Here is a 72,089-nt window from a genome sequence, read left to right as displayed (position 1 = left end):
ACAGCAGAGATATCCAGAGGAATCAACATAGGTCAAATAATCAAAGAGATGAAAACGGCAAAGCGTTAGGATGCACAACAGTGCCCTGCCCTGTGCTTCAATTCTGTATGCTTTGTTCGAATAAGTGATAGTTTTGTTGTTTCACAGTACAACGACTCTAAAAAGCATGAAGGATATATTGTACCACAACTGGACAACGTACAAATAAATCCCAGATGTCTTCGCTCGAAGAAACCTGCTCGTGACCTCAGTCGCTTCGTTCACTGCGGTACACACGACGGCCGGAAAGCTAGCGAGGACAAATAAACAAAGATGCTTCAGCCAGTCATGCCGACGTGCTTGTCATTGCTTGAGCCATCAACTGCACTCACGCACCGAAAGCATTGGACCTTGCTACCTTAGCTGCGGCGGAGACAAAAGAGCAGGGATGCGTAAGTTGAGCCTCTTCTGCAGGAATGCGCGAAGAGAGAGAGAAGAGAGCTGACAAACAAATGTGTACCATCACCACCGCGCGCCTCGTCGGGGTACCTCTCTCTCGTAAGTCAAAATTGTAGCCCTTTACCCAGGAGGTGGACGGTCTGCCACGCCAGAACCGCTAAGGTTAGGCCAGGTACAAATCCAGAAAAAGAAGACCGTACCGGAATGCTTAGGAAGTGAGGAAGAAAGGGGCCGTCGTCTAAACCGCAACGAAGGAGGGGGCAAGCGATAGAAGTGAGAGACTGGGAACAGAGGGTGAAAAGGGAAATACTCTCGGCGAAGACGGAATGGCCGCAACGAGGCATGGACCCAACTGTGTCGACGTGTTCCTCGAATACTGATCCACGAGAGACAACCAAGTCAACGTACACTGCTTCACCGTAGCTCAACATAAAAAGACCACCTTCTGATTTATACCGAACTGAATCCGTCACATTTAAGTGTGGAACACCTGAAGTTCTACCACAACGTTGGCAAAATGGTAGGGCGTTCGCCTCCAAGGCAGGAGGCGCCGAATTTGATTCCATGTGCCTGCCGACCATAAGCCCACAGTTTCTTTTAATAGGTAGATGAGTACTCCGACTTGGCCCTCGGTGGTTTATGAATACTCATCTCGAAAAGTGGCCAAGTAAAGATCTGCGAATGTCTCTGGGTGCACCTTGTTTTACCACCACAGGCATTATTAAATGATCGAGCAATCGCCGCTCATGCGGGAAGTAGAGTCCTGCAGTTTTCGGATGTCTGCTCCTAAATTAGGCATAAGAGCGTTCTTGGTCATGTGGTCGGATGTATAATGTTGCTTGGGAGGACACCTACCCTGTGGAAAATTGGCTGCATGAGACCGCTACGTCTAAATATTAGATGAACCACGCTTTTTTTCAAAGTTTCTTGCGGATACATCTTCGCGCTTGTTATGTTTTGCTTGAATGAACTTTTCCAGTGACCGAGCTTGCTTTGGGTAAGCAAGGGTTACGTTGAATTTACGTGCATTTCTTCGCATTGATATTTGTATTATGTTTTCACGCTCATTACTGTGCTGTGTGTTATGCTCTTATTGTCATTAAATGCTCATGCGACTTACAAAAATATAAAGCGCCTCCGTCTGTCCCATTTCATCCGCCACACCGACGGTGACTAGCATTGAATATCGGGTTATAGAGCTGAAAAGGAGTCTCATCTATCAGGGGTGGCGAATCGTGCGGTCAGAGCTAGTGTTCTTGAAATGTTTTTTTTTTTTATTTTTTTATTGCGCTTCACAGATAATAATAATAATATTAGGGGTTTAATGTCCCAAAACCACGATAGAATTATGGAGACGCCGTTGTGGAGGACTCACTTTCGACCACCTAGGGTTCTTTAACGTGCGTCTAAATCTATGTACACGGGCCTCAAACATATTCGCCTCCATCGAAAATGCAGCCGTCGCGGCCGGGATTGGATCCCGCGACCTTCGGGGTCAGCAGTCGAGGGCCATAACCACTAGACCACCGTGGCGGGGGCGCTTCAAAGTTGTTACGTGACTATGTGTGATGTAGTCATTTTCCCCTTCCTATATGCACCAATGAATCACTCGGCCGAAATCGTGTTACCCATTGCCATGCCAATAAGCGTTACCCTCTTTTGCCGCCTCGCACAACCCTCAGCTCACACTCTCGAACACAAAGCCTGCTACGAAAACAGCATGCAGTCTCGGTATTCGCAGGATGAAAGGGGGCAATGAAGGTATACATCTCAGTAAACAACCAAGGCTGGAATCTACTATATGAAAAAAAATTGGCCGCGTATCTGCGTGCTTCGCTGCAAATGTCGTGTAAAGACGATAGAAGAGGCGCTGTGTGAGATATGGACGCCATCTGGCAATACGTCGGGAAACATGAGTGCTGTGTTGCGTGCTGGTAGTCCCGGCGCAGCAGCAGGCGAAGACCGGCGGTGACCAACGCGACCGGCGGGGACGCCAGCCAGCCCGAAAACGCGGTTTGGCGCGAAGCGCTGAAGCAGAGAAACGTCCGCACTCAACGAGTACTCTCCACACACTCTTTTATTTACACGTCGCCTGGGTCAAACAGGAACGCCAGAGCGGCGCCCACAACCGGCATCCTGAAGGCCGCCCACAACGCTGCTTTTTCATTTTTTAAATATTTTTTTCACCTTCTTGGCCTTCTCAAAACTAAAGTTTTTCAACACCAACCCATGGCATTCGTACAGTGCAATACAGAACCGAAACCGAAACACAATGAGCTCGTGCGAAGGGCACGGAGGAAGGCAAATTTCAGCGCAGTCGCATTTTCAGCTTTGTTGAAACAGCGCTCACTAGACGACGACAAAGAAGGCACAGGACAGGCAGATCAAAAAGTAAATATCATGCATATCTGAGGTGCAACATCACTAGGTAAGTATTAGGTGGCGTGTTCCTTTAATAGAAAATGCATACATACGTAATTTTAAGGACCCTAGTTTCTTAAGCTGCGCTGAAAATGCATAAGAATGGAAGGTTGAGCGAGTTGGTATGCGTTCATCTTTGTTGAAACCGCGCTCACTAGACGACGACGAAGTAAAAGAAGGCACAGGACAGGCGCTGCCTGTCCTGTGCCTTCTTTTACTTCGTCGTCGTCTAGTGAGCGCGGTTTCAACAAAGATGAACGCATACCAACTCGCTCAAGCTTCCATTCTTATGCATTTTCAGCGCAGCTTAAGAAACTAGGGTCCTTAAAATTACGTATGTATGCATTTTCTATTAAAGGAACACGCCACCTAATACTTACCTAGTGATGTTGCACCTCAGATATGCATGATATTTACTTTTTGATCGACAACGTTCACAAGTATGAACAGCCATACCAGTTCAAGACGGCTGGCCCTTGGGCAAGTGGTTCAACTTTGGCCGAGTGGCTGAATCGAGGGACGTGCCGACAAACAGAAAGACAGACAGACAGACCAAAATTTCTGCGTTTAAGTTCCCCAAGAAAGACTATCGTCTTTAAAAAACACGCGGGCAGGATCTCGCTACTAGAGTTTTGTCAGTTCAGTGGTACGAGGCATTGTGTGTAGTACACACGTGTGCCACACGAAGCATCGGGAAAGAATGGTAGTGTGTGAGACAGGCCATAATTTACAAGATTCATGGATCACGTGGTAAATGCTACGTTGGGTCGACTGTGCGCTGCTTGAATAATAGTTTATGAATCATAGCATTGCAAAGAAGGCGCCGGCATGCGATGATTTATGATACCCTGCAGAGTGCTTTTCGACGCAAACGGGTAAGTGAATTCGAAGAAACGTTTTCAAACAAATCAGTGAAGAAATTGAATGAAAATGTTCTTTGCTTTACCGGGTGTCTGTTACACGCGTCTGCGAAACAATACGACGAATGTGCACAATCATACGCCTCGTCATTTTCTCCCGCATTCTTTTTGCTTTGTATTTCCGATACGTCTCGCTGCGAGCTCGCATCTTCGTGAGAATTCAGGAAAGGCTCCAGTTCGTTGCGTCAAATGGAATCTGCCGAAGGCCGCCACGGGCAGTAATTTACAATATAAAAACACATGGAAACAAGATTATTATCAAGATTATTATCTTATTCGCAGCATTCATGCGTACCAATGTTCAACTTAAGTAAACTTAAATAGCAGGTTAGCAGGAAAAGAAGGGGAATGAAGATGTGCACTCAACACGAGCTTATATGATTGAGCGTCTTATTCCACAGTTTTTGTAGTTACCTGACGAAGTGTTCCAAGCTTATGCAGGTGGTTTACCGATGACAGAGATTGTTCATGTAAGGTGGAGTTGGGACATATAAATGTATTGCAATGAGTAACTGTGGCTAGTAATTGTGTTGTGACGTCTTGGTGTTATCTAGGTGGATAGCAAGACATAGACCTTGGCCAAGTATTGACGGCTATGGTTTCACGAGGTATCCATGATGAATAGAGCGATGACATTTGCGCGACGCCTGATGTACAAGTGCAAAGAGAATGACCAAAGAACGGGAAGGGTGGCAGTGGCATGGCGTCAAAGAAAATGACAAGGCTACTTCATGGCGGTATTCAACACTCCCTCGTCAACAGAGATTGAATAGACAAAACATGGACTACTAATCGCGAAATGCCAAATTTTTTGATAAGTGCACGTTGGTTTTTTAGCTGTGAAAATTAAGACCTGGTTAAGAGCCACGTCACGTGGATAATTTCAACGAACTCGGGTTCCTTGAAGTAAAACGAGGTATAATTGTGCGAACGTTTTTTTTTTGTTCATTCTGTTTTCCATTTCATCCCCACCCTGAGGGAAGTGCGACTACGTAGCCTGGCATGGAACGCCGGACATCGATCTCAGCAGGGAATGCCACAACCACTACGATGCTGCAAAATGTCTCAAATGTGCGATGGTCGCAAAGAAAACTACGCTTTTGTGGCTGCTCCTGTCTGCAGGGCATGAACCTAGCGACGCTTGCAACCTGTTGAAATCACGAAAGTTGATTAAAACATTGATAGTAAAAAATTGGGGGACGCTTAAGCTTCGCCTTTAAGAGTTGAACGCGATAGCGATATCCTGCCCCTAGTGCGCACTTCGAACACTACGAGTGTTGAACAGAATGCGCGCATGTGTGCCTTATGTAACGGGTAGCATGCTTTAAACCAGGAGCAATTATGAGCGAGAAACGTTTTAGAAGTTGCGATGCACCCACTACGTGGTCTTAAGGGAATACGCGCAGTAATGTGTGTGCCTTTTGTAATGGGTGGCTGTCTTTAAACCACCAAGTCGTTATGATATTGGCATGGTGTGACGCCCGATGCCAATGTACGCTTGTACCATGCAATATTACTGCGATATTACATCTCGTACTGTGACACCCGTACACAGGACGCGTATTTTTGGGAAGCATGAAAGTTTCTTTCAGTGCAGCTCCAAGCAAAGGCGTGGCTGTGTGGTAGAACACCTGCTTGCCACGCAGACCGCTTGGGTTAGATTCTCACTCGGACCAAACATTTTTATTATTTATTTTATTTTCAGCTTTCCCGATTTTTCGGTCACGGACAAGATGAAGATTTTTCGCAGACAACCAAAGGCGCCGACGCCGACACCGACGCCGACGCTGGCGGCTGAATTTCTGCGATACGAGCTCTTTAACGCTATCGCGTTAAAAGTCCATGATTGAGTCCGTAGATGAGTCAGATGAACAGAAACACACTGCGACGGTCGGAGCAAAATCCACGACTGTGGTACTGTGGTGAGTGCTACTCAGCCATCCGCAAATTTTACTAAATATTAGGGCGCATGTATTAGTACAATTCCCTGGATGTTCTATAAAATAAATTTAATTAAAGCCCATCATAGCGAGCAGCATTGGCAAGGCACATAGGAGAGCATACAGCGAAAGGCTCACCTGTCTTACTTTCGGTGAGCTTTGATAGCTCATTGAAAGAAAGACTGCTAGCCCCCCCCCCCCCTCACCTCGGGCGGAATGAATGGTTTCATGGAGACATAATCAATCGCCACGCTTTTAAGCCGTGCCCTCTAACTTTCTATAATCATCGCTAATTTTCCATATTCGTGGTGCGCACTTTTCAGCATTACCCCATTATCTTCGTACTTCACAGATTTTTCGAACACAGGGGGTTTAACACCGAAGCTACAAGTAAAATATTTCCACCACCACAGTTTTCTTACTTTTACTTAACTTTTCCAGGCTTCTAATTATTCTTTTATGCAATACTTAACTCGTTATTAGAGTATTATCTTACTTTCTCAATGCGCCCATTACCACGATTAGTAAGAGCACTTTGCAGATTATGCTTCGGTCGCCAGCAGGCCAAGCTTATACATGATGCGAGTTCAGGTGTAAGGTTACCGGGGACCCAACATCCACGCAAGAACGCGCCCAATGATATGGCCATATTTAAAGCGCAAAAAAAAACCGAAAATCATCCAAGCCCTGAAATAGAGAGGACATAGAATGGTAGGCGCCTGCCGAACGTCTGCTCTTCCCGATATTGGCGCATTCCCAATTCTACCTTCCCGCTTTTTGCAATCTTCTTTTTATCAACTATGGGAAGTTCGGGTTTCGAAGCGACCATTCATCCCAGCTATCTCCCTATATTTTTTCTGCACTATACTGCAGCAGGATTTTCCTTCATTGCTTTTTTACGTCTTTTATCGCGCGGGCGCCGGTGAGATTTTAAACTTTATCCCTGCAACTCTAGCCGTTCGCTTATATGTATGAAAAACGTAAGAACGCACTTTCGCGGATAAGTTTTCGGTCGCGCTTTTTAAAACATTACAGCCGCTTTCGCCTCCACGCGGACGTCAGAATAAGGGCCGGTTTATATCCCGAAAAATAACAATAACTGCAGCCGGTGGCAAAAGAACAAGAAGCAATGAAACGTGCACACAATCTAGAACCACGAAACGGTGGAGCATATCTTCAGCCGGAGGCAAAACCGCCCGGCGAACGCCATTGGGTTACGCGGCCGGGTGATGCGAGAAATTGCTCCCTGGCGGAACTCATCTACCATATCCCGGCCAAAGAGATACGGCAGGGGCCGTCGGCTTTAGTTTAACGTTATGACAGTTCTGCCGTTTTCGTTATTGAACTTTTTCCCAGAAAAACGAGTCCTTGCGTTTCATTTTTCCTCTTCGTTTCTATCAGCAAGCGCTCGTTTTTTTTTTTTTTTTTTGGTGTGTTTTAAACGGGAGCACGTACAGATACGGAGCATTGATACAGAGGCGTAGACGGGTCCTCTTCACGTCCGTTATAGTGGTAGATTTTTATGTGTTTCAGGTTTGCGTAGAAAGAAAGCCACGTGCGAGTAATAAATCATTTGTTTCGTATATACGTGAGGTTGCATCAGTTCTCCGAGCTTGTACACCTTCGGGCTACAGGCTTTCCTCGCCGGGCGCCGATTTATTGCGCCGTTTCCGAAGGGCTCTTATTTCGTGCTTCCCGGTGAAGGGAAACAGTGTGAACGTGAGCGCATGAATCTGCTGGGAGGTCGTGGGTGGACTTGAACAGATCGAGAAGGAGCAAGAAAGAAAAAAACAGATAGGTACTGGTATTCGGAATCGCGCGTATTTCCTGGTTCCTTTTCGTGCGTTTGGTGGAGGCAACGGTTGCGCTTTCCCGCTTCGTTGCCGATGCGGCGTGTGTGTTTCATGTTTTACGAGCACGATCTCTGTACCCGCCGGAAAGTGAGGGGATTGTACGTCTGGATATTCGGCTGGGTACCATACTCAACCGGGCACTGTATTTACGAGACGTGCTCTTCAAGGAATGTAAACACTGGGAACTAACTAGACGGCCCAGGTATTTAACAGAGGTGCAGCTCGACAATGGCTGCTTTAACCAGACAGAGCTGAATTGGCTCGTTTAAGCTAGATTACCTAAATGTAATTGGAAATCAGAAGCTTGCGGCTACTGCAATTCATTTTGCAGAAAAGATGGGTGATGCGTGTTATAGAATAAACGGGCTGTTGACGTTTGCGCGCTCAAACAAATCAAGAAGCTCCGGGATTATTTATAAACAACATAATACTTAAAAGCTGGACGCGTTGCATGTTGCAGAAAACCATGTTGGTGCACGTTAAAGATATACTTGAAATTTGTGAGTACATGAAACGAGCCCCAAGTATAGACAAATTTAACGTTAGCCGGTATTTTTAGGCATTCGTACCGACGTCGCATTGCGCAGGCCCCACCGAGCGCTCGCGATCGCCGTCTGCGATTACGCGAGAACTAGCGCAGCAGGTGTGAAAATTTCCTCCGAGCACAACGCGTCAGGGCGCTGCGGCATTTTGGCGGTTATGCTCACTAATGTTTCCCTTTTTTTTTCATTTTCTTCCGCCCCATAAATCAGACCCTTGCTCATATTGTACGACGCAACCTTAGAATTTGTTTGCAGTGTTGCGTAAAGCACGATGTTCCTACTTATGCAGCACATTTCGTCGATGGAAATAAGCAGCCAGTACCATGGAAACGCTGTAGAGGAAGCGCAATGCAGCCGCAGAGAGACAACACGGCTCAAACGGAGCGCCACGTGCCGAACAGATTGGTGTACATGGCATTTCGCTCGTCGTGGGCCAGCAAACACAGCGAACCCATATATCATACACCCCCAGGATTACACTCAGCCATGGTGCGCATTGGGAAACCCGAAAGCACCAGCGCTCAGGTGCGCACACCCGTGGTCACATCTATATGGGCATAAAAATATTCAACGACTGGGCCTACCAGCTGCGATAAAGCCTCTGAGATCCATCAGTTGCATCGTTTTTACTTACATAAGCGCCCTTGCGGCGCACCCGATGCAAACAGTGACCGTATGTATTCAGCCGTCTACTGTAGGCAAAGCAACAAGAAACAGTGTAGAAGGGAGTAATCAATGTACAACTTGATGGCTCTGGGACAGGAACGGTGGTAAATGACCCGTGAATGAACCACGTGACAGTCGCGATCATCTCTCGAGCGCGGTCTCGTTACGTGCTCGCCGGTACTGGCGCAATCGGCGTGTGTCTAAATCGAATCGTCTGTCACGCGGCCAATCCCGTTGGCAGTCACTCGTTTGCATCGATTCGGAACGCACGACGATTTCGAAACAAGGCGGACAGGGCTTTTTGCTTCCGCTATGACGACACAAAGGGCGCACAGAACGCGTCTCACATATTCACCCCTGCTGATTTTGTTTTTGCTCGTTTTTTTTTATTTACGAGAACGAGCGCGAGCTGATTGCCGCAATTTCCTGTCAGATAGAAGACACGATGGTTTTTCATCGCCATATGAACGCGTAGCGGATCAAACATTAATGCGCACTCTCGGAATAAAGTGGGCACCAACGTGTACTGATTCACTATTTATGAGCCAAAGGGAACGATCTGTCACTGTCTATGTTGATGAGTTGCTGCGTGCTTGTAATTATTTCTCAGCTAATGAATTGAGTAGCTTGGCGTGATTATTCGACTGCTGCCCATGTTTTTTTGCAAATGGCCATGATGGCAATTCACAAAACGATTTCTGTGACACCTGGAAATACAGCAGGTAATTAACTTTATGAAAAACTCCAAAGAAATACTTATTGCCTTGTTCCTCTTGAAAAAAAAAAACAGGATAGGAATCACTCCGTGACATATGGCTGCCTGAAAATAAGCTGCGAAAGAGAGGAATAAAATACACCCCGTATTGAACTTCCTCGCAATGACTATCAGGGACTAAATGGCAGTTTGTAGCAAAAGTTCCGTCACAAACAGAAAAAGAAACAGTTTGTGAAAAAACTAGATACCAAAAAAAATGAACATGCCTTTTAAGCTATCTCAAAGCCATTCAATCATTGAGGTGTTAACTTACCGCGAAAGCTGTTATGAGATCACAACAACAGCCGTTTTTGGCGCCATAAATGTCTGCCGCCACCGCCGCCGCTGGTGTGCGTAACCGCTATCGCGTTAAATAAGAGAAAATCAAAGGAGAAAAGAAATATCGAGGATCAGAGGGGATTTCAGCCCGGCCCTATGCGTTGCAGTTGAGTATTCTGCCATAGAGCCACGCCAGTGCTTGAAACTCCTTCGCAAAAAGACCCTATACACTCGTTATTTTTGGCAAGAAATCACGCTAACATATGTAATAGAGGGTGACAGAAGAGTGATATTTCAACCAGGCGTCACACAATGCGAACTGCGTAATGAGTGGGTCGTTATTACAAAGGGCTCAGCCATAATTTTTATCCTCATCAGCCACAACATTAACGAAGTCCACATAATGCCTTACAGATGTGTAGCGTGTACTACGATTCTCCGCAGTATGGGGAATAATGACATAGCGGTTCTTTCCCTATATACTTCACAAAAATTGAGATGATATATGCCGTATTATTGCACATGAGTTCTGCGGAATGCCCCAAGGTGGCGGAAAGGGTTAAGAAAGAGAGAATTGACAACCCCCCGTTTGTATAGCACGAAGCCACAAGGAAATCCGTACGGATTTCTCAGAAATAAAGCTTCTATGTTGCCGAAAAATTCGTCCTGGTCCGCGGATCGAACCCGGGACCAACGCCTTTCCAGGCCGGTCGCTCTACCAACTGAGCTAACCAGGAAGCTAGCCATGGGCAGCGCGAGAGCCAATTCATCGACAACTCGAAGCACATGAACACATATTATTGTACATGAGTTCTGCGGAATCTGGTACACGAATCTGCTCACGAATCTGGTATGGCGTAGTGGGTACCTTGCAACCGTACTTGTATTAATTGCCCCACCAGAGTTTACAACGGGATTTAGAAGGGCTGCTCTTCCAGCTTTCGCTGTAACTGTGCTGCGTGTACCGCGCAGGGTTGGCGTTTTTTTTTAAATAGGCAATGCCACATGAAAGCCTGCCAGCCAGGGGCGTAGCGAAGGGGGGGGGGGGGGTTGGGGGGGTTCAAACCCCCTCCGAAATTAGTCAATTTTGCTTGCGTATATATACACGCACACATACAAACGTAGGCACGAACATACATTAAGCATGGTTGAACCCCCCCCCCCCCCCCCCCGAAAAAAATTTCTGGCTTCGCCCCTGCTGCCAGCGGTAGTGGTATGCAGGCGTTCTGTGCTTTTTTTAAACTTCGTGCAGCCTAAGCTATTCAGTGACTAGTTTAACTACAATGACTCGCTATGGCTCGCTGCGAGCCACTATGATGCAGCGGAATGCTGTGGCTTGTGAGCAATTAAAACCTAACCTTTGTACTGACCTTATCAGAAGTATCTCTTGGAAGGACTCTGCGCCTAGGCAAATGTATTGAATTACGCTTCCTAAAGGAGCCACACGCGGCTACGAAGCCACAAGCAGAATACTGGTTTGAGCTAGTTGTATTGGTTCATGACTGAGGATACTTTTGGCGCAAAGCGACGCCCGTTTTGTCTCTTTGTTTTCTGTGTCTTCGTTCGATTTGCGCCAAAAGTATCCACAGTTAACTAGCCACAAGCCTCCTCGTTAGCTGCTTGCAGAATTTCTTTTTTGGAAATAAAATCGATGTTATTTGGCTGGGCTTCGCGATTTTGTCATAGTTAGTGCCTGACTAACTTGTCAGTGTTAACCAAAAGTTTCAGTGCTTTCTTTCTGTATTCCTGATGTCTAGAGCATTTCTTTATCAAAAGGAGCGTCTGCTTGCTGCCAAAGAAATGCTGGAAAATGCCCTACACGCCATCTATTAAAACAACGATCGATGAGCACTGAAGAAAATACTGAAAAGCACATCGTATTGATTACACATAACCTGTTAAGCGAATCAGAGGGCCCTCTGAAATAGCACGGTCAGTTCCTTATATTTCCTGTATTTGTGAAATGCTAATAGTCGGGCCGGTAATGTAACGTATGAGTAATCAAACACATTTCTGGAATGGATAATTTGCTTTCATGAAGTTTTCAGTGGTAAATGTTATTACACTACCGAGGAAGACAATGTAGGCCGTTACATGATTTCTCTAGGGTTTACAAGTCTTGTGGTCACTAACCCGGAAACATTTCGAGCTGAGCATCCCAAGCCCGGTAAATGTTATTAATTGCACTATTGAGGAAGAAATTGTAGTTCGTTTCATGCTTTCTCAGTAATGTAAAATCGGTTGGCCAGTAACCCGGAAAAGATGGTTGACCTCCCCCGTCATAGGAATCGGAATAACACGAAAGTAAAGCGTGCCCTTACAGGAGTAACTGAATGTTTACTGTGCATTGATATAAGAGAGTTTGCACAATGTATATTGATGTCTGGCAGCTATAGGACCGTTTAACGTGGATGCACCCACTTTGATGACTGGTGGTACATCTCCATCCTGACGACTAACGTCCATGTTAAATAATTAAACAAACACTTGTGGTAGCTGTAGTAGTTAACGGTGAAAGAGTAATCAGAGAGCGAGGTGTGATAACCAGCAGCGTGTCGCATAGTGGACGCAGAACTTGGTCGCCATCCCGCGGCATGCTAAAATGTGATTGAACAACACGGCCGGACTAGAGGGAAACGCAAAGCGCGTCGTGCCGCCCCGATAGCCCGGGCGCGATTTTTCTCGGGGCGAGCGCGTGAGCGGGGAACGCGGTGTTACAGCCAGCTGAGGCAGGAGCGTCGCAGAGTTATTTTTGGTTTGGATTAGCGTGAGGCTATGAGCAAGACCGACGCTTTTACGACGCTTGGGCTAAGATCGCCACCTTGCGGTGTGTTAATTAAGGCATTGACAAAATTGAACTTCTATTGAAAACGCGCCGAATGGGACGGACGTGTAACGCGTTGCAGGTGCTAATCGCGGAGGTTGCAGTAATGACGAATTACTTTACTTTACTGCTCCCAGAGGGCAACTCCACCCCGCCGACCGGGAGAGCGATAAAAGACGCGTTTGTAAAGCCTCTAGAGCCTGTGACCGTGGCGCAGTGGATAGCGTGCCCGGCATCTGTTGTTGGGGACCGAGATGTCGTGGGTTCGATGCCTGTTGTCGGAACTCTTTTTCTTTGCCATCTGATCGTGTAAATTTTTTCGACGTCATTTTCGTGACGGAAATACGTCACTGAAGTCTTGGTGGTCCCCGGCATAAAACACTTTCGTGTTAAAGATGTGAAGCTGGGCATCCCAAGCCTTCAAAAACACCTTGTGCTGTTGATTTTTCTGCATGGAACCACTTCTCGAAAGAATTCGCCTGAACGATCTACCACAAGGAAAGAGCTCACAGCTTCAGGCGATTAAGATAGCTGAGGTCCTTCCGAAGTAACAACCTGGAATGTGTCCTACGGGACAGCACCGGATACGCTGAAAAACCTCTTTGGCGGCAGAATCAGTATTGGAAGTGCAATGAAAAATCGCTGAGCAGAGAATGTCGCTGCAGGCAATCTTTTGACAAGAGGACTTTCCTTCGTCCTCTCAGTGAGTCCTCGTCTGCAAAGGTTGCTCCAGTTCTTTTTTCAACGATTTCGCGTCACTTCAGGCCTCCATGCTACCTTTGAGCAACAGAAGCTCTGGAGATTACATGCTATGGATGTTGCTTTAACGTGTCCCTGAAACGCTCTTTTTCAATTAGAAAATTGCTTGGGCTTAAGCTGGAAACAGTCACTTGCACCACGTTTCAATCGAAGTACCTCGTACCAAGTCAGCTACGAGCAATGCATGATTATGCTTCGCTGAAGTCGTGCTCTTCCTACTCAATTCCTTCACCGAGCTGTGGGGGTCACGTTCCGTCAATCGCGATCGTCCCAGCAGCGCGTAGAAAACTAGGAAAAATCACGCAGTCCACGCTGTGTCTTCGTTTGTCTTATGTCCGCCCCACTAGGTTCAGAAACAACTTTGGCAGCCCAAGTTTTCTCCACCGCTACAAATGCCAAGAAGCTAATCGCGTCAGTTGCTTGCAATGACATTGCAAAGCATGCCACGTCTTAAATAAAAAAAATGGCTGAAATCTCGGCGTACTGGTGCCGCTTCGATCTGTAGCAACGTATGTGTTTGAAATCATATATTTTACGCGCGTCATATAGAGCGCTCAAATCGATCGGTTAATGATTCTAAGAACGTGTACTAGTGCCAAAGTCGGTACGTGCACAATCTTAAAAACCGTTTCAAATCTGTACAACCAGCGCGGCAACTACAGCAAGCAGCGGCGAAGATACTAGGGCATGTTGTACTGCATTTTCTCCATGCTGTCCGACCACCTGTCACTGGCTTTCCATGGTTGTTAGCCACTCCAGGTCTTATGGAGTCCAGGCCAGAAGTGCTGGCGGTAATGCAGCGTCTATCATGCATGTCCGACGGCCGTTGAAGGTTTGTGTAGACTGAGTTGTAGGTTGTCCAAAAAGCGTATGCGTGAAACATCTAAGAGACGGCAATGATGGAAATCTGCTAAATCGATAGAACCATTTTCTCGACTCGGACGTCACGTTTTCAGTTTACATTGGCAAAACAATGAAGCTATTGATAAACTGCATTTTATGAATCCAGGCAACGTCCTACGAAAGTATGCCTACTTCGTCTTTCGCAGCCATAGTAGAATCAAGCTTTTGTACAGATATAAGGTGTCCTAATTAGAGGCACGAGTAAAGAGAACATACGTGAATACAGGCGCAAGGTTGCGGGTTCGACTTTTGAAGCACGTCTTAATAATATCTGGGTTTTAACATCCCAAAGGCACGATATGATTATGAGAGAGGCCGTAATGGAGGGCTCCGGAAATTTCGACCACCTGGGGTTCCTTAACGTGCACCTAAAGCTAAGTACACGGGCCTCCAACACATTCGCCTCCATCGAAAATGCATCCGCCGCGGCCGGGATTCGATCCCGCGACCTTCGGGTCAGCAATCGAGCGTCATAACCACTAGATCACCGTGGCCGGGCTTTGAAGGACGTCTTGCACGGCCATGTGTGCGATCCGCATAAAACAATTGAGCTATTACGCTTGCAAGTCTTTTTGAAGAAACAAATATATATTTTTTTTATACCTTTACAGAGATGGTAGGAAGAACAAAGGGCATCGAGGCCTGACAAATGCTCCTGCCCTGTGAATTTTTTGGTTCAACATTGCGCAAATACCAACATACCACCAAATATTCTATGCACGAACACCTTAACAAACTTCAACAAAGTAGTTCGCGTTCTTGCTGCCTTAATAAACAAGACAACAAGACGAAAAATATAGAACTACTTTTGACTGGTCTAGTGAATTCACCGCACTCATTAACCCGCAATGTGTGTAGCACATATTTAGGTAGCACTACCTTACAAGGGTTACAGCGATGGCGTAGTGGGTAGAGCATCAGCTTCGCATGCAAGAGGTCCATGGTTCGAATCCCGGTGCCGGACAATTCCCAACCGGATTAAAAAAAAATCCGCGTGATGATGGAATTGTGTAAAACAAAAAAGGCCTGGGGTGCAGCCTCACTGGCGACCACAGCCAGCAATACACTCCATCACCAAGCAGGATTGGCCACCCTGGTGTAGTACTTAGCCACTACCTCTCACATGAATACACCAATTAACCCTCGGCCCTCAGTCCCCAGCGGCTGCGAAGCAACTGACCAAGGCGGCGGTCAGACCTGCGACGCAGCAGAGGGTGCTAAGAATCTCTGGGTCCGGACAGGCCGCCATTGGAATCTGAACTTGGCTACGTATAACGCTAGAACTTTATCTAGTGAGGCGAGTCTAGCTGTACTATTCGAGGAATTGGAGGGTGTTAAATGGGATGTAATAGGGCTCAGTGAAGTTAGGAGACCACATGAGGCTTATACAGTGCTGAAGAACGGACACGTCCTATGCTATCGTGGCTTAGCTGACAGAAGAGAACTAGGGGTGGGGTTCCTTATTCATAAAAATATAGCTGGCAATATAGAGGAATAATATAGCATTAATGAGAAGGTGATATGTATCGTAATTAATCTTAATAAGCGGTACCAGATGAAGGTGGTACAGGCCTACGCCCCTACATCCAGCCAGGATGATCAACTGGTTGAACGCTTCTACGAAGACGTAGAATCTTCAATGAGTAAAGTAAAGACACCGTATACTGTACTGATGGGCGACTTCAAGCAAAGGTAGGCAAGAAGCAGGCTGGAGATCACACAGTTGGGGAACATGGCATCGGCTCTAGAAATGCCAGAGGGGAGTTACTAGTAGAGTTCGCAGAACGCAATAATTTACGGATCTTGAATACCTTCTACAGAAAACGGACTACTCGAAAGTGGACGTGGAGGAGTCCTAATGGCGGAACTAAAAATGAAATGGACCTCATAATGTGCGACCACCCGGACATTGTACAGGATGTGGAAGTAGTTAAGAAGATGCGATGCAGTGACCATAGAATGGTAAGATCTAGAATGGAACTAGACGTGAGGAAGGAACGGCAGAAACTGATACGCAAGAAGCCGATTAATTAACTAGCTCTGCGAGGGAAAGTACAGGAATTCAGAGTTGCACTTCAGAATAGGTACGCGGCTTTCACCGAGGAAACCGACCTTAGCGTTGACGCAATGAATGATAATCTGACTAGTATCATTAGAAGTGTGCAGTGGAAGTCGGAGGTACAGTCGTTAGACAGGACACTGGTAAGCTATCCCAAGAGACGAAAAACCTCATTAAGAAACGCCAAGCCATGAAAGCCTCAAATGCAACAGACAAAATAGAGCTGGCGAAGCTTTCAAAGTTAATCAATAGGCGTAAAGTAGCCGACATAAGAAAGTATAATATGGAGAGAATTGAGCATCCTCTAAAGAACGGAAGAAGCCTCAAAGCTACGAAGACAAAACTGTGCATAGGCAAAAATCAGATGTATGCATTAAGGGACAAGGAAGGCAAGGTCACAACCAATATGGATAGAATAGTTGAGGTAGCGGAAGAGTTCTACAGGGATCTGTACAGCAGCCAAGACAGTCAAGATGATAACGTAAGCAGCAGTAATACCCCAGAGGAATCTGACGTCCCACCAGTATTGACAGGAGAAGTAAAGAAAGCCCTAAAGGGAATGCAAAGAGGCAAAGCCGCTGATGAGGATCTGGTAACATCAGACCTGTTGAAAGACGGTGTAGAGATTATGTTAGAAAAACTGGCCACCCTGTATACGAAGTGTCTCTCGACGGGGAGGATACCAGAATGTTGGAAGAATGCCAACATCATCTTGATCCATAAGAAAGGGGACGTCAAGGACCTGAAAAATTACAGGCCCATCAGCTTACTGTCCGTTGTCTAAAAGCTATTTACAAAAGTAATTGCTAACAGAATTAATACGACATTAGAGTTCAATCAACCAAGGGACCAGGCAGGATTTCGTACAGGCTTCTCAACAATAGACCATATTCATACTATCAATCATGTGATAGAGGAATGCGCGGAATACAATCAACCCCTATACATAGCCTTCATAGATTACGAGAAGGCATTTGATTCGATGGAGACATCAGCAGTCATGCAGGCACTGCGGAATCAGGGCATCGACGAAGCCTATACCGGGTGTCCCAGCTATCTTTAGCCAAGGGTTAAAAAATACAACATTAGAGGCAGGCGAGTGAAATAACTTGCAAATTAGTGACAGTCACCTTGCGCACTACGGACAATTTTTTGTTTGGTAATTAACTAATTTGTTAATTAGGGGTATTTAATTAAATTGCTAAACATTGATTGTAGAAAAGAAATGCGGCTTGCAAAGTTCGACAGCGTCTTCAGAAACCCCAATTCTATTATTTGCGATAAAGAAAGTCTCACGTATACCATTTTTTCCAAGCTGCAAAGAAAGCACGCGAAATACAAAAAGAACCACGTGACTAGCGTATTCGCCCGCCGCGAGAATGCTGCCCTCAGCCGTGGTTCGAGCGAACAAAATCAGCTTCGGCCGCGACTCGCCGGCTCCGTTGCAGCGGTAGGCCGATAAGTCGACGGTGGTTTTTTTCGCACTGACTACGGTGACGGGGCCCGTCAGCGCAGTAGCGTCGTAAAAGTGACGGGGCCCGTCACCGTAGTGTAAATTGTAATAGTGACGGGGCCCGTCATAATAGCGACACACTTATAGTAACGGGCCCCGTCGTCGTAAAGCGGTGACTACGGCGACGAGCCCGTCAGCGCAGTACCGTCGTAAAAGTGACGGGGCCCCTTTACCGTACATTTTTGGTCGTTTTAGACGCCCACGTCGTGTGTTGTTCGTGGCGTAGTTGGTTGGCGCGCTCTCCATAGTATTATGGCTGCAGGTCGTCAGTTCGATTCCTCCCGGTTTTTTGTTTTGTCAGGTGATGCGTCAACGTCAACGTTACTGCTCTGACGGAGTCGTAACTTTTTCGTTCATGTCTGCGGCGGTTAGAGAGCCCTAGCGTTCCTATGCGACCTCGGTTCTAATCGCGCTGAATAAGAAAATTTTTCCGTTCTTTGTTTTCTTTTTTCAATATTGTTTCACAATACCGTCCCGAGCTTCCGGCTAGTCAACAATAGTTACTCATTCGTGGTAGCACGGCTCAGCGTGGGAGAGCCGAGCCCGTTTATCAGCATCAGGGCTGGGCAGTATCGCGATACAAGAGTATCGTGATAGTATTTCAGAGATACTTTTGAGTATCTGTATTTCTGTATCGAGATACATTTGAAAAATGTATTTGTATCTCAGTAGTGAAATACATTTACGATGTATCGCCTGTATCACGATACTATGCAGGACAATGGTATCTCGTTACATTGATTTCTTGTGTCGGAAATGAGTTGAGGCGTGTTTCCAATGGGGAAATGGCGTTTTTTTTTGTGCCAAGACAAGCAAAGGCGCGCCGCCGGTCGCCGACAGATAGGGCGGTGATGGTTTCCCCTCAAGCACAGAATTGTCCATGTGGTAAAGCGCGCGACGCCGCAGACGGCAGAATCGCGAGGGTAGTGTTGTCGGCCTCTGCCGACGAAAGTCGCTGTCTCTCAAGGTCAGTGCAGCACGCCTAATTTTTTTCGGGTGGCAAGCGGCAAGCCATTACTTCGCGACCCCCCGCGCGGATACCGCCTTGGAACAGGCTTTGCAATGCTTCGCGCACGTTCAGTTCTCAAAGCGGCGGCACTTCCAAAAGCAGTTCCCGTAATCGCGGCGGAAGTGACTAGAAGATGGCTATCTTTGACGCGCTTTCAGCCACCTCTCCAATGTCAGGGTGCGTTCCTGATTGATTACATGCGTGAAACGGCCTTTGTGGTAGCAGGCTCCCCACCGCCGGAGCCAACTTCGCCTGTTGCGGCTTTCTGAAATGGGTGCTGGTAGCGTCGGTGGTGGTGACAGCTTCATTGAAGCCGACAGGGTCAGACGGCTTAGGATGCCGAAGATGGGGACAGACTTCGGATTCTGAACACTCAGAACAACCCAAGTGAGCGCGGAAGCGTTTCGGTATCTACATGACCCGAGAAGAGATATCGCCACGCTGCAGGCCAATCCGGCTATGAAGGCGATATTTATTCACTATAACACGAATTTGTTCTCGCCTTCAGCGGTAGGCAGACTTTTTTTCTTTCCTGAGTCTTGTGCTGAGGCTGAACCGACGCTGTTAGAAGGCAGCCTATTTGAGAAGCCTACACAGCAACCTTCTCAGCAAAGCAGATCTTCAAAATAAATGTGTGCTTTTCCTCAATTCACTGGTGTTCATTAGTGATTCGAGTGATTTGCTTAAAGTGTGCTATTTCTAGCATAGCTTAGTTTGTTCGCCAAATATGTCGATTTCGGTGTCCAATCCTTGTTACTGTTGCTGTGAAATAGTGTATTTTTTATTGCAATTGATACTTGTAATTATGTCATTATTACTAATTATGTACTTCGTCCACCCCCTCCCCTGTAATGTCTTAATGGCGCTGAGGGTACTGTAATAAATAAATAAATGAACTGAACGTTTCGATGCGCTGTAACTTTAATTACAACATTATGCTGCACTAATAAGTGTCTTTGCGTAGTATGAGCATCCTTCAAATAAAAAAAGTATTCCAGTATCTGTATCGCTGTAACTGTATTCCGGAATACTTTTTTCGTCTTATTGCAAAAGTATCTCCGAAATATCCCGTTACGTTAAAGGCAAATGCATCTCAGTATCTGTATTTTAGGCTTCCAGCTCATGTATTTCGATATCTGTATTCCGGAATACTTTCCTGAGTATCTCTGCCCAGCCCTGATCAGCATGGCGCTGCGCCGCTGACGCTGTATATCAGCATGCCGCCAATGTCGCTGCGTCGCTGCTCCCCCCCCGAAATGTTTTCGTACTGACGTGCACCGCCGACCACAACAGCCACCTGCGCCTGAAGTCTTCCTGGATTTTTTCTAGAATTGCTTTCCACGGTCGAAAGAGATCTCGGAGGGAACGTTGCTGATTTGACTGGCTGTCCTCGCTGCGCCCATGGCGTCCCTGTAACTGGCTGCGCAGCGCATGACCGTCAGTGGCGCAGCGACATGCTGATTACGGGCTTCGCTCAGCCACGCTGAGCCGTGCTACCACGAATGAGTAACTATTGTTGTCTAGCCGGAAGCTCGGGCCGGTATTGTGAAACAATACTGAAAAAAAAAGAAACATTTTCTTACTCAGCGCGATTAGAACCGAGGTCGCATAGGAACAACTAGGCTTGTGCGAATAGTAAATTTTAGGTCCGAAGCGAATTCGAAGCAACTTTGACTAGTAGCAGGATTTGACTTTCGGTTGAATGCAAGTGATAACCCGTAAAATATGTTAATTAAAATTTACTATAATTAGAGCATATAAGCCGGTATAACAAACTTTTAAACTTAAAGAATGATGAATCGATGTGAGGGTAATACAGTAAAACCTCATTAATTCGAACTTTTATTTCGAAATCCCGCATAATTAGAAGGATTTCTATGGCCCTGTATTTTGCAATGTGGATAATTTGAAGCGGCGGTGAGTACCAGCCCGGTTAATTAAAAAACTTTGGGTGCCATGTGCCAATTCCCGATCCCGATTTAGCTGCAAATCCGCAGAAACGATGGCCCTTAGGAGTCACAAGGCAATGCAATGTAGCGATACTAATGAGTGACAAGTGAAGCATCCCAGCCTCACTGCTGCCAGCGCAAGAAAAAAACAAAACAAAAGGCGGTCTCGTGGTCAACTGAAATGTGCGCCTGCGGAAAAGAAGACGTGCTTCACTGCAACACAGCGGTGACACGCGGGCAGCATGACGAATGCTTCTCTCAACGTCAGTGCGTCATGATTTACCCATTCTTTCAGGGAAAATAGAGAAATTAATAAAGGGCGGTGTGACGGAATTCGCGATGTGTGTGAACGTCCGATTGGCGGTTGTTCAGGCAATTTGCGCACTTGCACTGCTGACGGAGTACTTGCCCGCAACGCCTACTTCGAAAACTCAGTTCGAAAGCTTCAATGATCCTCTTTTTCCACCCAGAACACATCGCGAATTCCGTCACACTGGTCATTATTGCATTCTTTATTTTACCAGAAAGGATGGATCATGATGCACTGACGCTGCGAGGAGCAGGTGATATGCTGCCCGTGTGTCACCACTGTGTTGCAGCGAAGCACGTCTTCTCTTCCGCAGGCGCGCATTTCAGTTGACCACGAGACAGTTTTTTTCCCCTCTTTCTTTTTTTTTCTTGCACTGGCCTCTGCGAGGCCCGCCGTTTACCCGGTTTAGCGGCAAAATTCGGACCAAGTATTGCTGGAAAAAACACTTGTAGCCGCAAACTAATAGGCACAGCAAACGACCACCTCTGATTACTTCCAGTAATACAAAGTTCCTTGCATCCCGCCTTTTGTACGTTTGGTTAATTCGAAAATCCGCTTAATTAAATTTGTCACAGTCCCAGTGACTCGAATTAACAAGGTTTTACTACATGCTCATTTAACCTTGAAGTGGGGCTTCGCGGCAGTGCGGATTTCTTCTGGAAAGGTGTGTTCACGGTATAGCACACCCCCATTGCAGTGAAACCACCTTTACAGGGGGTTACATGCGGTTTATGTGTGTCTATTCGTTCATTTCGAATACTTCGAAATTTCCTGGAATTTAAATTCGTTTCGAAGCGAAGTCGAATACTGTAATATTCGTTCGAATATTCGAAGTGCTCGAATATTCGTACAAGCCTAGGAACAACGCATCATCCGAACGCTAGGGCTGTCTAACCGCCGCAGACATGAACGAAAAGTTACGACTCTGTCAGAGCAGTAACGTTGATGTTGACGCATAACCTGAAAAAAAGGAAGAAAAAACGGGAGGAATCAAACTGACGACCTCCAGCCCTAACACTCCATGGAGAGAGCGCCAAGCAACTACACCATGAACGCTTTTTTTTTCTTTATTGCCTCACACAAGTAACTACTACGCCACGAACGCCACACGACGAGGGCGTCTAAAACGACCAAAAATCTACGGTAAAGGGGCCCCGTCACTTTTACGACGGTACTGCCCTGACGGGCCCCGTCACCGTAGTCAGTGCCGGTTTTTTTGGCACGCGTCGACTAGTTGGCGCGCGTGACGGTGCAAGTTGTAGCGAGCGCGGGCCAAGAAAGCACCTTTAACTTATCTGCCTACCGCTACAACGGAGCCGCCGAGTCGCGGCCGCAGCTGATTTCGTTTGCTCAACCCACGGCTGAGGGCAGCATTCTCGCGGCGGGCGAATGCACTATTCACGTGGTTCTTTTTGTATTTCGCGGGCTTTCTTTGCAGCTTGGAAATAATGGTATACATGAAACTTTCTTTATCGCAAATAATGCAATTGGGGCTTCTGAGGGTGCTCTCGAACTTTGAAAGCCGCATTTCTTGCCTACCGTCAATATTTAGCAATTTAATTAAATGACAGAAAATTAGGTGGGTAGATGAGATTAGGAAGTTTGTAGGTATAACGTGGCAGCAGAAAGCACAGGACCGGGTTGATTGGCGGAACATGGGAGAGCCCTTTGCCCTGCAGTGGGCGTAGACAGGCTGATGAAGATGATGATGACCTTACAAGAACCTTAGTAACAGATACAAATGCATTTGTAATAAAATTCGCACAATATTTTATAAGCATTGTCTTTTTTCTGAGGAGCAAGCACCTGTGTCCCTTTGCATGCTGGAAAAGAATAGATTGAGAGTCACGCAAATTGTTATAAAAAAGGAGCCACAATTTGAAGTCAGGGAGTCCATGAACATAACGATGACATAAAACATAAACACATATCTTGCGAAGAGTGTAAGAGGATAAATTGACAATTTCGCACGAAATTTCGAACAGCTAGGTGAGGTGTTTCTCGATAGTTTGATTCAATGATGGATGACACTATCGACCTGTGGCGACGCATCATCATGTGAGACGCATACTTTCAGCAGCTCTTATACATCTATCTGGTGACGTCCATCACAGTTTCATATCAACGTTCACACCGCTATATATTGAGTCGGACGACAGCCTTACAGGAAAATCGGCTAGCTCCCTGGCCTCCACTGCTGCCTTACATTCAAGGCGTAAAGCCACAATACCGAACCGCTAGAGTACCAACAGCCGCCCTTCTTAGGGTGAAAGCTTTAAGGGTCTCAATTGCCTCCTACTGAAATTCTCAGGGTCAGCTGATCTGTGTGACCGTCTGTAGACTAGATGTACTTCCCCAACTGTGCTTGTGATTCTGTCCATCGCTCTCTTTTCTTCTGTCTCTCTTTTCGCCTCTTTATTCATTCCCCCAGTGCAGGGTAGCAAACCGGACGTGCGTCGGGTTAATCTCCCTAGCTCACTTTGCTTATCTCTCTCCTTAGGTGCCTCATTAGACGCTGACATTGAAAAAGGTGGCGTGCGCTGCAGAAGCTAATGTGAACGCCTAAGCGTGACCTTGGAAAGCCGGGTTCGAGCTGAAATAAAGCGAATACATTCTGCATGGCATTCAAGTCTTCCACCACAGAGCCAAGCAAGAGCTTGAAAGTGCTATCGACATGTATGGCTCATACCCGCATCCCCGAGGCCTTGATATGTGTGTGTGCGCGAAACGCGCCGGCGGGAAAGGGTTTCGTTACGTACATCACAGATATGTCATGTTATAAAGACGAAACCATAAGTATTTCAGCAGACGCTGTCCTTGAAAAACACGTAACATGGGGTGTGTTAGAGAAACTCACGTGAGCTACCAAGCGTTACCCTAGAAAAGAGGGCGCTAGAAGGAACTGAACCGAGGGATTCTGCGTGGCCGACAGACGTTCGACCACAGATCCAAGACAGAAAATACCCTATACAGTAGTCATGTCGGCCGAGGAGTTGCATTAACAGACATAATATTGTGTGGCAGAAGCGTAGAATAGCACCACGCGCCGTACCATGTAAACTACGTATCAAGTGAGCGGTCTGAAGCTTGCTTCCCCCCTAGTAGAACGAGCTCAGTTATCAATCATCACAGTGATCATCATCAGCCGGAGCCTGCATCATCAGCAGCATCATCAGCCAGAACATCAGCCAGAGCTACTTAAGTGCTCTTATTGACTTACACACGCATAGTGGTTACTTCGCTAAGTCTGGAAATATTTAACAAAAACTTACGAAGAGGAAAGTGCGTTCATGAGGCGTTGAAAGGGCAGGTCTTGTGTGCAACATATAACAATTGTTCGCTGCGCTGATTTGTCTGGTAGCTTTCTGTCTGGTGTTGCACAAGCCTTTTGCCAGACTCGGAGGTCATTGCCGCTAGACTGCTGCCTATTCCGGTGGCTAAACATACGGATGAAGTTTCAAGTTTGCCGTAAGGTAGCTGTGTAATCCGCGCACTTTCGCAAGTTAATGCATACGGACCGTTTTCATTACCGGCCGTCATGCGGGTTGCAGAATTCGGGGCCCTTTCGTTCGCTCTGTATGCCGTTCTACAATTAACAGATCAGACTCGATCGTGTCTCAGCAGTAGGGAACCGCCCTGCGCGTAACTAAGTGTTTACTGACCAAATTGAATGGTGTTGCAGAAGTCCGGTATTTGTCCGAGCCGTGTTGCAATACATTGAACGTGCACGTCCAAAGTACGGAATCTCTCCGTAGGTCGGTGTGTGTGTGTTTGTGTGTGTGTGTGCGCCGTGTGGAGTGCGCGCAACGACGCATTTACTGGGTGTACACCGTTCTATAATTAACAGATCGTGTTCGCTCTATTAATTCTAGAACAACACATACGACGAGGAAGGGCTCCGACTCCTGTAACACGCATGAGGACTGGTCATGAGAACGACCGATGTCAACGGACCGTACAGACACCTGTGAAGGAGCGCGGATTACAGGGCAATCCTTTCGGGAAAGCTGGAAGTGCAGGGGCAAATTTAGCCACCAGATTTCGCAGCAGTCTGCTAACATTGAATACCATGTCTGGAAGCACATTTATGCAGCACCAGTTGGAAGCTCGCCAGTTGTCTTATATGAGTGCAGCTGAACGAAGGAAGGGAAATGGGTCAAGGGCTCGTTTTATTTATTAATTTTTGTTATGTACAACCTAATGAAACGAACAATGATGCCGAAGGAAGTATAGGGGCGTTATTTGTAGTGTGTGTAGTGGAAGTGGAGGTGTGTTATTTTAAGTGTAATTTCCTAATTAGGATGTAAATGTGAATAAATTAAGTGGTACGAAATGGTTACTTGGCGCTGGTTGGGTCGAACATACAGCTTCGGATCTAAGAGTGCAACTCCTGCGGAATTTTTGTGCTGAACATGGTTTGATAATGTTGAGTAGGTTTTCTCTATACGTAAATCCAGAAACTGCAGAAAAATATTCAGGGAACCAATACCACTCGTTTAACCTCGGATAATAAATATCCACTGACAGCGATAATTGCTCGGCGCACCTGCTGAAAAAGCGTACCGAATGCATTATTGAACGAAATATATGACGCTGCCTGCAGCGCCATCTAGTTGATATCTGGGCATACGGCGCATGACCTCCGGTACTTGCACGGCACTCGTCGCCCTTGCTCGCCGCCGCTAATCCCGAAGGTCGTGCGCGACACATAAAGAGTCAGCGTGCGCTCGGCGAGGTGGCGCTTAAAGCAGAAAGCGCGCCCGCAAACACCGGTTGCGGCAACGTTCATCGCCGTGCGAATGCGAGGGTGGTCCTCTTTTTGTCGCTGCATTGTTTGGCAGGCAAAAATTTTTCGCTTGTCAACCAAGGTCATGAGTGCGCAACAAAATGGTGGCCGCTCAGGTATTGCGCCCGAATTCTTCTTCGTTGTTGACTTTGATATAAGCATATGCATAGTAATAGGAGTCTATGATTACTCTTCCCTTACGTTGACAGAAAATTACTCAAGTTCTGCCACGTTTGCCCTAGCGAAATACTTGTTTAACGGAGTTCGGCATTACAAGAGGCACCGAAAAATTTCAAAGGCGTTTTTATTTCTTGGCACCACATGACACGTGTGCTTTAAGCACTCATCATGCTCAGACGTTGCAAAGTGCTCGTTCCCTTCTTTACACAAGCGTGAATAAAATAATACACCTCTCTGACACCAATTGATTTTGGGGTACTTTAACTGAACACTTGATCTAGTGGGCTTCGCCGCGAAGGTTAGGCGCATGTACCAACTGTCATTTCCGTGTAATACCGTACTGAAATTTCCTTGTGATGCGAACTATCGTGCAGTTGTACTTCAAATTTGGTTAGTCAGTGTCGTCAGGCAATTTGCGTTCTGTGTTCTAATGCACCATTAACTGAGCCAGCTATGTTTATGCTGTTTTCAGCAATGCTTTCACAGGCAAAAGTGCGTTGTATTAGGTACGCAACAAAAATCACTCGTGAAATGACTTGCACGGTGGATGCCCCATATAAAGTGACTTGGAGAACCAGAATACATTGATTAGAGTGTTGTCGTAAAACTCATTATGGCTGCCTCAATACAGCACGCCTCCGAGCGCATTGTATTTGCTCTGCATGGCAATCACACCTACTTCTAGCGAAATTCACCTTCACAGGATAGCGCGCACTTACTACGAGGACAAAGCGAAAAGAACACGACAGCACAAGCGCTATCTTTCAACTGAGGTTTAATCAAGGAAAAACGGAAGATAAGAAAATAACGCAAAGTCCCACGCATGCATGCGTCACTGCGCAAAAAAAAAACATAACTAATCTATATGTCGCACATCACTTCAAAGCCTAACAACATGGAGAGGTAATAACACTTTTGTTGACCTTTGCTAAGCGCTAAACGGTGTGGCCAAGAAAAAATAGTTCTTTGGGAATGCGCCGGCAACAACTGTCGAGAAACGCCCGCCGTTCGCGATGCGCCTATGGCTGCTGCCAATACCAGGCAACAGGAAGCCTCGAGCTCACTCGTTCCCGCCGCCGTCCCGGCTGCGGGAGCCGCGGGGGACCTTCTCCGTCGGCGACGCCGCCGGTGGGAAGCGGCGCTCAGAAGCTCGGAGCTCAACGACCAGCTCTGGGCCGTCCGGCAGGCTGAAGATGCCGCCCGAGTTCAAGGACTCAGCGCCGCCATCTGAGGCCACCAAGACCAAACTGCCGGCCAAGTGTTAATAAAGTTTCTTCTCTCTCTCTCTCTTTATCTGTTAGTGCCTATGACGTCTGGCTCACACATCTTTGTCCTTCTTTTTTGATTTGAAAGGCCTCACAGATCTCCCTTGTAATCTAGTCCTTGTGACGTAATAAAACCTGCTCCGACAATTTTTTGCCAATGTGTTCCTGTCCCCTAAATGCCTCAAATCTATATTGCGGCTAAAATCTATATAGCGCACTATCGTCGGTATTCAGGAGTACAATTTGCATTTGGCTCTAATAGATTGGAAAATTTCATTTGGGCTTGAATTAGCTCGTAAAAGAAGTCTAAAACGATTCGAATGTACCGTATAGCAATATTTTGCGATAAAATAACATCATCCTTGTGCTTCCGTCGGTGCCGTCCTTCGTCGCATGGGCGTAATGGCGATAACCACACTAGAAGAGCGAGTGGTCCTTCCTGGCAAAAGCCGCACTATTGTGAACATAATACTGTAGCGCTAAATTCGAAAAGAAACACTAAGAGGCAAAAAGAAGTAGGAAAGTCGGCCTCTTATGCTTTATATTCGTGTTTTGCCCTACAAAATCACGTCCTTCAGAAAGTTCCAACTCGTCCTAGAAAAACTAATTGTGGTGCCTGTGAAATCCTGCTTTGTTGTTTGTAATTTCTTGCGAAATGTCGGCTTCGTTCAGTCCGTTCAGTCCATGTATAATATTTTCGGTAGCTCTACAATACCCGTGCATGACAGGTTTAATATCTACAGGCCCCTCACATTGGCCATATTCAGCCACATGGCGCTGATTCGTCAGCCCAATTTCTCCAATGTAGGCCTCTAGCGGTATGAAGCAGGAAGATAATAAAACATATGCGGAACCACGTTTGAAGGTACATAGTTCATCGCACGCAGATCGTCACATTGAGATTACGGGTAGTAGTGTGTCGTAACAAAGAAAAAATAATGTTTAGGGTTCGCCGTATAACCATGAACGGTACTACGCCAATGCATATACTAAAGCTTCGAAGCGGCCGTTATTGAATAACAAACAAAATAAAATCGTGGTGAACCTTGCTTATTTCGATCACAGAAACAAAACGGCCCAACCAAGACAACCAAGATTCAGCAACCAGCAACAAAAGTAATCAGCCGTGAGCGCAGCCTTAAAGGGGCCTTACTATTCCAACTAATCGCCGAATGGCTTCATAACAGAGTTTATTGCTTCGCTAATCGACTTTCTCAAATATTTTAAGAATCCGTCAAGTACAAGCGGAGGCGCATGATTTTGTCGCACGCTTTAAGTGCCTTCTGTCTCTTTTGCGATGAAAGATATGCAGAGGAAGGAGTGGGGGCGCAAACGGGCAAGAAAGTACGTTCGTTCGTCAGCGCGCATTATAGCCTCAACCGCTCTCTTTTTCTCTTCTTTGTTTTTTCTTCGAATGCGCGGCTTAGTTTCAGCGGGATCGCGAGTGAGCGCGCGGGAACGTCGCGGCGTCTGCGGTAAGCATGCAGTACACGATGCTTTAAATCAGCGAACGGCCGTGGAATTTGTGTTTATGGCGTAGTCATTTGTGTTCGTGGCATCATTTGTCGAAAGAAGAGCGAGATATGTGACGTTCTTTCTTTTTTCTAAAAGTGCCAAGTGCACTTTCAATGAAACTGAGAAAAACGCACTTTTTTCCTACTGACAATATGGTCGGGCCTGCTCCGACAATTTTTTGCCAATGTGTTCCTGTCCCCTAAATGCCTCAAATCTATATTGCGGCTAAAATCTATATAGCGCACTATCGTCGGTATTCAGGAGTACAATTTGCATTTGGCTCTAATAGATTGGAAAATTTCATTTGGGCTTGAATTAGCTCGTAAAAGAAGTCTAAAACGATTCGAATGTACCGTATAGCAATATTTTGCGATAAAATAACATCATCCTTGTGCTTCCGTCGGTGCCGTCCTTCGTCGCATGGGCGTAATGGCGATAACCACACTAGAAGAGCGAGTGGTCCTTCCTGGCAAAAGCCGCACTATTGTGAACATAATACTGTAGCGCTAAATTCGAAAAGAAACACTAAGAGGCAAAAAGAAGTAGGAAAGTCGGCCTCTTATGCTTTATATTCGTGTTTTGCCCTACAAAATCACGTCCTTCAGAAAGTTCCAACTCGTCCTAGAAAAACTAATTGTGGAACGTAAACACAATAGCAAAGCAACTAGGACACAAATAAACAGATTGGATGAGACCATATTGGTTGTTTTGTTCACGATTGTTGACGCAGCGCTGGTTTAATGAGTGTGGCTCAGTTTGATTGAAACAGATGCAGGATTTGGCTAATTTTTGATTAGATACCCTATTGAAAATTTGCCCAATGGTGGGCATGATGGGACCCACTACCCACCATCTTGGTGGATTATGGTACTGGGTAATGATGGACGCATGGTGGACAGATGGTGGGTGATGGACGGATGGTGGACAGATGGCGGTTGATGGACGGATGGTGGGTGGATACTGGGTGATGGACAGATGGTGGACAGATGATGGGTGGACGACGGGTGATGGACATGCTGGGTGTATGCTGGGTGATGGGCAGATAATGGGTAGATAACGATGGGTGTTGGACGCCTGAGTCAAAGTCGAGCTATGCAATTATTTACAAAAATAAGGCATTGTGCTTCTTAACGTGATTATAGACAACCTTTTACCATCGAGGTTAACGAGTTTACTTGCTGTGTCTACACGTGGCCAAGCATACAGCCACATGTTGAAGCAGCACGGAATCAATGAATGCATCTTGCACCAAATACTTGTTTATTTGTTCTCCGTGCTGCCATGCCTAACACGTACGCCCTGCTGGCTTGCTTCATAAAGTAGCTTCTTAGGAACTTGCAGATGGTAGAAAGGCAGTTTTCTTGAGGTAGTGCAGTCAGCCAGATTGGGTGTGCTTTGAAGTACTTTTCCAGGCATGCTAGAACAGAATTGAATAAAAACAAATAAACTGCTTTTGCTAAATTTGGAGCAATAACATCAATGAAACCAGTTGCAATAACTTTGACCAAAGGCTTAAACCATATCAAGTCAAATAAAAGGCAGCATGTATCAGTCCACATGTCCGTAACGTTCTAGTACATAGTTGATTGCCAAGGCTGGTGTGCAAACCCAATTAGCTACAAAGTACGTCAACGGATGTCCTCGCTGTGTGCTTTGAGACTCCATGTCGCTTTTTCTTATGCCAGCCATCTTTGACTAAAATATGCAATCAACCACTCTTTCCCTACCGAGTTTTTTTGTTAAAAAACTATAAAAATACCATTTTTTTATTTGCCCATTTGATTTCACGTGTCCCGAAACAACTAAAAAACTTTTTAAAGGCACTTTATTCGCAAGGTAAAAGAAAAATATTTTTTGAAAGTATGCGGAAGATTGGCTTCACTGCCCTGCAACACAGAAGGTGCCCTAATTTGTATTCAGTCTTTGGTGCAGAAAATGTCTTTGAAATTTAAAAAAAATAATAATGTGCGGGGAAAAGGAGCCCGTAAAAAAAGCCCTGGATGCATCGTGACGTTGGAGGTTTCTTTACAACTATTGCCGTGCACTGTCGATACGTTGAGATTCGGTGGTCATCCGAATCTGAGGATTTAGAAAAAAAGAATATTCTGTGTAGTCGCTGCCACACTTGCAGGGGCACTGATATTCTTCGTTCCACAAAACTTAAGCGAACAAGCTGAACAAAGCTGTTGCCGGCACTCGCGCATGTACACCCTTTTCTAATTCAAGCTGCGAGAATCCCGCCTGTCTTCAATAAAATGCATGCTTTGAGCGTGTTTTTATATTTTTTACTGCACTATCTGAGTAAGTCAAAGACAGCGCAGCAAACTGAATCAGAGTATCTTAATTGCAGCGCACGCAAACGCTTCTTTCAGCGTGGACAAGCCCAGTTCTTCGGTAGGAGCAGTACAAACCATGTACGAACTCAGATCGTCTGTGGTAGGAAACGGGTTAAAAAGATTTTAAAGAGAAAAACAACTTCTGTCATTTAGTGCAAACAACTTCAGAGTACCAACGACACCACTCTTTACGCGAGAAGATGCTTGGCAGGCGATTCATGAAAGACGGTAGGCATGCAAACTAGAACACAAGAGAGAAGTCAGGACAACACAAATGCTGACTAACCGACTAGACGAACAAAGTTTAGTCGGCGTTTGTGTTGTCCCAACTTCTTTCTTGTGTCCGTGTTGCATGCCTACCATCATTTATCATGAATCCCTACCAACTAGCTCTGCTTTCTGGCATTGGCAGCAAGACAATGCGCAAAAAGAAGATACACGAGGCGATGCTGCATAGACGTTCCCACACCAGCTCTCCGTGACATCAGATTTTGCCAGCGCCTGCTACGGGCAATAATCTTTACATTGTGTTCCTACAGACCCAAATCTTAACAAAAGGTTCACAGAATTTTAGCGAACCAGTGTGGCCAAAATACCAAAAAGACGTGATCTTCGCAACATCATGTTGACCTGTATGTGGTGAGTTTTAGCATGAAATTCAAGAAGTGAAACACTGGCCTTCATTTCCTCTTCTACTTATTTACCTATGAAAGTAAAATAATGACATTACAGACCTTAAATAATAATTTATTTGTATAAACTGATCTAAGGTTTCCCTTTAGTGTCCTTTAAGGGGAGACACTCCTCGAAATAACTTTTTCATTTCCAAACAAATTGCTGGTCTCAATAAAAGTTTATTCCTCCCCCTCCTTGTAATAGACTTGAAAATACACATACGCAAATACACATACACATATGTTGGCATCAGATGCAATTCGCTAAAGATTGTTTGTGCCAATACAAGTGCACTGGCACTTGAGTTTGCAAATCTAAGTGAAACAGCACAGAAAAAAAAGCTACAATGTATGCTAACGTCCTTCACGTCCAAGATGGTGTGAGCGTGTTGCGTTAGTGTGCCGTGAATGCGCTGCGTGCAGAACTTTCCTTTTTTGGCACGATGGGAAGGCATGAAATTTTATAGAAAACTTTGTGGAGGACAGGCACAGCTAACCACGTCATCCAAGTAAGGTGTATGGTTTTAATTGTTTATATTTTTTGTTCATATTCCTATGCTCAAACACAACGTGAAGACTAAAGAGTACTTATACTCAAATAAATAGATTACTCTGGTAGGCCATACCTTACAAATTTCATTATTCATAAGTGTGCTGTTTAACTGTATCGCTGTGAATGCTGCAGCATAAGAATGAAATCAAATTTCCATAAAGCGCAATTAAAAGAGGTTTAAATTGTTTTTCCCATGCTTTCTTTGAATCCATTACTTGTTTTTTTCATATGGTAGTGTTTAACGAAAACTGGGCTCGCCTATTGCTTTCCGTCCTCTTCGTCCGAACAATAGAAGCACTACTCGCTGAGTGCGATAAAAATAATGGCAACTAGGGGAAAATGTGACAAAATCAGTCTGAGAAATGGCAGAGATGCAAAATGGACACAGCATATTTGTTCAATATTCAACACAGGTCTTAGGCAACAAACATTGATGCCATTTGTCACCAGCACTGAATGGGCCAAACTGAAGTATATAATTGGCCTAACAGACTGCTTATGTCCAGCATGTGTAGCAGCCACTGACCTATATGCTTGGGTCCCCAAATTGAGTGCCATCATTGCTCAGAACAGCAGACGTGACGTTCAAACTAGCATCACTTTTTTCGTAGAAAGTGAGTGCATTTGCCGTAGTCTCGAACCCTCAGCACTCAATAAATAAAAGGTAATCATCTACTGACCAAAAGATTCTAATCAGGGCACCATCAGAACTGACAGTTGGGAGGGGTGGTACTGATTCATCATTGAAATTTTGCTGGTGTTGTTTTGGTCTCTTCTTCGTTCTTGTCTAGTGTATTAAATGATCAACCAGAACGTATACTTCGTCGACCATTCTTAAACATCACCAAGTTTGTGTGACAATGCAATCCTGCCACCCTTTCATTTATTATCATTGATATGTATCAGACAACATTTCTTACAAAAAGCCTCAGCATTACTGTGTTTTTCAGAACACCTTTCAGATCTTTGCAGGTGCATTTGTTGAATTTTTGCCTGTTTACTGTGGATCTACAGTGACGTGATGGCTGGATGATGTCTTCACACAAATTTCACACAAATGTATAAGTTCCGAGGTTATGTCAACCCTGCAATTCATTTCAAATAGATTGACTGTGAACAATAACCGAACTCCGAGATCTGGATTATTTTGCAGTTACAAGGTACTAATAGGCAGATTTCTCCTGTGCTGTTTTTGATGAGGGCAGATGTGCTGGCTAGAACTTATGAATATAAGTGCCTTGCAATGATGACACAGAAATCTTGGGCTTTCACATGCAGTTCAAAGGCTACCACACGTGCTCGGCATCATGTCTGCAGTTCGTACGGCAATACTGGACTCATGTTCAACCTATTCAAAGCTGGTGAAGAATATTTAGAATGACAGAAAGCTGAACAAATTGGTAATGATTCACCTTAAAACAAAGGTAGGCATGCAAACGCAGGCACAAGAAAGAAGTGGGGCCAACACAAACACCAGCAAACAAATGAAGAGGCATACAGTGGTGGAAAAGAAAGTGGACACAAATACCTTTACACGCATGAGCAGGGATAGGGAGACACTTATCAATCCGGCACACTTGGAGCTTTACGTGAGAGATAACACTTCAGGAATCTGATTTCTTCGTCATGCAAGTCAGCCGACAGATGGCTCACACATGCGGTTCCACTACTATCGATATGCCAAGCTTCTACCATTACAGGTTTTTACACTTCCACTGTTGTATGAAACTACGCATTCATTTAATTTTGGCGTGCATTTACACTCTCGACAATGCAAGATTATATTAGATGGTAAACCTCTAGTTTATGACTCCTGATGTTTCGTTAATCTCTGGTAAACATAGCGGCCCATTTGCTCTTTGGAGAAGCAGCAACAGCGAAGAGAAACATTATACCACACTTGTACCGCAATCGGTAAATTTTTGATGTGTTCTACGAAATGAATGTTAGTGCACTTTTGTCTATTATCTGTTTATTCTCTCTGCAAGGTGGCGCAAATCTTACGTAGCTTATTGGCAGCCGTAAAGAGAGCATTACCATGGTATGCACTTCTCACTTTCTTTAGCCTGTGACATAAGCAATGAGTATAAAGAATACCTAAGGCATGCTTGTTACTGTTAATTTTTGCATCCATGTTTGCACGTGACACAATCAGCTTCTTTAAACGTTCAGTGACAGTGGCTACTGCAAATCTAGGATAACCTGCATCTAATGGATGCGTAACCTGTGCGTTAAAGCTGGCCTTCATTTTGTGTACAGACTGGTGACAGATGAGTTAAAGCATGACATGAAAATAGCGTTTTTTTCTAAGCTTTGAATGCTTGGAGTTGAAGTTTGACAACAGTATTGAAGCTCCAGAAGAATACTGCTAACAAACTTGGTTTTCCTGAAATGCTAAGGAAATGCCTAAAGTTTGTATACTATCATTCTGAAGCAATACTTCAGTAAACTTTGGCCATCCTCCATTTAACTCAAATTGTTGAATCATTGAGGTAACCATGGATTCAAATTGGTAACCACAACAAAATATCAAGTAAGCGTAACATGCACAGAATTGAACTTGCATTGATTTAAAGATGCCCCAATTCTCACTGATTTATACCTTAGCACAGTTGACAAATGCTTGGAGGAGGCCTTAGGTAAAGATATTATTGAGGTTTTTCATTACGTAGACAATTACATGAATAATTTTTTGTAGCGGTGATAAACTTGAAACCGTGGTTACCTTAGTGAATCGACAATTTGATGTGATTGAACGAGGGCTGAACCTTTCTAAATAATTGGCTCAGAATAATGACAGAATAGTACAATTTCAGGACATTACCTTAGTGTTTCTGGGGAACCACGTGTGATGGCAGTATGCTCCTAGATCTTCAAAACTACTGTTCAACTTCTCATCCAAGCATTTTCTCACCAAGTCGTGTGTGCACACAATGAACACCAGCTTTAATGAACTGGTTAGGCATCTATTAGATGTAGGTCATTCTTGCATTGTAGCCTCGGTAGCTCAATGTTTAAAGAAGCACATTTTGTTACGTCTGAACGTGGTTGCAGAAAGCAATAGTAACAAGCGCGTCTTAGGTGTTCCTTACATTCAGTGCTTATCTCATAGGCTAAAGAAAGTGAGAAGTAGATAAGGCATTAATGTTGCCCTTATGGCTGCCAATGGGCTGGGTAAGATTTGCGCCACTGTACTGAGAAAGAGTGAGCCGGGAATAGACAAAAGGCAGACTCAAATATGTTTTTGCAAGACACACCCACTAGTTTACTGATTGCTGTGTAGCTCTGGTTTATAAAGTTCTTTAAAGCTGTGGCTGTTTCTACATAGGACAGAGGGGCTGCTGTGTTATTCAGAGATTAACGGAACGTAAGAGGTCGTAAACCAGTGGCTAACACACTAAATTATCTTTGCATTGTCGAGGGTGTATATGCACACCAAAATTCAATGAATGCAAGCTACTATTCGCTAGTATCGAAATCACATTTCTCTCACGTAAAGCCCCACATCTACCAGATTAATAAGTGTTGCCCCATGCGTGTTTGTGTCTACCTTCTTTTCAGCCGCTCTGCATTTCTTCAGCTGTTAGTCAGCAATTCTGTTGTCCCGATTTCTCCCTTGTGCCCATGCTTGCATGCCTACCTTCATTTAAGATGGTGAAGAGTGGCACGACTGTTTGCTGCTCAACCGCAGTCTTGAAGAAAATGTCCCCACATTGCTAATTCATGAAAATATGACAGTTTTGCAAGTGAACCACGAACACAGCTGCAGGATGTGAAACATAACATTTACCTGACTCTCGCTGCATGACTTGAGTAAGCATGGTGCTTCAGGACAGCTCCTTTGCAGATCTAGAGCAAAAACGCAATACAAAATATTAAACAAAAAATACAAATACATGTTTTTACTATAAAAATGCATATAGGTTAAAAAGCACGAGCTCGTATAAGCTGCTATTCACATATTTTAAAAGGTTTCCAAGAAATAATTCTCGAAGCATCCACAAGCTACAAACATAAGTAAATTTGATAAGATGCATCGTCAGTGTGTGAGAATGCATTTTGGCTGTTACCTATTAGGTTATCTGCGTGCAACTATTATAACAATACCTGGGCAATAAACTTTATAAATGCACTTCATCTGGCACTCTGAGACTACTAATATTTACAAACGTCGATGACATGGAAAGGTTATGCGGCTTTGAATGATGATCAACAGTACATACATGACTTCCCCAATCAGCTGTGAAAATGGCTCAAGCTATCGCTCTCTGTCAGCTAAATACACGGTGAACAGTTTTATTAAACCCCATTGCCAAGATAGCTGCTTGAGACATTGCAATGACATAGTCAACAGAGAAGCGCAAAATTATGTATTTCCAGGTTTGTTGAATCAAAAATAAAATGATACGTCGGCCACGCCACCAGTTTGCTTTGCGTTCGCTTATATGTATTAGTAGATAGGAGGTTGCTATTGCATATACTTCATTTTAGGCCAAAGACCTAGAAAAGTGTTCACATTGGCTCTGACTGCCTTGTTTCCTAGTGGCGTGTGTGTCATCTTCACATCTTGTCTAATGCTGTTTCATTGCCTTTTATATTGCACCAACCAGTGCAGTCCCAGTCAAGCACACTACTGATTGAGTTGTGCATTGCAATCATGCAAATGTGGTTAACAAATATCAGCAAAATAAAATGTAAGGCACAATTACCTAGACAAACATAGCTTGTTTTGAACGAGAAAACTGTATTTCATTATTACGCTTCCTCCACACAGATTCCGCAGAAGTGAGTCGCAAAAGATATGTTGTTTTGATGGGCAAAATGAAGTATATGTGACGCGCCTATTGACAGCCTTTTCTATAGAACATACATATTTGATATTTTTTTGTTTTTAGCTTTTGAAGAAACTGGACACTAATAAGCACACAAGCTAATGTGCATTCATCATGTCTGGCTGAGTAGCTATTCGATTCATGCAACATTTCAATAACAGAGCGAGTTTCATAAAAAGAGTGTATAAGAAGGTTACAGCTGTTGCTCATTGTAACAAGTTTGCTTGCCCTCTCCTTTTAGCAGATTTCTATAAAATACAAGAACCAAAGAAGGAAAATTGTAGTGATGCACCATTTGGCATAAGGCAATATGTAAGTGACTCATCGCTTAGCCTATAAAAATGACACCATATCTTAAAACAATGGTCATTCCTGCAGTGCCTGAATGTGCATTCTCATAAAGCTTGAATTCTTGCATTGTTTTAACACTACTTAAAAACTGATGATAGTTATTGACTCCAAATTCTTCCACAAAGAGTCCTATTCGCCCTTTAGAGGGTGGCAGCAGCCCACTTTCGCATACGCTAGGCACAAATAAAATCTGAAAACATATTTTTCTTGACGAACAGCCACCAGAGCAAGGTTTTGCTGCATGAGAATAACTAAAACTGAGATTTACGCACAACGCCAGCTGATAACCATCAGTCGCACTAAAGTGAGCACACACAGCAAGGGTCATTTTGGCCCGTTATATCTCGTGAACAAAGCAAATGAGGACATATGATATTAAAACCGTGTGTTCATTGACATAAGCACTCTTCACTAAAAATTGTCGTCAAAGTTGAGACCGGATTGTTTAATTTTATTTTTTGAAAATGAACTTTTTTGAAAAAAACTCGCTTCTTTAACTATTTTTTTCTTTTTTTGCGTTGCCCGTAGGAAAATGATCTTCCGTACAAATGTTGCAAAGGTTCTTTTCTATATTTGACACCGTTTTGAAGTTTCCGTTTGAAAAAGGAAAGGCGTCAAGGCGCCTTTCCTATTACAAGCTTAGCACACTTTTTTATTTCTACCGTGTTTGCCATTTTTTCACATCTTCCTTTTGAGAACGGCATAAAAAAAGCTTGGATGTAATTCACAATATTGCGTTTTAAAAACAGGAAAAAAAATTTGGACACGTCATTTACAGTTCGCGTTAAATTCTGCCGTGAAATCCGAAAACATTGCAGTGAGCAAAGACAGGAGGCCCGCACCGCCACCTCCAAATATTTTTTTGCCACGCCGGGAGCGTTTCTTGGAAATAAAATTTTCGGTTCAGTGCATTTTGAGTGTGCCCACATAAAACATAAAAACCCAGGCAAAACAAACATATCGACCAGACAGGCATGTTTGATCTCTCGTTGAATCACCCTGCTGTGCATTGCTGCTGTGTATTTGTGGAATGTGTTTTCTCACCAATGCTTGGTTCGAGGTCACCTAAAATACTATTTTATAAGAACAGATGTGCTCCTGTTAATTTCTGGGATGTCAAACTCAACAAATCCGCATCCCTTGGCACACGTCACTCAATGCATTAAAAAAAGTTTAGCCTGGCTGGTATAGATCCTAGCAGGGTATCTCCATCCTTGATCCAATTTCAGCGCTAAAGAAGTTGATATTATGGTACAGATTCACCATGGTGCCACTCAATGGTATCAGGCTGCCTGCAATGGGAGGAATCTCTTTGTCGTGTTCCACTTGGCATTCGTGACCAAAATCATATGGCTTTGAAGATGTGTGTACAAAGTATGGATAGGCATTGTACGCCTCAGGAAGCATTGCTTTTGTGTGCCTATCTGCAGCAAATGCATTTATGCCACGGGTATCTCTGCGCTGGCATTAGGTGTCGCCAAAGTACCACGAACATTCAACTCTAGGAAAGAATGTTCAGAGCCACGTGTAACGTTCAATGCAACAACAAAAGCAAGGATTGACTGCAAGCCTACTTGGTTCACAATGAGATGAAAAATGCTACAAGGGTCGATAGTGTGTGTAATTGCGCTTCTTGTTTTGCCCAAAAGTGCTGTAGCATTATAAAAATGAGAGCGCCGTGAGAACACCATCTAACTTTGAATATGTAGGAAAGCTTCAAAATGGTGCTCCAAGAACGTTCACACATGATGAAATGAAAACAGCAAAAAAGAATGAAATATTGCACAAAACATCACAAGTCATGTCATGATTGCCATAACTGGAGGAGGGATTTCAAGCTCCCTCAAAAATTTAAAATGCTGCATGTTCATATAAACACACACACACACATACGAACACAGCACAAAAATACATGATGTATAGCAAGACCGCTACCATTAAAAAATTTTCTGGCGAGGCCCCTGCATGGTGTGTATTTGTGTGGGGTATTCTGTGCTATCTTCATTATGACACTGTAGCAATAACACAAATCTCTTTGCTGTACAAGGGTGTATACATGAAAGCCAAATTTCCTGAATGTGGCCCTATTTCCTTGAATCAATGCGGGAATTATGGGCGGTGCCATTACTAAACATGCAAATGGAAACAGGAATAATAATAGATACACGGGGATACACGGAACAGCAACACAACACTGTAACTGGTTTCTAGACTTGACAAATTCGGCTGTTTTGGTGCGTGATATAGGTTGTTGTTATAGATTAAACTAGACCTAGAAATGGAACGACACACTTTAGTATTGAGCAGCTTCAGATCTAAATGCATTTTAACTTTGATGTTGATGTGTGGCACATATGTCCTATGTATTATCGAAGATTCCTACTCCACATTAGCACTCCTACATGTTCCTATGTTTGTGTGTAGCAGATGAAACTTATTGAACCTCACCACATGCGAGTAGTCACACATAAATCGCAAGTTTGGTCTGTGACAACAATAATGCCAAATTGTTTACAACAGAGCTGTGTCCTACCTGCATTTGTTCATCACTCAGGTTCACATCAGCACTGGCTGCATATGGTCATCACCAGCAGGGGAGGCGGCTGCAACAATTTCTTTGTTAAAGCATTGCCGAGAATTTGGCTGGTAATACAGGCTTTGAGAGAAAGTTGTGTAATAAGGCTGTTACCAGTCAACTCAGAGGTTATGCCAAGCAGGCATGGTCTCACGCAAACCATACACCGAATAATAGATGGGACTGACAAATACAGGGACATTTTTAACTTCGTTCATCATGGAACTAACACATTATGCACTGATTAGCTTATGTGTTAGACAGAAAATAACATGAGGGAGGTCAATATATTTCACTAATAACACACATCCTTGTCAGCCACATGCTATAATGGGCATTCGACAATTACCTATCTAAGAAAATGTGAATATATGTTATCTGAAATTTTCAAAGCCTCATCGTTCATGTGATTATTGCTCAATACACTTTCCCATAGATTCTACAGAATGAATGTCGACAGCATGTGCTTTGCTGCCTTCAACATAATTTATGAGAAATACACTTTGTGCTTGACGAAAATTGCCGAGTTTTTGCAGAATTTCTGTGGTCTACATGTCTTTTTACAGCCAACAAAGCTCCGCATGCCAGTGTTGCACAGAATTTCTGTGGTCTACGTGTGTTTTTACATCCAACAAAGCTCCGCATGCCAGTGTTTCACTGTGCCATATCAATGGATTAGCAGGGGAAGTTGGGCGAGTTGGTACGTTATCATATTCCGCTGAACGTTTAGCGCAGCATAGGTGAGGGAAGAATTGGATGACACTGCGCTCCATTCCTGGTCTATGCCACGTTGCAGGTTCAACGAAACAAGCCATGTGAGTGCCATATAATCTACCTTAGATGCAAGGTGGCTTGTTTCCGTCCTTAGCAACATACACAATGTGCAACCACATTTATAGCATACTTTATGCAATTTAGCATACTTTAGCAAATTAAAATTTATGGTACCATAACAGAGCCTGAGCTCGAGCTCGTGGGTATGATTACAGCGCTGTTTAAGTGGTGCTTTATGATACTTGCCGGAGTCATGGAAAACTGCAGTCCACCTATCGCTCCACCAGTAGAGCGCGAATAGCGTATGAATGGTTTTACATAAACGCACTAGCACATAAACACAGTAATGAGTGCTTAAAACAAGCTATACAGCTGCGGAAGTTAGGAAACAAGTAATATCAATCCAATAAAAGCAGAAGTTGAGGGTAAGATGGGAGCTTGAAGATATGAAAAATTCGTGAACACGGGGTGTTGCTGGCACCCCGTGTTCACGAATTTTGCACGTAATACCACTGTCACACGTAACTGCAATGCATGAACTCACATACAGTGCCGAGGGCAATAGCAAATTCAGATGAGAGTATGCTTTGCCAAATTAGGTCAACACGCATAAAGGATAAAAATGGGTGAAACTGAAAAAACTAAATAGTGTCATGCTGCAGAAATTGCATTTTCAGCAAATCCACCTTAGCTATTGCTTAAAAGACGACAAACAATGTCCAAGAGTGCTAACCTAAACGCTTTTGGCGGTCACGTTACTTAAGACGCACAAAATGCACGCCTAAAGAAAATATCTCTACATACACTTTATTTCTCCCACTGTACTGATTCACGGCTCATAGCACAAGACGGTGGCTGGATATCATTCCTTTAAAGCTCGTTCAAAAGAAAAAAATAAATCAAGCTTGGATTTCATTGCTTTACCCCAAGTAAGTTGACGAGTGTAAACTGCACGCATAAAACACATGAGGATGGTGTGTCTGAGAAAAATGTCTCCTTTCAGCAAATATTAACATAGAGCAGCGCGTGCGCACGAGCTAATTACCAAAACTTTATATAACTACTGATTACGCTCTTGGACAAACGTCGTGCGCGGGCACCATGCACACAACAACGATATGTCGAACCAACAAGTTATGCGATTTCCTTCAGGGACAACGCAGACTACAATAAGAACGACTGACAACGTACGAAGCGTAACATTCAAAATCACTTACCTCTGGCAAGAAAGCACGCTGGCAGCGTACGCTGCAGGATGACCGCCGGTTTTCAAGCGATGTGCAGAGCAAGGAACGGCCAAGCTACCCGCGTCCGGCTGTCCGCCGGTATAGCTCCCGAAGTGCTCGAACGTCAAGGTATTTTCCAGGCCCACAGAGCGTGTCGTCGAGTAAGGATTGCGGTGCTGCTACTCACTGATGTGTGGAAACATTTGATGAGGGCACGGTCTAAAGAGGGTCTCCAAAGCATGAATCACGTCCCTCGATCACACCGAACAAAGGAGTCGCAGAGAACGGAGTCGCACGGCCGGCATCTGGTGACTATTTGCACGCTGCCGCGCATCATACTCAGTGAAGAACTTGCGCTTACGTTAGTAACCGCAACACACAACACACAATGCGAGGTAACGCAGTAAAGGTCGACAGCATGAACAAAACTCGACACTACGACGCACACGCGAAATGCAGGACGCCGCCATGTCTGGGAAGAAGAAGAAAAAAAAAAAAGCGGCAGGACGATGGTGGCGACACTAGCGCCACCATCACCTCAGTTTCAGTTTCGGTATCGACATAAGAACAGGAAAATCGTGTGTACGTTGCTATAAATAGCTCAAACACGAGTGCTAACGCTGCAAGAAGGAAATGCGCTATCTTATATATTTGTCTCATCAATCTGTCATTGAAATTTAAAGCAAGTTATGCAGATGTAGCGGAATAGTTAGTGAAGTTGTTCAGGCGAGGTCGGCCTTTGACTGCGATGTGAAAATGCACATCATGCATTCACGAACATTTTCTCATGCAATTACATCCGCAGCTTAATGAATGTTTACCTTCAACCTTCACTTCATTTATTAATACAAAAGCGAGTCAGCTCTGAACCATGTGGTTCATTGCTTCTCGCTTGGTACAGCTCAACGCGTTTTGCTTCATCGCGGGGATAAAGCGGGGCGTTGACATAGCATTCCCATCACGCGGAAACACAATACAAAAGATAACTAACCGTGATTGCGTTTTTCGCGTGCTGTGTACGTGGTTCAAAATACACAAAAACGTTTTCATTTCGGTGCCCATGGGTGCACGTAGTACGCAGTGCAAATGTGCTGTACGATGTATTTTTGTGCCCTTTCTTAAAGCACGAAATCACACCGTTCGTGTAACATGCATTAGGAAATTGTGACACAGCTGCCACAAGTAAGTTATGAAGAATTGTGTCCGCTGTAAATGCGTGGGTAAGACAGCATATGTCTGCAGCTTCGCGTTGTGCCTTGGACGCTCTGTTTCACCAGTGCCGTCGCGTGCCCGTCGCGCGAAGGGCACACGTTACCCCAACATAATTTTTGATGACATCGGAGCCGTGGGAAATCCTAATATTGGAATAATGTGAACGCCCTGCGCGAAATTGTTGCCTTATTTCGAAGTGTTTGCTTAGACTTCATAGTCGTCAATCGCGAGCTGCTAGTGGTTATACTTGCAGCTCCCGCTCGTATTCACAAACGTCCCTTTCCTTACGCGTAAAGGCGGCCTTTCGTAAGGAGAACTTCAGGTAAAGTGAAAGAAAAGGTAAAGCGACCTTTCAAAGACCCACCTTAGGACATTTTAAGGGCACCTAACGAAAGACGCCCTTATCCGTATGAGTGACTGTTATGGGAGCGAAGCTATGCACATTTTTACACTTGAAATCATCCATTGATGCGCGTACAACTTAATCCTACAACAAAAGGTTAAATCAAGTGTGCATTTAAGCTACTGAAAGCAAATACCACTAGTGTTAGACGGGCATTTTGCGCGTTGCTAGCGTTGCTGACACGCTGACTCGTGTTGGCTAAACTTTCTTTTCGGCTAAAGACTAGCCGTCACAATAACGTGTTTGCTAAATTTCCCGTCGTTTCATTTGTGTACGTTCAATGCATGTGTTTGGGCTGGTGGTTGCACGGTACGTTTGCATTCCTAAGCTATAACAAAGTGAAGGGCGTTGTGTGCGGTCCCCTCGTTGAGCCCGGGCTCCTGCCTGTTTCCCTCCATTCGGCTTGCGTCCTCAAAGTAAAGGGGGACGTCTCAAGGCTGAATTCCCGTAATGTCCCCGTGTTGTTGTTGTTTGTGGTTATGTGGAGGAAGAGACGTGTTGTGTGGCCGTGTTCTGGCCGTTCTCGAGACAGCGGTAGAGAAACGGACGGTCTGTGCGAACCGAAGTGAATGCTCGTGAACGATGTGCCTGTGTGGTGAATATTACCTCCTTCTGAATGTTGCCTAATTCAGCTTTATTCTAATAAATGGGTAAGGTTTTCTCATTTCCTTACTTGTGTTTATTTACTTCGGTCGGTGTTAGCACTTTTGCCGTTAGATTTACGCACCGAGGACTACCAGCGGACTAGTTGGGATTATTTCAAAGAAATCGGAAGGCTGACCACACTGAAGAAGCGTTTACGATAGCTAGGTGAGCTCCGTTTTCGCATCTTGCTACTTTCGAGGAGTGAAGACAGCGGCATTTTGCCGATACTGAGGCTCCTGATGTTTGTTCAAATTGTGGCTCAATCGTGCCAGCTTCATCGTCTTTCCACGCGTGATATGTATCCTCGATGAAATACGACACGTGTGATTGCTCGCACATTGCTTCGAAGCTTTTTCTTTTTCTTTTTATTGCGGATGTCGTGCTTTGCACGCACACATCGCTATGTACGCACACATCGCCACGCACACATCGCCATGCTGGATAGCATAAGCCCTAGGTACATCGAAAGATACCTTACGGAGGCTTCCTTTTCGTAAAGTTGTCTAAAGGGGGAGGATAAAGTGTGTTCTTGAAACACGGTAAGGAGCCGAGCAAGTAATAAAGATGTATTCGTGCGAGTGAACCGCCGAGCTAACAATACGAGCCAATACGCTAGCGGTCGATCGAGATGCTTGTAACCGCTGCGTACAACGATCTGTGACAACGGACGTCGTGTCTATGTGAAATTTGGGCAAGCATGTAGGCGACGCAAAATGTAATTTTAGAAGTGTTGCACTTTGTCGCTTATGCTGTCTCCAATTAGTTAGGGCTTTCGTCAGTTAATTGTCATGTGCAGCGCTTGCCTCTCGCTCGTTGGTTCAGAAGTGAACTCTTCTCACTTCCATTTTCAATGCAAGGAAACAGGAGCGTAGCCAGAAATTTTTTTCGGGGCGGGGGGGGGGGGGGGGGGGGCTTCAACCATACTTTATATATATTCGTGCGTGCGTTTGTATGTGTGCGTGTATATATACACATGCAAAATTGAAAAATTTCGCGCGGGGGGAGGGGGTTGAACCCCCCCCCCCCCTTGGTTACGCCCCTGCAAGGAAACACCTGTAGATGCGCGTTGCCAGTTGCTGCACAATGCCCTAGAGTACAAAGTTGTATCACAACAATTCGGCTGTTTTCTCGGATGAGTACTTCTATGCATCATAAATGCAGCTGATCACGAAGCATCCATAATCAGCAACGTACGTGTCCATCGACACAGGCTCCTCATGTTTCTATTATCACATCTATTGCACCCAGCATCCACCCGGCACATCTCCACGTATGCCACCACCCACCCACTTTGCCCACCGGGTCTCCCACCAAACACGAAGCATCCCTGCATCCACCCAGCACACCCACCAATTGTTCCACCACCCACCAACTTTGTGTCTCCACCACCCACCCATTACGCCCACCGAGTGTCCACGAAACCACCAACTTTCCCAGCACGCCCACCAAGGGTCCCACGATGTCCACCATTACTCCCACCATGTACACCACGTTGTCCATCATACCCACCAGAATTTCCACCATTTCCATCATAAATTTTATGATGGGCAACGCTGGGATTTTCAATAGGGTACTGCCTTTTGAAATTCATGTTACAATCAGGAATGGTCACATTTTGATTCCAACTCTGTTAGAAGTTAAAGACACTTAGGCGTGACACTTAGGCTTCCGTGACATTTATCCCAGTTTCGGTTTTTGCATTTGGAAAAAAAAAACGCCACATGTTTCTAGCCTACTGATAATCAAGTGTAATTTTCACGCCGTGTGCTGCGCTGTAATGTTTGGCTCATATGTCCTCAGGAGCATCGACTACCGATCGGCAGAGTTTTCGGCTCATGCTGAAAAGGTGTTGCCGGGACACTGTAAGATGGGAGTGGAAAGCATTATTCCGTGCTCGGGATGTGTTTTGCAGTCAGTAGTCAAGCGATGAATAAATAATTAGCGGTTAGGTTCGTAACCACAAAAAGTCGTACCCACAATATTACAGCTTGTTTAGACTCATTATAATGATTGATGTTTCCTTCCCCATCCTTATACAGTGTAGCATGCTAGAGGTTATATACAGGTCGGCTAACATCCGTTTTTTTTTCAATAAAGGGTCTGTCCCTCTCTCTTTCTCGCCGATTGCCTACTGCTGATCTTTACAGTAGAACACAGGTGTCACTTTAATTCTAAGCGGAATGTATTTTCCTATTAAGGGGGAATGCGCAGGTTCCCTTCGTTTGGTATTGTGATGTATTAATGTACATCATTTAGCAACACATGTTCTCGAAGCCAGGCATATCAACCGGAGGTTCTTGCGTCAGCACTAAACTTCGGTGCACTGGCGCTCAGGCAGATCGACTGGCGTATAAGAATTGTTCTGTTAAGAATACGCGCAGGACGTGTGTAATCAAGTTTATCCGTGTGGTAGCGCGAACCCCAGCGGTAAAGGCGTCGTTCATGTCTAAGAGCGATCATTCGTGTATAAAAGATGACGCGATCCACCGACGATCACATTATCAAAGGCTGACGACTGAACCTGATAATTCGTATCGCACCGATCGACGCTATGAGCGTACAGCGTGAATTGCGTGTACTTTGAGCTTTCAGTTCCTGGACACAAGTTCACCCAATAAACATTTCGTCCGCACCTACATCACCGAAATGAACTATCTGCAAAACTGCTGTAGCGTCCAAGAATGAAATACACAAGTGCCATTTAAAATCCTTACTAACGTAACGCTAGCCTTACATGCGAAGCTGTTCAGAATAGCTCTGCTCGTTTTATCCTATCTAGCCACTCTCGTAACTCTGCCGCTACCGAAGAATACCAGTAAGTTACCAGACTGATCTCTGCGCCACAAATTTCCACGTTCATTTCTTTTTCGCAAAGCCAATTTTCGTATCACGGTTTGAGATATAATCTCGCCGATGTATGAATTTTCTTTCGCGCTGATTATAGGCACAGAACTAGCTCTGCCATCTAGAGCAACCAATGAGCATGACAAGTATTTTATCCCAAGAACTAGCATTGCCTGCAACTACCTTAACGGCGCCGTTGCTGCCATCCAAGAAACATCCCACAAAGCCGCTGGCAACCGGATTAGGCGCAGGCATTATTTTAATTAGTACAACACGCTGGTACGCCTCTGAGGGCAACCTAAATACCTATTATTCGTTACTCACCAGACATCGTAACATGTCGTCGGACATACGGCGACGCCACATGCAGTCACTGGGCACAGATTTCACGACGTAACTTCGCTGCGAAAACTTGGCTCATTACGGCCAATATCGCGAAGCTCCAGGCAATCCCCACAAAAACAGTTATTGACATAGGCGAAATGTGTTCGTCTAGCAGAAAAAACAGAACGGGTCACAGTATCACAATACGAGTGCACTTGTGAATGTAGCATACCTAAAACAGTGGGCGTCGTTCCCTAAATTTTCGACACAGTGTTGCTCAGCGAGGAAAAGGCGCCGGGCAAACTTGGAGCACGCTTTCTGTGATCGTCACAGAATCGTATGAATTGTAGCCTGCAGAAGTTTTTTTTGTTTATTCTCGCTTGTGACGTGAGTGCTTGCTATGCATGGTAACTGTTTGCCACCCATGATACAGCCGCTATTAATGTTTACGTCCGGACAGGAAAGTTAACGTCACAGCTGAGGAACTTTCAAAGAGGCTTCAGTAGGCCGGATAAAGCAACAAGCGCTCGTAGTGCCTGCTAAGGAATAGCCGCCCCTGCCTTCTCCCCTCTTTGCCTACGCACACCATACACCTTGAATTAGGTACCATTGTTTATTAAATAAAAGTTATGGGGATGTACGGGCCAAAAAGGACGACATGATTGGTAGGTGTGCCACAGTGGGCGACTCAGAGTTAATATTATCTCGCTTTCTTTTTCTTCCACTAATGACCTAAGCACTGCGGTACATTGTACTCTCAAGAAAATGCGGTCTCCAAGACCGGTAATCGAACCCGGCTCCTCGAGCTTAGCAGGGCAGCACCCTAGCAGCTAAGCACCACACGAGCTTACGTTGCTGTGGTTAAAACTTCCAAAAGACACATCTTTAGAGCATCGATTTGTGTCAGTGGCAAGTTAATGTGTGCGTTTTGGCGAATCTTGGTGATTTTCAGCGGCGGCTAGAAATAGTTCCCACATCTTAGCAAAGCGTCGTTTTTATTTACTGTAGGAGTACACGCGCGTCAAAACTGAACGTTGACAAGCCTGCATTAGTTCTTACTGCTATGGAGAAGCAACCGTCACGGTGGTCTGGAGGTTGTGGTGCTCGACTGCTGACCCGAAGGTCGCGGGATCGAATCCAGGCCGCGGCAGCCGCATTGTCGATCGAGGCGAAAATGCTTTAGGGCCGGGTACTTAGAGTTAGGTGCACGTTAAAGAACCGCAGGCGGTCGAAATTTCCGGATCCTTCAACTACGGCGTCCCCCATAATCATATCGTGGTTTCGCGAAGTCATTATGGTAAATAGTTTGCATTTGCTACGGCGCATTACCAAAATGCATTATAGGTGTTTAGCTGTTAACCCTTTTCTTACCGAAGACGAGCTCAGCTCGTCCACACAGTTCGCACCGCTTCTACCAAAGACGAGCTGGGCTCGTCCGCCACGAAACAAGCATTTGAGGGCGCGGCAGCTAACTCGCCCTCATTCATTTGCTGTGCTCTCTTTTGCGTCAACAGATAGCGCAGTAAAAAAATTTAAAAACGCGCTCAAAGCATTCATTTTGGTCGAGAAAGGACTTCATTCATGTAAACGAAATTAGAAAATGGCACCATCCTCTGTGCGCGAACGGCGCGCACGTGCGGAACAACTCCATTCAAAAGAGAAAACACCCCTGTTTGCCGAAGTTTCGTGAAATCAAGAATTTCTGTTCTCCTGTGCGTGTACTAGCGACTACACATAGCAGCGTAGCTTCTCTAAATCATTGGATTCGGACGACGACCACATGTCGACGCATTGGCAGTAGGCGCGCTTAGATGTAAGATAACCCACATTGGCGCATCCGAGGTTTGTTCTAGAGGACTCACTTCCCTGCGGTTTGTCTATTAAATTTCAAAAAGACATTGTCTGCACCGATGACTGGAGAGGTTAGGGCACTTTCCGTGGTGCAGTGCTGTGAAGCCCGTTCTCTTGCGCATTAAAAAAAAAGATGTTTTTGTGCATATCTTGCGAATAAAGCGCCTTCAGTTTTTTAAGTGTTTCAAGACACGTAGGATCAAATAGGCAGTTAAAAAAATCGGTATTTTCGTATCGTTTTCGGCCAAAAACCTCGTTAGGGAAAGAGTTAAAATACTTAAGATAACTAAACAGCATACCAGATGTTGACTAGATGCAAGCAGGCGCGTAGCCAGAAACATTTTCGAGGGTGTGCGGACCCACCGTTCACGTATATTCGTGTGTACGTTTCTACGTCTACGTGCATATATGTATACAAATAGAAACTGTAAAATAATTGCGGGGAGGGGGGGGGTTGTTTGAATCCCCGAAATCACACATCTAGCTATGGCACTGGGTAGAAGAGAACGCGAGCGAACTTGTACAGCAGCTGTAAGCCCCTGGCACATAATAATTTAGACCATGGGTCGGCAACTTTTACAGCGAAAGCTGTTATGAGATCATTTCAACGGCCGTTTTTGGCGCCGTAGTTGACCGCCGCCGCTGCCGCCGCCGCCGCCGGTGTCCGTAACCACTATCGCTCGAAATAAGAAAAAAAAAACGAATTAAAAAAATTCCAGGATGAAACGAGGTTCAAACCTGGGTCCTCTGCGTGGGAGCCCAGTATTCAACCTCAGAGCCATGCCGGTTTTTTTTTCTTTCATGGTATTTATTAAACATAGGATAGCACTTGAAAGCAATTGAATACAGACAAAGAACTAATATATTGGTTATGCTGTGCAAAAAGACCCTATACAGGCTTCATGTCGGGAAGGAACCACATTAGCATATGCAATATAGCGTGGTATAAGAGTAAAATAAGCACCAAGCGTCGCACAGCGCGAATTCTGTAACCCGGCGTCACACAATGCGAATTGCGCAACGAGTAGGTTGTTGAGTGCTTCCAACCCATTACAAAGGGCTCCGCAATAATTCTTCATCGTCATCAGGCAGAGAATCAACAAAGTGCGCATAATGCCTTACATGTGTTTAGCGGGTACAACGGCGCTCCGTAGCATGACCAAAAATGGCATAGTGGCTGCTTCCCTACTTCACACAAATTATGATTATTTATAGCGTAGTGGGTTCCTCGCAAATGTACTTGTATGTAAGCGCCTTTACAGGCAGAACAAAAAATAAAATTCCGCGAATCTCACAAGGTTGCACTTCACAAACATTGGTTACAAGTAGGGGTGTGCGACTATTCTAAAATATTCAATAACAAACCGAATAACGTTTATTCGATTCGAGAACCGAATAGGTTTCGAATAATGTTCGAATATTGAGCACCGACAATAAAATCCTAAAGGAAAGAAACGTTCGAACAGCGAGGGGTCATCAGTTCCTGTCTTTGTACTGTAATAACTGAAGGAAGGGACTACGGCTCCACTCGGCTTCAGAAGCCTAAATATAAAAAAAAAACGCCTTCGCAGAGGACCCTCGAATGTCCCGCCCAACGGCTTGAGTGCGTGGGCACTCTCGCCATCTGTTGATGGGAGAATAACACACTGAAAGAAATCATCATGAGCTTCTCACGAGGTGGCAGGCACATCCTACAGTAAAATCGCGGCGTTTTGATCTGGCGTTCCGACGTACATTAGAGAACACTAGTTCAAATGATTCGTATGTAAATAGCCATCAATAAAAAAACGTGGGTGCCCAAATTGGAGAATTCTGCCTTAATGACAGTTATTTGGTGAACATCGATTTGTCAAGTGTACAACGAGGCGCTCGAAACAGCTCGCATGCACGGTTTGTTGTCAAGAACAACAGTTGTGGCATAACATGTCAGGTGCAGCGCTACTTACCTTTACGACGCGGGTTTGATTTACGGCCATGCCGACCGCATTTAAATGGGGACGAAATGCAGGAACACCCGTGTGCTTAGATGTAGTTGCACGTTAAAGAACTCGGGTGGCCCAAATCAGTGCGGACTCCCCCATTACTGCGTTCGTCCTAATCGTAGCGTAGTTTTGGCAAGTAAAATCACGGAAATGATAATACACTGCACGACATCTAGTTCGAATATGTGTGTCGAACTATGCGCAAAGCACCGATAAATATACTATTGCATATATCCCATAGGTTCCATGCACGCATAGGAAAGATGGAATATCGGGATAAGGAAAGACCCACTGCTCGCACATTTCATGGCATATTGCGGTGGACCTGTCTAAACTTATTTCGGTTCAATCACTTCAGATATGTGAATTACTTTGAAGCTCTGCCTTTAAGCATACAATTCGGGTATTCGCTCAAAGGCCCCAAATGAATGCTTGGAACACTGATAGACATCACCATTTGGAATGGCACGTTGTGATCCATCATACCGTGTCTTCGCAAGTTAACTGAACAGCTGATACGTAAGTTTCCTGTCGAGCAGGGGCGTAGCGAAAATTTTTTTTTCGGGGGGGGGGGGGGGGAGGGGGGTCCACCTTACTTTACGTATGTTCGTGCGAGCGTTTTTATGTGTACGTGTACATATGCGCAAGCAAAATTAAAATTTTCGGGGGGGAGAGGGGTGCTGAACCTCCCCAACCCCCCCTCCCACCACCCACCTCCCTTGGCTACGCCCCTGCTGTCGAGAGTAACGATTGCCAAAATATTCACGGAGAAAATAAAATATTTGTGATTGTCACAGTGAATGCGTTTAACGCAGTTGTTTATCGAGTGCTTCTTAAAGTAATTAATTGCACCGACATTGCATTGAGTGCAGCATTCCGTCACCTGTTTCAAAATGCGCCAGAGGTTCGAAAGGCGCTTGCTTGCAAGCAGGACATTCGTAATGTAGTTCTTTCCGCCTGGCGAAGCGTGCGCCTGGGGCGTAGTCGTGCGAGCATCGGGCGGCGGCATTAGAAGCCGAAAGCCCAAATCCTGCCGTGTGAGTATTTGTATTTGTATTCAGATCCTGTAAACTTGGAGAGCGCTGAAGTGTCTGGTGTGTGTGAGTGGGTACATGCGCGTGACGTCACTAGCGAGTAGGCTCCCTGTCGTTCAGCTGGTCGGTTCGAGTGGCTGGGGCGTAGCTATAGAAATGCATTCAGAAGAGCTTGTGTGGGGACCATTTGGAACATGCTGTATAGAAATGCCACGCGCATCTTATATCTGCAACACCAAACACACACATGGCAAATACCCTTGAATTTTTTTATTAACATCACGCAATCGTTGACACCAGTACACGGCAGTGCCTGTTATCAGAGAGCGGTAACCAGATGTGCTACAGAAGCGCAAGCGCGCAACAGACGCTTATGTGCGAACGCCGTATGCTAGGCTGTTAAAGATCGATAACCTTGACAGAGTTATCTGCGCTAGCATGTGCTCAGAAAAGTGATGCCAGGGTTGCGCCACATTATTAGAGCTAGTAAGGGTACGCAATTATCAGATATGGGGAACGATATTGGAGTGTGAGCCAAGCACGTTCTGAAGATAAGTGCTTAGCGTAAAAATTTAGATCAACACATTGTGCGCTTGTGACATGGCTGCGCGCCTTTTCTGCGAAATAGAAAAATCAGCCGAAGGAGGGCTCACGTACTATTATGCCCCGCGTCATTCGCGATATCTCAAGCTGAATGAATAGCCAGGTAATCATTCCTTCAACTTGCTTTCGATGATTGCGGTTAATGAAACCTTGGTGACGTCAATTTTGGAACCATGACATACGAGAAATTGCCTTCGAGGCTCTTACTCTTAGCCAGAAGCTGAGCCACAAGGTTGTGGGAGCCACCCGCCACGCGATCTAGCGAGATCGGCCCCCGACATCCAGCAAGCCTAATTTAGCCGCTAACTCGTAGCCGCTTTGAGGACAAGCAGATCTCGGAAGCATGGAACCCAGCCGAAAGCAGTGCGACTGCATGTTTTGCCCGGAGTGCAAGAATATTATAAGCGCCAAGGTGCGACTATGGCTGCAGGAGCAGCCGGTCCAGGCTGAAGTCGAGGAGCAGGAGCGGAAGTTCGAAGCAGCCGGAGAAGCCGGCTTTTCTTGCGCCCCTCGTCTCGCGGCTAAATGCTCGGGCGCTGTCGAAGAGGTTCATGCTTACGCACGTCGCCTTCTCGAATGTAAAATGGACAGCATTGAGTCGACAGAAAGCGGCTCCCGAACCGACACGTCCATCGTGGGCTGCGGCCGCAGCAGTTCCGGAGAATCCATTGCCCAGGAGAGGGAGTCCGCCAGCTTCCAAGCGGATGACGAAGCTTTACCAATGGATGCAGAGTCAGGCCCATCTGAAGCTGCCGATTCTAGAAGTACTGACACGGTAAGTGGTTTTAGAACATCCTCTGCAATTTGGGCCTGTAAAGCTCCCACACCGTTGGTGTTTCGGTGAAGTGCTCTGCAGTCGCGGTAACAATTCTAGAGATCACGGGGGCGCGTGACAAACAGCACTACGGCGCTTTCTGACGGCTGCTTGCGAAGCTGGAGAGCGCGCACTGCGCCCGGGCGTTCTTTTATTTGCCAGCGAGCGATGTTGACATCGCTTGCTTCAAGTGCGAACGCACCGGATCGCCAGGGAAAGCGCAAGGTGCCACTTCTGCAGTCGCCGCGGAAGCATTAAGCTGTGATATCGTGACGAAAATACGTTGCTTGCATTGGCAGGGCGCGCCGCGCTCTACGCCTTGTTGCCAGACGCTCCGCCGTGCGTTAAACACGCTGTGCGTGACTTTTTCTGAAACCGACATTTGTGATCAGATTACCTAGCCGCTTTCAATCGCTGAACTCATGCCTGCTGCAATTTCTTGTTGTGCTCGGTGCAAGTATCCTGAGCCCATATATGAGCTAGTAAAGATGAACCTGGCGTCAACCGGTTGGTAGAGCAAATCTACAACGAAATAGACACGGATAGAAAAAAAGCTTGCAAGCTGGCAAAAAATTCGTCCTCGACCAAGGACCATAACGAAGTTTCCGGCAAATAAAAGAATGCTCCATTCAGGCAAATCGCTCGGCGCTTACGCGGGGACTGCAGAAGTGGAACCTTGCGCTTCCTCTAGCAATCCAGTGGGCGCGCACATGAATCAAGCGAACGAGCAGCCTGTCAGGTAAGAAAATGACGTGCAGCTTTGCGGGCAGCCGTAATAAGGCGCCGCCGTGCTGTCTACCCTGGGGTGCATAGATGCCAGCATCACCGCTTGCAGGGTGGAGACCCCTTTTGACTCACTCCGCGCCGCCGTTTCTTCGCGGGGAGACACATTGGTTCTGAAGTGTCAGGCGGAGTGAAGCGGCTAGCGCGGTGATGGCGCTGCAAGCGCTTTGGTGAAAGTGATTAGATCAAATCTTTGACCACTATGGCAGGCTGCTGTGTGCCACTGTATTCTGGTTCACACAGAAAAGTCCAACGAATGTTTCGCTTCCCTTGTAACAGCGAGCGAAGAAAAAAAAAGAGGACGCAAATTAAACGCGACCGCTGGCATCCGACAGATAGCGCCAAGATATAAGAGGTTAGCTGTTGACTTGTCGCGGAAAAATCAAGCGCCGACCAAGCGCACCCAAGCGTGCCCAAGCACGACCAAGCGCCTGGTGCACATTGTGAACAACGTGTCCGTAGCGGGGCCGAAACGTCTTTGTCTTTGTGTGTGTGCTTTAACGATTGTTTCGGGGCAACTTCTCGAGACTGTGAGAACTTCTTCCTTCTTAGACTAGACTATCGTTATTTCGACCTGGTTGCCGCTCGTTCTCGCATAATAGGCCATCTTTAATCCTCCCTCGTTTTCGCTGGATATTGCAACAAGGTGTCTGCTTAGACTGACTAGTGATACATCTTTGACAAAGAAAAACCTTGTAAAATAGAGGAAGGGTATATGATGTTTTATACCCTTTACTTTTTAGAAGGTTCCAAACTTTTCACAGGTTTTTTTTTCTTATGAAATACGCCGAGCATTGTCGAAACACCTCCAAAATTTGATTTTCAATCGGTCGCTACTATCCAACAAATGTGTATGTCCTACAAATGTGTCCATTTTTGCTCTATTCCGTAGACCCACCCAGCATTAGCTTCCTTCACCTGTATTGTGTTCCAGTCAACCATATTTAGAAATTTTATGCGCAGAGAGCAGGCTTAGGTTTGTCAACGCCCGCACGCCCTTCTGGTCTATGTGCCTCGAACCTGCAGCGCGTGACGGCAAATTATCATTAGCATCTAAAAGTGTTGCCCGTCTGGATGCTCCCTCATCGTGGGACTGGCGGGACACAATTGTGTACCTCCTGAAATCGCTTAAAATTTCATTATCTGTATTCAGATATTAGCCGCCAGTGAAGCTTGTAATGGGTGAGTGACATCCAACGTGCCTCACAGGAAGGCACGACGGAGCGTAGTTGTGGACGCAGCAAACGTTACCCTAACGCTAAAAGAAGAAACATACGCAAGCTGTGGATTGAAATGCACCATGGCGGCGAGTTTAAGCCCGACCGCACATATCCCGCTTGTAATATATGTCCCAGAATTAACCGCAGCTCCGACACGTTTTAGCTGTACTGCAGCATCTGCGCATGCGTAATCGCGTAAAGACGAGAATCCTTGCGTAGAGAGGCGTGAGGAAAATCACCCTCATTCGCGAAATCGCTTAACGCGTTTTTGGACTGAAAGACCACCACATGTTTTGAAACGCATGCTAAACTATTAACAAAACGCCACCATGTGTTTGGAAGCGCGTGTGCTTGGACATGATGGAAAATCGTATTTACTTTTATAGTACACAGTATCACGGACTAACCAAGGACGGCGCGGACACTTGCGCTGTGTCCTAGCCCTTCCAGTCCTTGTCCTTGTTCATTTCTTGTCCTTTGTAGCTGGCCAGATTCATGTGGTCGTATTCTTAATCAGCCGAAAAGAAATTTGACGGTCAATGTCAATTTGCCGGTGAAGACGGAATAAAAGACAGTCGCCTAAAGCAACTATGAATGTCGCCTGGTTTACTTGTATTGTTTTGAGTAAATCATGTGTCAATAACGTACTGTTGCTTTCTTTCGACATTCCTTATTTCAGCCCCGTGACGGTCCATGAAGAGTTTCAGGAGCAACAAGTATTACGCTTCGACGAGCTTCCGCTGCACCACTGCTGTATCTATGTATTCGCCCTTTCCCCCAAGCCCAGAGGCACTAAATAGTGGAGTCGTACATGCATATATGGTGGTATAAAAGAAATAAATAAAATTCCAGAAGAACTTCTTCCTGGGCAAGTTGGTGCCTAAGTTTGCAATACGTGTTATTTCTGGCGCAATGCTTGAAACATGAAGGACAGGGAAAAGAGGCAGAAGATCGCCAAACTAAGAACGGCAGGCATTACAACGTGTTTATACTGATACTTTTAATGCTTTTAGGCGTGTCGATGTTTTTTTATTGCTTTAGAGATGTGCCTTATGCCTTACCATGAAATTGTAGACTTCATTCTAGATGACTTTAGAGGAAATGCGAAAGGACTAACTTTCACCTATGAGCTTCCCGCCTACAATTATTTGCAGTTTTTAGATATTACCCTGGCTATAAAAAATGATCATGTTCGTTGCGCTTACTTGACTCGCAGTAAAAAAGCGCTATTACCACACGATTCTGCGCATCCTAAGGCTGCTAAGGGCTGGTTTCTCTCAGACGGCCTTGGATGCCGTAGCCGAATCCTTGCTACGAAAATTGAAAATCAGTACTCAAGAAGAGCACTTGAGAGAACGGGAGCGTGCAAGACCACATGTGGCGCCGTACGTGCACAAGTTGAGCCATAACATGAAGACGGTGGTCACTTCGTATAGAATTTCTGCTGTGGTTTCCGCTCCGAATTAACTGGCGCAGCTGTGCCACCGAATCTCTCGTGCTAAGCCGCACGGCTGCCAAACAGCCATGTGAAACCCTCAGGGCGATGTGCCGAGGGTATCGTCTATGAGATTTCCCAGAGCTGTGGGAAGTCCTACATAGGACAAACGGGATGGTGTATTATTGACCGCCTGAGGGAGCATGCTAATCGCATTGGAAAAAATGATGCTGCGCATCTTCTGGCGCATGATAAGTCAGGCTAATGTGTGCCACGTTTCGCGCAAGCTAAGATTATTCGCAAGAGCAGAGATCAAAGGGTGAGGGAACTCTTAGAAGCGTTTCAGATTAGAGGGAAGGAGTCCGCCCTTGCCAGTGACACATCAGTTGCGCTATATGGATCTGAGTTATCTTTTTTCAATACACAGCGTTCGTGATGACATGTTTGACGTCACTCTGTCACGAATCTGCGCATTCTCGGAAGTTTTCTTGGTTTGCAGCCTTTGCTCTCAATATACAGTTGGTAGTTTGGCGCCCTTCTGTCTCTTTTCCCTGTCCACTTTCATGTTTCAAGCATTGCGCCAGAAATAAGCATGAATAAATACAATGCACTGATTAAAGAATGTGTGCGAGGTGCAAATATTCTTCATACTGAATACTAATTGTATATTCATCATAAATGGACAGAAAAATGAATACATTCCCGGTTATAAACGTTAGGCAAAATTTCACAAAAAGGTCACATTAATGTTTACTCTACTGGCGGGAACGAGGTTACAAAATATACGAGTGGCGGAAAACAGACGCTTCGAAGAGTGCTTTGAGTTACACAAATATATCGCAACCTCATGACAACAGGAAACTCCGCGTGTTATGTGATACACTCTTGTAAAGCAATACCTATGCAACGAAGGTTGTTGAAAAGCCTGCAAGAGAGCACTAGGCGCGCAATTTTATGTAGAAAAGACAACAAAGGAACACTGCGATTAAAGTGAACGAACGTCAGGCCCGCATTTGTGCTATTAGAAAACACCACTCGAAGAGAGCTATTTTGGTCAGGTTTTAATACCATTATTTGGCTTTCGAAGCCGGTATCGCACAATGAATTTGCATAATTAAAGGCGTAATATAGTCTTATAGAGCCGCCGCTTTAGCACAAATGCTGCTATAAGAAACGTTTAGGCGTAGGTAGCCTAAAATGCATTTGCCTTATAACAACGTAATCGTTGTGGAGTGACTATTTTATATGGAGACTAACACAAATGTAAAACTTAACTTTTGCTACGGGAAACAAAGTGTAAGTGGACTGCCGGAGAAAACCGCCGTACACGCGCACCACTTTAAACTTTTCTTTTATTGCGATAGCAATTATATGAACAGTCTCGGCTGGATTTTGTCATGCACCGTATATATATATATATATATATATATATATATATATATATATATATATATAAGCCCCAAAGAAAAATAATTCAGAAAAATGCTTCCGAAGCGCGGAATCGAACCAGGGACCTCTTGCTCTGCAGCGAGTGGCGCTAACCACTACGCCACGAAACGCAGATCCTCCACGTAGCTAACGGCGAGCGTTATATACACACCCTTTACCGGTGGACGGACTCGGAGACGGCAGGCGATAATAAGCGTTTCTTCATTACCAGCGAGATGGCGCTAGGAGCGCGACGGGCGCATTTAAAAGTCGTCGGCGTGCTCGCTCGCTTCTTCTTATATTTGCGCAGGGAGAACCTTGTCCTTCCGCTGTCTGCTCGCGCGGTTTTCTCGTGGTGAGGGTAAGAGGAATGTTTCAAGCTTTCACCGTGATGTCCGCGCTCATGTTACCGACCGTACGAAAGTCACTCGAGCTCAAGGGACGCCGCTAAACGAACAAACAGAAGATGAGCGCGAACTATCAAGTGTCACAGTTCGACACTTGAAGCACGCTAGTTTCCTTCGCTGCTTCGGCCGCCTTTGCAACAGGAGCGCTGTTCAAACTGAGAGTATCCATTGGCGAGCCTCACTTCGTATAGCATTGATTTCTTGCTATCGCATTCATTGCTTCGACCTTGCGGCGAAACTGTGACTTTTTTATTTAGTTACAACAGTTAGACAACGCGTTAAGATCAAGCTCTGAGTCGTAAACGTTGGTTTCAGAGGTTATTTCTAGGGTTGTGGGAATAGAAAATTTTAGCACCGAATCGAAAACGAATCGAATAGTGATGACACTGAATCGAATACGAATAAGGATCGAATACCATTCGAATATTTCTGGAATATTAGGAGGGCCACTGCCAGAACAGCCCTAGATTTCCACAGCAATCTATTTGAAGCAAATATTCGATAACGTTAGCAAATGAACATCACGATTGCTTTTAACCCACAAAAAATGCCACAGTTATGTAAATCGAGTTAAGCTCGGATAGAGCAGCGACCAGAGTCTTCGAGATATTTAGTAACTGTAGGTTGAACGATAGGAACTGCTTCAGTAATCGAGGTCGTAATGGGTCATCACCTTTTAAATCATCTTTTGAAAGTGCAAAATAATGTCTCATGAATGAACATAATAAACAATCTCATAATGATGACAGGGGTTTGGACACTTGCTTCGGCGATACTGGACTTTTAAGCAGAAACGCCTTCAACCGGTGCACAGTATTGGCCTGGTGTGCGACCGATGGCGGCGCTGCGAACGGAGTCTGTATGACGTCGGAGCGCGGATTCGCGCGCTTTCGTCTGCTACGTAGGCCCACCGCCGTGTCCAAACCACCGTTGTGGTAAATCTCAACAAAAAAGCAGTTCAATTGGTTATCTTGCGTATGGTGGCTACTGACGCTGTTCGAAAAACCGTGGGATTGCTTTTAACGTTCATTTAGAACTGCAGCTCTTTGTTTCTTAGAACTGCGGCCGCTTGTTTCCGCGGTGAGTGCTGCGCAATGGTGAAGTACTGCTCTGTGCCTCAGTGTACTTCGTCCGCTCGTGAAAAAGGCGTTAGCTTTCACAACTACCCTAAGGACCCGAAGCTAAAGAAGGAGTGGATCGTCAAGCTCAGAATGGGAATGCGCCCCATGCCTTCATCGACCGTGTGCAGCAAGCACTTCTCGGACAGTGACTTCTGCTAGCCACCGTGCGCGCCACTCTTAGGTAAGCTTGTGACCGTGTTTAAGCGCCTCGCCAATACTTAAGCCGTTTATTGCACGCAGGCTATAAGCATAGGCGACTTACACCAGGTGCGGTGCCATCCCACAACCTGCCGCGAAGGCCCCTAGACAAGGAGCCGACGACGCGGCCTCCGAACCGCCTCGCACGTAAGCGCGCCTCGTGAGCTCAGCTGAGCGGCGCAGGATATCTGAGACTACTGCTACATTTGGATGGTGTACATACGTATTTTATTGATAAAGGCAAGCGCGCGCCTAGCGGACTGCTTATCATAAATTCATAAGCGAAACCTGTTACTGCTGTTTAGCGCACATTCTTTAAAAGTTTTCACCTGAGGCAGTGCAGACACCTTTTTAAAAGCCGAGCTCTTTAAGCGTTTCGTTAGGCTACGTGGCGTGAAACTGGACCCACCTTGCCTTTGCCACGTTAATCTCTGAGGCCCTGTGCGTGGTATAATCAGAGATAAACTATTTGTAATATTCTAATACGCATGCGACGGCCCTGTGCGGTATTAATATGAACTACGACGCAATATTGTTCTCACTGAACCAACATTACGGGACAAACTGCGATCATCGGCATCGGCAGGGGGGTGTGCAACAAGGCGGCACTTGCGCACTCGTTTGCAGGACGAGAGCTGCGATGCGATCTCCGTTGACGGCCTCGACTGCGCATTCAACAACGTGGCCTGCGTCGTACACCACCTCGCCCTCGATGAGGCACAGCGACCTTTCAAGCTTTATCTACATACTAGTAGATGCTGGAGAACGGCACGCTTACTGAAATATCGAAAGAAACACCCAAACTAATTAGTATCGTACGGCGGTAACAAGATAACGAGCGAGAACACTCACACATAATTTCACTTTCTTACCAACAATGCGATCGGTGGCATCGGCGCACTCGTCGGCCATCCGGGGGGTTTCTTGGCCCTGTCGATTGGGCCGCAGCTAAAACAACTTGAAGATTACACTCGAAAACATTCGTTGCAGGCGTTAGTTGACCGCCGCGAGGCTATTCGACAAAGTTCCCGCCCGAAGCAGACGATCCGCATACAAGAGCAGCGGCTGCTGCAGCGCAGTTGAGAGCGGAGTCCCCGCTCTGACATCACACGCGAGAGGGCGCCACTCCAAGATCTCGAGACCAATAGCCTCACTAGTCCCATAAAAGATTAAGTTACATGCATCTTTGTTATTCAATCAATAAAAATTAAAAAAATGATCACTCACCGTTCCAACGTTTTGTTCTTCTGGGGTCTTACCGTCGGTGCCGATTATTCGAAAACTTTTCGCAAGGTATGCCGTATTTCGAACATGCACTATTCGATGCCAGCACCGAATCGAATACAACGGTATTCGATTAGTTATTCGAAATTTTTTATTATTCGCACTCCCCTAGTTATTTCCAAAAACACAAGCAATTTCCTTCGAACAAGTGAGTTGTAGAGGGTAGAGCAGCAGGAAGGCTTTTAAGATAAATTAACCAAATGATGGGCTCCCGGAACGACCACGAGATACCATGGGATGTACATCGCTCACAGAAAGTCCTAGAGTTATGCTCTCTACTATGCGATTAAAATGGTAGACAAGGGCGCTCGCGCTTCTGCTTCGGCGTAGTGAACCGCACTTGTGTGATGGCATTCCCGTCAACTCGTATGTTTAATGGACTTGGTGTCGTCAATGAACTTCTGGCGCTGAACAAACAACTGTGTTATCGAAATCGCTTGGACCAAGATGGCTTGCTGACCAATGTGATTTTCTATCCTGATAGCAGGGCAGATGTGATGTTTCACAACCAATGTGGTTTTCTATCCTGATGACACGGCAGATGTGGGGTTTCACAATAATGATGACGAATTTGGTTCCAGAAACACCGGTAAGCAAAAGCTCCGTGATCTAGTCTTAGGGCCTCTGAATGGAGAGATGCTGCGAAGGGGCAGTTAGCAACCCTTTGTCTGGGTGCCTCCAGCAGTAACTTCTTACTTTGGCCGTCAGGGCGTGGCTGCCCACGGTCGCGCGCGACGTGTCTTGTAGTGACATTAGTAGACAGTTCACACAATTGCACGTATTGTGTTCTCACCCCTATAGGTTCGCGAGAGACAGCACGAAAAACGCTTCGCTTGCTGTAGGGGGCACGTTTGCTTAAGACAGGTCGCATACGGAAGGAATGAGCTGCTGGCCTTTCTTTCTATATCATTCCAGCTTGTTGCTATCGAACTGATATAGAGTGTATTGTGGGCTTGTTGGTACATTCTGAACTTCGGAAAAGCAGCGCTATTGTGGTTGTACGCCGTGCTTTGAGCAAACAAGGGTTCTAAAAAGATGCAAGAACCAATGCAACAGAGATTTTTGAGGTCCACGTGATCCACACTTGCAATGACACATCCGTGAGCTTGACTCATGCATCCGTGAGCATGGCCGTAGACTTGCTCAATAAAGGGCATGAGTATCTTGATCCTTCTATAATCTTTGCACATGTGCCGTGAAGAGTGCTTTTCTTCATATCATTTTTGTTGTTGTTTTTCCGAGGGTATATATTACACTACGGCGAAATAAAACTCGTTGTTATTCAGCGCGTGCTCTTGTCGCTTCTGTCTACGTCCCGTCTTAGCGTTACTGTTGCTATCGCATTTATTGCTTCACCTTGGCGGCGGAACTATTGGAGTGATTTTGTTATATCACCGCCGTGCTGGCCATTTTCCTTGTTATGGTGGAAACCGCTGATGATCCTTTCCGCACTTTGTAATATACGAAACCTACTGCAGTGAAGTCAAGCTCTCTTCATGTGCGCAACCCCACCGCTTTCAGCATAGTCATTTCTATTTGTTTTCTCCGACACACGCAACAAATCCTGAGGCTGCCATAGACAGACTCGTATATTGTAGGCGGAAGCCATGCACTGCGCGTGCAAACCAATGTTTGAAAAGTGCGCCATAATTGCATGACGCTTTTCATCATTGAAGGGCACCCTATTTCAATGTTGGAAGACTTGAGCAGCAGTGTGGCATTGATTGTTTTGTCAGCGAAAGAAATGGCTTTCTCTTAGTGGCTGCACAAGTAAGAAATAACTTGTCCTCGAGCTTGCGTAACGGTGTATAGGATTGCTGAAAGAGGTCACGGTGTTTCCGCAATAAAATGGTTGATAGCGTGCGCTGTGCATGTTTATGTGTTTTTTCTCCTTTCGCTGCCTTTTGCGTGCAACATTTAAAGTATAATTGTGGCCGGTGCACTCTGCTTCAACAGTCATACCGACACCATGTATCGTGAATTATGATAAACAGCAGGCGCGTCGGTGCGTTGCCACTGAATGAGCCGGTATTACGTAAGCGTGGACACGCAGACGCACTGCAACACACTGATTAAAGGGCTGCGCGCCACTTCTGACTTTAGCCTGAATGGTAAAGGCTTCCAAAGCAACGTCGAGCGGCGCCACTGCTCTTATCGCAACTGGGGGCGACAACAGTGCCGCCCCCGCTTCTGCGCGCGCGTAGAGCTCTCGGATTGCATCTGTCACAGAGTTTCCTACAATACTTACTAGAGGGAACTCTGGCGCTAGTGTCTATGGGAGCTGCAACGCATGACGCTTCAGCCAGTATGGGAATGATGGGTAGTACACAAATTTGTCTAAACTTCGTTCTTTCGGCTCCGTTTGGCTGCGCGTCGCCTGCATCCGCTTTGTCGCAAAACAAAGTTCAGCAAAAGTCAGCAGTTCTACTTCACCACTTTAACTTGTTTAGGCTCACTAATTCAAATCTGGTCACAAAGTTCACAACGGTCAATTCTTTTATCCGAAACGAACGCCAAAACACAGCAATAAACAAAGCCACAAGTACGTTTGAAGCCGCAAGCACGAAGACTAGGCAAATTTGTGTACTACCCATCATTCCCATAGTAGCTGAACGATCGCAGCGCCAGAGTCCCCTCTAGTTAATTTTAGGAAGCTCTATGGCATCTGTCATGCGTCACAATGTAAATATTGCTGACTAGCCAAGCTTCGGGCTGAATGAGGAGTGCATGCGCGTACGTGTCCTTGCCGCCGCCGCAGCAAATCCTGCGACAAACCGCCTTCGCTGGTAGCGTCTACCCCCAGTAACGCATAGCTTAGCCGTGCGAGCGTCGCGGCGAAACTTGAGCTTGGGTTCCCTGTATTTTATAAATGACTGACGCGGCTTTACATATTTTGTTTTCAAATAGGTACGCTGCGAAATGGGCATAGTGCGATAATCTAACTTTAAGTTTTGCCCATATACCCCCGTGAGCTACCACAGTGTTTGAGTCCAAAAAAAACGGCAGGAAGTGGAAGATGGAAGCTTGCGATGAAAAAAATCAGTAAACAGGGGGTGGGTGCTCGAGCCGATGTTTCGACAAGTGGACATGTCTTTTTCAAGGCAGGAACTCCAGCCTGGAACAAGGCTGGAACTCCAGCCTTGAAGAAGACAAGTCCACTTGTTGAAACGTCGGCTCAAGCACCGAGCCCCTGTTTACTGATGTTTTGATCACAGTGTTTGAGGCAGCTTATTTAAACAAGTGAAGAATGCAAGAATGTGGCCATCACTACTTTCGTAGAAGCCACTCTTGGTTTCGGGGGTGAGGCAGAAATACACAAGTAATGTTATAACAGTTATACTCATGTTGTCGCCGCCACTTGCATTTTCAAGTCGGCTCGCGATATTCTTAACGAGCTGCGCATCTCTGTTCCAATGTAGCTTCTTGGGTATATCCATGCAGACAACTGTGAATATTGAGGAGAGGAATATATTAAAACTGCTGCTACTGACTGAGAATGAATCCCACGTTATATAACAGATAGATGTTTTTCAAATTGCTTGCGGGCTGATTTGTGCGCACAATTATCAATAAAGATCAGAATGCAGACATTAAATCGTCTGCATCCAGCCATTTTTTAAGCTTCAACTGTTGTTGTAGCATTTATAACAGCTATAGTCATTTACAGGGCAATCGAGCAACGTTGGGGACCACACGGTGATTAAGCCCATGGTTTCTGTCGCGAGCCACTAGAACTATCCTGATTCATCCATATTCAGTGTGTTATAGGTGCGTATGACCCCTTATTTTATCCAGAAGGTATTATTTCAAGACATAAATAAAGAGGATTGCATGGTACGCAAAACTCGCAGGGCCCCTTATGCATTCACGTCAGACAACTCGAAGGCGAGGCCATCTTCTTTTTCTTTTCAGTCGATGTACTGACCCTACCCCACCACCCTCCGAAGGCTGTCTGCGCCTAATGTACTTTTGCACTGCCTTGAGGATCAAGGAACCTCAGCTGGTTTTGCAATGCCTCCATGATCGGCCCACATTTGACCAAGCTCTGATATCATGTGATCCCGTCACCACGTGAATTGACGTCACTTGAATCATGATGACGTCGCAAACGTTTGCGTTATGTCAGGTTACGATGACGCCATATGGTGACGTGATCACGTGATGATTTTTTTGTCACTCCTACCCGAGGACGCGTGACGCCGACGGTAAATTTTCGCGTCTGACCAAGCATCTAAGCTTTTGCCTTAAAAACATGGTTGATCCCTACCTACTAGGAATCGGTATAACACGAAAGTAAACCGTGTCTTATTAGAAATAGTTGACTGTTTATCGTACTTTGATACGAGGCACCGTTCACTGGCCAGAGGGAGCTGCGTTGCTCGTTGTGGACTGTCTTAAGCTCGCTGGCATTAGCCGTAAGTGTAGGCAGAAAACAGACGCGCGCACGCATCCTCCCTTCAGCCCGGCCAGTCTGCACCCTGATGCAGAGGGGGAGAGGCGCGCACCGCGTTTCATTTTGCCCATGAGCTGTCTCACCTTTGCCTTTTCTATCTCCTGGGCTCTGCATTCTGGCGCAGCAGTCACACGTGAAAACTTGACTGCACAGTGCTCGTATATGAGAGCTTGCACAGTGTCTTTTTGTGTCTGGCCGTTATAGTACTGTTTGACGCACCAACACCAACACGCACAAACAGGCTCATAACATTGGGAGTGCACTTATTCGAAGCGTCATCATTTGAGGAGAGAAACGCTAAGCTGTGCTTTCCCTAGTAATAGGGTAACCTACGCCTGTGTTCAAGCGTATAGTACACAGCACTTCAGGAGCGCGAGATGGAGAGTTCATACTCGATGTACCAAATGCTGAAGCTACCCAAGCGCTCCCTGTCGGCGCTCGTTAGTCTCATAACGGAGTACTTCACCAATACCAGGCGAACACACCCCCATCCCCCGCCAACCAATGTCACTGCGAAAGGGAGAACGTGTGAGAGATATAAAGTGCGTTTTAACAGCGGCATGAGTGATCGTCGGTAGCGCAGTGGTTCGAGCGCTCGGTGCTTATCGTCGTGGACCGAGAGATCGTGGGATCGACTACCGGGTCATCGAAACATCCTCTTCTGGTTTTTTTTTGTCATCTGCTCGTATGCATCTTACCGATGTCACCTCCGTGACGCAAATGATGTCAGGGAAGTCTTAGTGGACTCTAGCATCAATCACGTTTTTGTTAAAAAGGTGTCGTTACTTAAGGCCACTGTTCTTTGGCTGCGTTTGCGTTCCACTAATATAATTGCTTACCCTCTGAAGAACTACACTGTATGCTTTGCAATAACATGTATAACCGTATGGATGAAACGTTGGCATGAATGACATACTTTTTAACACGCTGGAAAGACGCTACATCATGATAATCGAACGTGCGATCCTACATAGCTCAAGACGTAATATTGTGGCGGATACTACTGGAATTCTGCTATTAATAATGCAGCTATCTTAATTGGCATAAATTTCAGCTACTCGGTTGCGCAATCTTTCGCAAACTATTTAACCGACGTGACGGGCAACATTCAGCTGTCCTTTATAAAATTACATGTTGCGAAGCTGCACTTTTTTCCGCAAATCAAGCAAATCGACGTGACCTGTCAGATGCTTGTCGAGAGTAATTTTGCAAACAGCTACAACAAAATAACAGACGCACATATTTGAAATAGGAGACCACGTTGACGTAATACAAACCAAACATGTTGTCAAGAAGCACGGGAATCATGCTGACTTCCTATTAACCGATGTATGATTTTGTGGCTCTGACACATGAAAAACCTTTCCATTAAGTGGGCAAATCAGTTCAGAGTGCCCACGTGCTACAATTCACTTTCGCTCTAAAAGTATGTCTAAATCTTACAAAACGAGTGAAAAGTCTGATTACATTCACCTATCAGTGGCTTCCTCTTTGGCGCGTGGAATCCGCGATGACGTCATACGGGAAACAGTCGGTATTTAAGCAGCGCCCTTCGACGCGTTCGTCCTCACTCAACGCGCAGTTGAGCCGCAAGTTCGCAGGAGTGACCCCCCGCGCCATCCAGCAAATCCGCAAGGTTGAGCCCGACTTGCTGCAAGTTTCAGAGAGCCAGATTTTGTAGACACTTCGAGAACGCACCCATCGCGGAAGCATGGATCCGAGCCGCAACCAGTGCGACTGTCGATTCTGCCCGGAGTGTCAGAAGAGGATCCGTGCAAACCTGCCGGCATGGCTGCAGCAGCAGCCGGGCCTCAAGGAGCTCGAGGAACAGAAGCAGAAGTCTGAAGAAGCAGGACAAGCCGGCTTTCCGGGCGCCGCTCTTCTGGCGACTAGAGCTTCGGCCGCTGCCGAACGGATTGTCGCCTCTGCCGTTGGGTTTCGCCCAGGCGGTAGTGAGAGCGGCGACTCGACGGACAGCAGTCCTAAAACGGACACATCCGACATGGACTTCGGCCTGGAGATTCCGAAGGACCGGCCTTCGAATGAAGGACAGGCCTCGAGCTCTAAGTCTGCTGGCCAATCTGGAGGAGAGGAGCCAGGCCCGTCCGGAGCCACTGGTTCTGGAGGCAGTGAGCCTGTGAGTCAATGTGTTTCATTTGTTGCTGAAGTTTGGGGCTGTGCTGGCCGGCTTTGCCTGTAGGTGTCCATGGGTCTCTATATATTTGTACCTAAGTGCATGGTGCCATCCCAGTCGTGCTGCTGCTAAGTAGCCTTATCGAAAGGCTTTCAAAACCGCTACACCACGGACTGTAGTTTCACTGTAGTTTCAAAATAACTGCTCGACACTGCGTGACTATTCACGCCCCTTTTCCGCCAGCGGAAGTCATCGATTCTCCGTATTTTTATTTTCATGTTTTCAGTTCAAATTTATTCACGGAAAGTGTAAGGGCCATCACAAATCCAGCAGTACAGCGTTTTTGCACTGGCCACTGCTCCCTTCAAATCATTGGCTTCGTTGTCTCCGTTTACATGCTGTTCCCTCCTTCCTAGGGGGATTGAAAGGCACCTTTTGCGCACTTTACTCTTCCCCCATCAAGAATCTTCCTATTGTCCGCCGGTGAAGCTGGCGCGGTCAGGGCATAGACCGCGACTAATTAAGTACGCCAGCGCTCGTGGCAAACTCGGATCTCGCGAGTTTTAGTGCATTTTCACGCTCACATTTGACGTGCTTGAGCTGTTACGTGCTACCTGCGCGTCAACGTAATTTTGCGATCCCAGGAAGGCATGTTTTCTTGGGGGCGAAAATTTCCTGACATGCGCATGTTCTAAAAAGACAAGGCGTGCAAACAAGGACACAAGAAAGAAGTCAGGACACCACAAACGCCGTTTGTGGTGTCCTGACTTCTTTCTTGTGTCCTTGTTTGCACGCCCTGTCTTTTTAGAATGAATACTTACCAACTAGCTCAGCTCTCTGTTATTCTAATGCGCATGTTATTGCCGACAATGATTCGGCTATTTGTGGGCTGTGGTTGTATTCATTATGTCATCATCGGCACAGATTCACGCATGCTTGCCACATCGTGCTCTCCTTTATCCGATTAAGTGTCATGTTCATATCTGGTGATACCTTCGCCAAAATATCTGCCGCGTTAGCTTTTCTTTTTTTCACCAGAGCTGTGCCATTCACTGAACATTGTGTTTTCGTTTCAGTCTCCTGCCGGTCCGTGAAGAACTTCGCGGCCACCAAGTGCAGCGCCACAACGAGCGTCCTCTGCACCATTGATGAAGCGATGCGCGCTGCATTTCTCAAGAGGTTTCATCTTTAGACAATAAACGTGCATTCGTTTCTGTAACACGATTCGCTTACGTTCTTACCGTTACGAGTGAGCACTCTCGCGATGTCTACGGAAATATCGTTTGTTTATATGGCCGGGTTCACCACGCCGTTCATCGTATTCGTGACTTCCCTATTACTCGAATTTGTGGAAGGCCTTGTTGTGTCCTCTCTCTGCCTTCTGCCACTCGGGCTCCTGCGCTGCTGCCTCACTATCATTAGTTTGATGGACAACTTTTTTTCAGCTCCAGCTGGCGAATATTGAAGTTGAGATAGTTTGTATTGGTGTTCTTTGTGGCTGTGAAAGAAAGCATTACCACGTTGCCGCGTGGTTGTGTCGGTGGACACTTCAGCACTTAGGACGAATTTTTCCTCGTTGACGCAAGGAATACTTGCAGTACGGTAATAGCGGCGAGAATATTCCTAGGTTGTCATTCTGATGTGCGGATCAAATACGTGGGCTTTTAAATATGCGGCATCTAAATTCCACGGTAAATGCATTAAAATACTGTGGGTTTCACAAATACCGCAGAGATACAGCTATAAATATCCTGGTCTTGCGGTATAACAATAAACTCTCCTCATTCACGATCTTAAAATACTGGTGAAATGCACTACATCACATTATTAGTCTTTTGGTTCCTGAACTCCTGTGAATCGGAATTGCGGTCACTACCCGATCGAAGTAGACTCATTTCCTTACCACTTCCAGTGCCTTGGTACCTATCGCTAACCGTTGTTCTCTTCAGTAAATGTTGAACATTACTTTAGTTTTTCCGCATATTAATTCTTCAGGTCCATTCGTATCCTGAAGTACTCGGTAAATCAATGTGATCAGCGAATCTCAAGTTGCAAAGGTATTGTCGCGATGAAAAGAAACGCGAACGACAAGCGTGGCTTTTGGTACAGTCCAACTCCGAGATGCCTTGGCTGTCGCTAACTGAATCTGTGCTTCCAGCCGGCGCCACCATAGCGCTAGAATCTTGCCCCGGCTGGCGCTATCGTAGCAAGGTAAATGTAACTGATGGCGAAGCTTCCATAGCTCATACGTTTAGAATATGGCGGCTCATCAGCTGTTCATGGGGCTTAGCGCCGTCCGTGTGAGAAGCGAACACTTCCGGCGGAACAAGAAATAAAGCGGATGTGACGCAATACCCAGGAAGCAAGTGGTAATCTTGTTCGCACAAGGGAAAAATTTGATCTAAAAGTAGTTTTCGTAGGCACCTAATCGCTAAGGACTCGCGTTAAGGCGAGCCGGTGAGTCGTTGACGAGTGTGCGCTTCAAGTAAACGCCAGCTAAACTAATATCCATTCATGACTAGACTGTGATATTTAAGTGTACTGTCGTTTAATTAGCCTTGGTTTTGCAACGAAACTTACTCTTGGAACTTTTATTCGCCGTTAGTGGCATCTTCACAGGGGGATTAAAGGCAGCAGCAGCGTATCTCTCGTATATGCAGCATTGTTGCTTATTTGCTTTGCACATACGCAGCTGCCTAACGCTGGCGCTCTGACAAGCGCCGTCTTCTCTAGTGTATCACCGCGCTTGTCAGAGCGCGGTGATACACTAGAGAAGAATAAAAGACCACCGTCAGTTTTTAAACACCGCAAACCAACTTCTTTAAACATCTCGACGGACGCTTTACACTTATTAAACTTGAAGTGATGTGCGGATTTGCGTGTGGTATGTATGTTGATCGTCCGCGTCAACACTATTTAGCTTTCATCAGATTAATGGGGCAGTTTAGAGAAAGCTACAAGGGAACAAGTTTCTGCAAACGCCGTATAGTGGCAAAGTGTTCCCGTAGCGCTTGATAGGTATAACCTCTCTAGGCGGACAGAATCAATCATTTTATCGGCCACTTGCGAAAATGAATATATCCCTAAGTCAGCCAGAGAAAAGCAGAAAAAGAATCCTAATTCCATTCAAGGTGGCATTGTCGGAATCTTTTTTGTAACTCGTTTACTTGCCGTCCTCATTGTTTGGTAGTATTTGCTTATTTTCGCGAAAATTATTTCGCTCTTATGCTTAAGCATAGATTTCACAAAATCGGAATCTAGAACGCTAGCCCTGGCGGCTTTGGCTCTATCACAGAAGAAGGAGTGGGAGTGCGATGCTGCATTTATTTGCTTTAGTAGCTTTTGCAATGACGCAACACTGTGTGTCGGGAAGTCGGCGTGTAGTATACGCGTGTCGATATTCTCTCAACACGACTGTGGCAAGGCGAATAGCACGATGACGCCCCAGTCGTCAGTACAACTGCTGTGACAAAAAAAAAAGATAAATAGAAGCAAGAATTGTATTATGGAGTGGGCTATAATGGGAATTGACAAAATTGTGAGTTGCGAGGAAGCTACTGTGCATAGCGTCCTCAATTTTACACCCCAGGGTATCCAGCGCTTGGTCGTTTCTGTCACATTAGCTTCCAACCCTTCATACTTTGCAGAAATGGTAATTTTTCGAGAGTTTCTGCTTAGTGGATAAATAATACTCATGCATGGGAGGTA

The 72,089-nt window shown here is 45.6% G+C and overlaps 2 protein-coding genes and 1 long non-coding RNA gene across 3 annotated transcripts; 2 read left to right on the top strand and 1 right to left on the bottom strand.

Annotated features, from left to right (window-relative positions):
- Positions 1–30,113: 30,113 nt before the first annotated feature.
- On the bottom strand, positions 30,114–42,747 carry LOC119402177 (uncharacterized). The gene is made up of 4 exons (XR_005185660.2): positions 42,198–42,747; positions 40,165–40,234; positions 36,239–36,297; positions 30,114–30,302 (listed from the first exon to the last, which is right to left on the bottom strand). It is a non-coding gene; the product is annotated as an uncharacterized LOC119402177 (long non-coding RNA).
- Positions 42,748–53,192: 10,445 nt separating this feature from the next.
- On the top strand, positions 53,193–56,710 carry LOC119402856 (uncharacterized). The gene is made up of 2 exons (XM_037669906.2): positions 53,193–53,879; positions 56,601–56,710. Exons 1-2 carry the CDS (start codon positions 53,448–53,450, stop codon positions 56,616–56,618), a joined length of 450 nt encoding a protein of 149 aa, XP_037525834.1. The 5' UTR covers positions 53,193–53,447; the 3' UTR covers positions 56,619–56,710.
- An 11,094-nt stretch (positions 56,711–67,804) lies between these two features.
- On the top strand, positions 67,805–69,600 carry LOC119402855 (uncharacterized). The gene is made up of 2 exons (XM_037669905.2): positions 67,805–68,384; positions 69,458–69,600. The coding sequence occupies exons 1-2, from the start codon at positions 67,959–67,961 to the stop codon at positions 69,473–69,475; spliced, it is 444 nt and encodes a 147-aa protein (XP_037525833.1). The 5' UTR covers positions 67,805–67,958; the 3' UTR covers positions 69,476–69,600.
- Positions 69,601–72,089: the final 2,489 nt, after the last annotated feature.

This window comes from Rhipicephalus sanguineus, chromosome 8, assembly GCF_013339695.2.
Source record: "Rhipicephalus sanguineus isolate Rsan-2018 chromosome 8, BIME_Rsan_1.4, whole genome shotgun sequence".
Classification (NCBI taxonomy): domain Eukaryota; kingdom Metazoa; phylum Arthropoda; class Arachnida; order Ixodida; family Ixodidae; genus Rhipicephalus; species Rhipicephalus sanguineus.
Note: the sequence above shows the minus strand (reverse complement) of the source record. Positions and strands in the feature narration are given on the sequence as shown.

Coding starts and splice junctions, on each gene's coding strand:
- LOC119402856 (XM_037669906.2), top strand. CDS start 53,448: ATGGAACCCAGCCGAAAGCAGTGCGACTGCATGTTTTGCCCGGAGTGC.
- LOC119402855 (XM_037669905.2), top strand. CDS start 67,959: ATGGATCCGAGCCGCAACCAGTGCGACTGTCGATTCTGCCCGGAGTGT.